The sequence below is a fragment of the Triticum urartu genome, chromosome 4A, assembly GCF_056163025.1.
Source record: "Triticum urartu cultivar PI428250 chromosome 4A, HENAU_Tu73, whole genome shotgun sequence".
Classification (NCBI taxonomy): domain Eukaryota; kingdom Viridiplantae; phylum Streptophyta; class Magnoliopsida; order Poales; family Poaceae; genus Triticum; species Triticum urartu.
In genome coordinates, this window is record NC_141876.1 from 168,624,432 (window position 1) to 168,696,520 (window position 72,089).

Sequence of the window (72,089 nt, forward strand, 5' to 3'; positions counted from 1 at the left end):
AACAACATTGCAATCATGCTCATCATTCAAAGATTTTTTGTCAAACATTTTATAGATATCTTCTTCTATCAATTGAGAAAAAAATTCCTTTCCATCATTTTCACAAAAGACATTATAAAGATGAATGATATGATGCAACCTCAATTCCATTTTTTGTGGTTTTCTTTTATAAACCAAACTAGTGATAAAACAAGAAACTAAACTATTCAATTGCAAGATCTAAAGATATATGTCGGTGTCAAAACCGGCGGATCTCGGGTAGGGGGTCCCGAACTGTGCGTCTAGGCGGATGGTGACAGGAGACAAGGGACACGATGTTTTTACCCAGGTTCGGGCCCTCTCTATGGAGGTAAAACCCTACTCCTGCTTGATTAATATTGATGATATGGGTAGTACAAGAGTAGATCTACCACGAGATCAGAGAGGCTAAACCCTAGAAGCTAGCCTATGGTATGATTGTTGTGATTGTGTCCTATGGACTAAACCCTCCGGTTTATATAGACACTGGAGGGGGCTAGGGTTACACAGAGTCGGTTACAAGGAAGGAGATCTACATATCTGTATTGCCAAGCTTGCCTTCCACGCCAAGGAGAGTCCCATCAAGTCTTCAATCTTGTATCTTCATAGTCCAACAGTCCGGCCAAAGGTTATAGTCCGGCTGTCCGGATACCCCCTAATCCAGGACTCCCTCAGTAGCCCCTGAACCAGGCTTCAATGACGACGAGTCCGGCGCGCAGATTGTCTTCGGCATTGCAAGGCGGGTTCCTCCTCCGAATACTTCATAGAAGATTTTGAACACGAGGATCGTGTCCGGCTCTGCAAAACAAGTTCCACATACCACTGTAGAGGGAGAGAGTAACATTTCCACAAATCTAATCTGCTGACATATTCGGTAGCGTGACATCACACCATAGCCAAGCCTTTATTCGAATCATTTTTTACTGTCCCACCTCAGCGCGTTTTGCGAGGCAGTTTCCTTGGCACGTCTTATCAAAGCAGAGATCGTGTCCCCTTATCACGGGATTCTCATCAATACGGGCGCGGGTAACCCAACCGTGCCATTGATTACGACGCTTGGGGGATAAGCGAGTTTTACCAGGCTGGTGGGGACGCATAGTTTCGTTCGCCCATATAAAGGGATAAGGATTCACCTTTTCATCCACGCCTTCTTCCTCCTCTGCTCATCCATTTTCGCACACTCGAGCTCCAGCGCCCAAGTCCGCACTTCCCACCTCAACCCTCTCCAACCATGTCCGGAGCAGGAGGCAGGTGGATGGTCTCCTCCGTCATGGAGGGACACATCAAGAAGCTGAGGAGAGCCGGATACCTGCCCGACGACATCGCGCACTAGCTCCCAGATGAGGGGCAGCTCATCCCCACCCCAGGCCCCACGAGAGGGTAGTGTTCCTTACCCATTTCCTCCGCGGATTGGGATTCCCTCTCCACCCATTCGTCCGGGGGCTCATGTTCTACTACGACCTGGATTTCCACGATCTGGCCCCGAACTTCATCCTCAACATCTCGGCGTTTATCGTCGTGTGCGAGGCCTTCTTCCGCATCAAGCCCCACTTCAGCTTATGGCTGAAGACCTTCAATGTCAAGCCAAAGGTAGTGAGCGGCCGCCAGGCGGAGTGTGGAGGCGCCATGGTGGGCAAGATGCCCAACGTCACATGGCTCGAGGGCTCCTTCGTGGAGACCATAAAGGGGTGGCAATCGAGGTGGTTCTATATCACCGAGCCACGTGACCCCGAATGGGCAGCGGCCCCCGAGTTCCGATCTGGCATCCCCACGCGGCTCACCTCCTGGCAAGAGAAGGGCTTGTCCTGGGGTAGTTCGGAAGAGCTGACTGGACTCCAAACATGTATCCAAAACATGGTGAGCAAGAAGCTCAAACTCGTCAACGTAGTCCAGGTCATGCTCATCTGTCGGATCCTCCCGTGTCAACGACGGGCTTTCAACTTGTGGGAGTTCGACCCGGCCCAGCACCAAACTCTGAACAGGCTCTTCGACACAACACACGAGGATGCCTGGAAGGTGCTATTCAAGGGCGCCGAGGTTCCCCCTCCCACTACCGAGGATCGCGGATTCTACGCGTAGCGCCAAGCCAGCGCGGTAAGCTGTTTTTACCTCTTACAGGATACTTGTTTTTCATAGTTTGACTCTATGCGGGATCTAAGTTCCCGTACCTTTGACAGGACTGGCAGGAGATGGCCGGACAGATCGACTGTCCGGCTCCTTTACCCGAAGGCCTAGCAGACACCCGCTTGGCGGAGCTGCTGGTTCCGGCACCTTACGTGGTGCTGGAGAAGAAGGCCAAGAAGAAGGCCACGGGAACCCGAAAGCGTTCCCGGCACCCGGTGGTGTCGGACTCGTCGTCCGATGACTCCGAGGTGCACTCCTCCCACGAAGATGAGGAGGAGGAAAAAGAGGCTTCTTCCCCTCCAGCAGGGGGAGAAAAAGAAAAGGAAGGCCTCCCCAACGGGAGAGGCCGGAGGGTCCAAGAAGGGAAGGACCCTTCCTCCGAACTACTCCACCAACGCCACCGACGGCGAAGAGGAGTGGCCGCCCAGGGCCAAGCCCCTGGCGAAGTCGTAAGTATTCGGACACCAGAGTGACTCGTAGTGTTCCTTTATTGCACAACTTCTCCTAACGCCGAATATAATCATGCAGTTCGCCTCGAGCCCAAGTCGACATATCGTCGAGTGGTTCCTTGGATTCGTCGGATGTGAATAGCTTTTCGCTTCCGACCGCTTCCACCCCTCGCCTTACAGATAATGCCGAGGTGCTGTCCCAAAGGGTTCCAAACCGAGGGGAGGTGGTCCTGGAGGCGCCACAAGGCGACCTTCCGGACTGCAGGCACAAGGGGAGCAAGGCTCCCAAGGGCTCCTAGTCCGGCCGTGGGCCGAACATCGCACCGGAACCTTCAGTGGTTCCGGACACCGGCAGGCGCCCCCCCACTAAGAAGGGCAAGCCTACCGCGCCGGTGACCTCCGTCCAACCGGAGGCATTGGATAACTTACTGGAGGTGCTTAACAGCGCCTCCATCGACGAGGAGCACCACACTATTATGAGTGCGGTGATCCAGAAAGTTCAGTCCGTCAAGAGCGGGCTGACTGAAGCCTGTGCCAGCCTTCTAACATGCTTTGAGGTATGTAAAAAATATATGAAAATATTACCGCATAGACAGTAGCCCCCGATGCTCTGTTTGGTGTTCACAAAGAAAAGCCGAATAGAGGATCTAATAATAAACACAGGAGTCTAACATAAGTATGTCAATATGGGTATGCAGGCTGCGCTGCTGACCTCTGCCGCACTGACTGCGGAGGTCGATGCATTGAAGCATAGCCTTGAGCGGTCTGAGAAGGAGCTCGGCCTTGCCAAGAAGCAGCTCGAGGAGAAAGAAGGTAAGTGATACCTTGTGTAAGTATATTAAAAAGATGTGGTTGCGAAAAAAATGACAGGATCGTTACTGGTGCGCTAGGGGCCACGACCGAGGTGGCGACCCTAAAGCAAGCGCTTACCGAGGCCGAGAACAAGGCGGCCACGGAGTGCACCGAGCGGGAGAAACATGAGGCACGGGTTGGCGAGGTGCAGCAAGAGCTCCATGCTCTCGTGAAGAAGCATGAGACTTTGGAGCTTGACTCGAAGACTTGAGAGTCCGAGCTCGCTGCGGCCCTCGAAAGCACCAAGTCTGCCAAGGCCGAAGCCCAAAAAGCCCTCCAGGAAATTGAGGCGATGAAGAATATAGCGGTGGGTAAGGCATTCATTATGCAAAGCAAGCACGTGAAAGTGAATTACTTGTTACTTACCCGAGTCCGGAGCTCTCCAGGAGCATTCGCAGATTTGCCCCGCAGCGTGTCAGATGCCGCCGCCTACTACTGGGCCGAGGAAGGGAGCTCGACGGAGAAGGTGTTCTGGTCTCAGTATGCTGAGACCAGACACCTGGTGCCCTTGAGCGACCAGCTGAAGCAATTGGTCGTGCTCCATAAGGTGGCCGAATAGGCCATGAAGGGTCTTATAGTTCGGCTGTGGCCTGGAGAGGCCATGCCTGGGAGCTACTTTGGGCTGGTGAGGCGGCTAGCGGATGCCTATCCGTGGCTTGAGGTGATCAAGCGCTTCGTCTGCATCGAAGGTGCCCATAGGGCGCTTGCCCGTGTTAAAGTTCACTAGGGCAAGATGGATGATGAGAAGCTGGTGACGGACGGGCCACCGCAGGGCAAGGAGCATCGCCGCCCTGAGATGTACTATGAGGGCGTCCTGAAGGGTGCCCGCCTTGTGGAGGATGAATGTTCCAAAGATGTAATATTTGAGTAAACTTGCTCGTGTTATCCTGTACGCTGAAAACTTGTTCATACGCGCTGTGCAACGCTTGTTTGAATTTAAAATATTACCTTCTATACGACCGTTTATTAAATCTAAGAGATGGCGAGTCGTCGGCTTCTTCCCCCATGCCACGAGTGCTGGGGTGTTCGGGATAAACCCGAGCACTCCTTTTCCCATTCTTGGGTCCTTCAAGGGAGGTGCTCAGCACAACGAACAAGGCAATCAGACTATAATGCGTTATCACTCTCACTTAGCCAGAGAATTCTATAATTTTAAATTTTGGCGAAGCCCCTAGTGTTCGGAGGACCGAGTTCGGGGCGCTATACACGCCTAGGCCGGACAAAGTCGGCTCCTCGCCCTAAGCGGCATAAGTCTTTAGGGACTCGAAACCTCTCGTACAGCGACCAGCTCTCGCCCTATCATGACAGTCAGTTTTAGCTTTCTCTACTGAGGTGCTTAGCCCAGCTGAACCGGGGCACAATCGCAGTAGTTCTCCCAGTGCTACCTTAGCCGATATAGCGGAACGTAAGGTACCAAAACATGGGAGCCGGGCAAATCCAACTATTGACCAAAGGCATGATTCGGAGCTGATGCATATAATGCTATAAGTTCGGGGTGCCGCACTTGTGAAAGTGTTTGGACTTCTCACACCATATTGTGGGGTACTTAAGCCCCTGGTGTATTGGCCGTACCAAAGTGTACGGTTGCAAGGTGTCATTAATGAACACATATATAAAAGAAAAATGCAAAAACAGACTGAAGCTATGCATTGTTTATTCGAAAAGATGCATTGAAGCAAAACGATACAAGTAGTGCGATAAGCAGAAAATGGGACTATTTGACATGCCTCTTCCAAGGGTAAGCTGTGGAATGGTAGTGAAAGCGGGTATTTTGCTCGTTATAGAGACCACCTGGGAGTTCCATGATGCGACGTAGCTTCCGGCCCCCTGGTCCTTGCATCGTGTGTTCGGCGATTATATTACCGGACAGGGCTTCCAGAGAGTGAAGTCCTGGAAGAGAAAAACAATAACAAAGTAGGGAGCCCCTAGTGCGGTTGAGCCGCGTTTCGAGGCATGCCGTAGTCGTGCCCCTCCCCTGTGCCCATGGTATTTTTAATGCGTAATTGTGTACGCGTGGCACGTGTGTCGCCATTTGGATGGGGCTGGGGTAGGGGCCGCATTGCTATGCGAGCTCAGAACGTGCCAGGCGGTCCTGTTGCAGATTACTTGGGGCACGCTTGACGGTGTCCGGACGTCTGATCACCGGACTGGAGAATTGCCTTGATAGGCTGCTTTGCACTTCTGCTGCGAGGGCCGCAGTGTGGTCCTCAGTTCGGAGAGAGCGCTCTGTGTTTCCATTGACTGTGATGACCCCCCGAGGTCCTGGCATCTTGATCTTGAGGTATGCGTAGTGCGGCACCGCATTGAATTTTGCAAATGCGGTTCGTCCGAGCAGTGCGTTATAGCCACTGCGGAACGGGACTATGTCGAAGTTTAACTCCTCGCTTCATAAATTATCCGGGGATTCGAAGACCACTTCTAGTGTGACTGAGCCTGTGCAATGGGCCTCTACACCTAGTATTACGCCCTTAAAGGTCGTTTTTGTGGGTTTAATCCTTGAGGGATCTATGCCCATTTTGCGCACTGTGTCCTGATAAAGCAGGTTCAAGCTGCTACCGCCGTCCATAAGGACTCGAGTGAGGTGAAATCCGTCAATGATTGGGTCTAGAACCAATGCGGCAAATCCGCCATGGCGGATACTAGTGGGGTGGTCCATGCGATCGAAAGTGATCGGGCAGGAGGACCATGGGTTGAACTTTGGGGTGACTGGCTCCAACGCGTATACGTCCCTTAACGCACGCTTCCGCTCCCTCCTGGGGATGTGGGTTGCGTATATCATGTTCACCGTCCGCACTTGTGGGGGAAACCCCTTCTGTCCTCCAGTGTTCGGCGGTCGGGGCTCCTCCTCGTCGTCGCTATGTAGCCCCTTGTCTTTGTTTTCGGCATTTAACTTGCCGGCCTGCTTGAACACCCAACAATTCCTGTTGGTGTGGTTGGCTGGCTTGTCAGGGGTGCCATGTATCTAACACGAGCGATCGAGTATACGGTCCAAACTGGACGGGCCCAGAGTGCTTCTTTTGAATGGCTTTTTCCGTTGACCGGGCTTAGAGCCTCTGAATCCGGCATTAACTGTCATATCCTCGGTATTGTCGCTGTTAATGCGGCGCTTGTGCTTGTTGTGACGTGACCTGCCATTGCTGTCCTTGGTATCCGAATTACCAGGGCTCTTTGACATGTTATTTCTACGAGCTAGCCAGCTGTCTTCTCCTGCGCAAAAGCGGGTCATGAGTGTCGTGAGGGCTGCCATAGATTTCAGCTTTTCCTGTCCAAGGTGCCGGGCAAGCCACTCGTTGCGGATGTTATGCTTGAAAGCTGCTAGGGCCTCTGCATTTGGACAGTCGACGATTTGATTTTTCTTAGTTAGGAACCGTGTCCAGAATTGCCTGGCCGATTCCTCTGGCTGTTGAATTATGTGGCTCAAGTCATCGGCATCTGGTGGTCGCACATAGGTGCCCTGGAAGTTGTCAAGGAATGCGGCTTCCAGGTCATCCCAACAACCTATGGATTCTGCTGGCAAGCTGTTGAGCCAATGCCGGGCTGGTCCTTTAAGCTTGAGTGGGAGGTATTTGATGGCGTGTAGGTCGTCACCATGGGCCATGTGGATATGAAGGAGATAGTCCTCGATCCATATCGCGTGATCTGTCGTACCATCATATGATTCGATATTCACGGGTTTGAAACCCTCTGGGATTTGATGATCCATTACTTCAACTGTGAAGCATAATGGGTGTGCGGCGCCTCTGTACTGGGCTATATCACGACGCAGCTCAAATGAGTTTTGTCTGTTGTGTTCGGCCCGACCGGATTTACTTTTGCTGTATCCGGCGTGACAGTTATCGTCTCGTGTCGTGGGGCGCTGTAACGCCCCGAGACCGATGTGCCAGGTGTCTTCCAGTTTTCGCTGTCATTGTCATGTCATTTGCTTGCGTGTTGCATCTCATCATGTCATCATGTGCATTGCATCATCATATTTTAAAACTTGCATTCGTCCGGGTTCTCCGAGTTTCTCTCTGTTGTCCGTTCTGAGCCCAACCACACTTGCACGCGCCCGCGGCGTGTCCGAAATTTTATTTTTATAAGTGGCCGGAAAATGTTCTCAGAATGGGATGAAAGTTGACGTGCGGTGTTGTTTTATTGTCAGTAGACCGCCTATCAAGTTTCATCGCATTCGGAGTCCGTTTAACGTCCCAACGTTAAACTATAGCGGCATTATAGCCGGGCACACATTGGACGTTTTCGGTCTTCGAAAATTGTTGCCGGGCTTTCCCTCTCTTTCCTCTCTAGTCCGTCTGCAAAGTCCGCTATCACCGCCAGGCCCCGAAACCCCTCCTTGCATGATGCATCGACCCCCTCACGTGCACGTCCGAAAGTTGTCCCGAACCCGACCCGGACTGTCGCCACCATTGTGTCCGGATCATCCCCAAACATCTACAAAATTTCACCGTTTTCTTATTTGGCCCACCTAACCTATTTATCCGGGACCGTCCGATTAAGATAGGAGGGTCCAGATGCCCCTAAATTTAGCCTTTTGCTATATATAGATCAACTCTAACCTAACCCTAAAAATCCTCCCCATTGTCCCATCGCGCCGCCGCCACCCACTCACCATTCCCCTTGGGATCTTCCCAGATCCACCTCGTAGCCAGCCCGAGCTCCACCTAGTTTTCCCCACCGGACCAACTCCATCGATCCATCCCCTCCAACCAGAGATCCCCACGGCCCTCGTCGTCCCAGCAGCAGCACCGGAGCCACCTCGCGTCTCCTCCCTCCCGTTCCTTCTTTCTTTCTTTCACCTGTTGCCGTGCTCATCTCTCTCTCTCTCTCATACTGGACAGGAGAGCAGCCATGGCCGTCCGTCCATGGAAGTGAGCCGCGCTGCCCTGGTCACCTGCGACCTCGGGTTGCCTCCGTGTCGTCCTCACCGCCCGCTGGTGAGCTCTTTTGCACCGCCTCCAACCCCTTTCTTTTCCTCGCGTCGCGCCTCTGCTGATTTCCCCGCCTCGCCGTCGTTTTGCTGCAGGAGCCGAGGCCGTCGCCTCCTAAGTTCGTCGCGCCGCTACCGGGTTCGCCGGATCCGCTGCCTCCCGGCACCCCTTCCTCAACCGCGCCTGCAACCCCTGCCTCCCTCGCGCGCCAAGTTCGCGTCGTCGCTCTCCCGAACCGCCGCAACCTGCAGGAGCTTCAAGAGACGAACGCAGTCGCTAGGACCCGGCCAGATCCTGCCGTTCCCGCTCCTCCTCGTGCGCCAAGTCCGCCCAGCCGCCCGCTGCGCCCGCTCGCAGCGCCAGTCGCCGCCCTCCGCTGCTGCTTTGCCGCCGTCCAGCCGTGCCGCCGTTCCCCTGTTTCCTCTGCTTCGTGTACGAGCGAGGAGAACGACCGCGTGTTCACCCCGAGCGTTGACCGCGCCTCTAGCGCCATCGTGGGCCGCGTGAGCAAGGCCTAGCCCAGCCGCTGCTAGAACCAAACCGCACCACAGAACGGGCCAAGCCCATGGGTGAGCTCCCCACAACCTTCTTCGCTATTTGGCGCCATGGGCGTGTGATAGTCATGTTGCGCCTATTACCCTGTTGGCCCGTTTGCTCAGTTTCAGCCCGTAATGTTTTTTTAGTTCTGCGAATTTAGTATTTATTCCAGGGAACTGCAGTTTTACAGAAAAACCCTCCATGTTCATTCATTTAATATCTCACAAACCGTGCATCGGATTAAAATAACTTATATATGAAAAATGCTTAGAATTGCATCTAGTTTCATAATATGTCATCTTCATCCATGTTTAAAATGTTGTTTGTTTAAATTTTTCTCTATGAATATGCTAAAATGCTTTATTCCATACCTAAATAACCGTAGCTCCAAATTTAACAAACTTTATATGTAAATGGGGTAGAAAAATGCCTAGTTTAACATGGTGATTTCATATTGCATGTTTAACAACCCTAAAATTGTGTTTAGGGCAGAACAGTACCAAACCTAATATATGCATATGAGGAGTTTCCGGACTTGTTGTTTTGTTGTACCGGCCTCATTTAAACTTGCCTAGATTAGATAGTTTCATCATGCTTCACCTTCTGCCATGCTAACAACATTTAACCTTGTTGGGTACATAAACGAGAGAGAACTAAATAAGTCATGTGGTGTTTTGTCAATATGCATCCCGATGCATATTGAGCTCCATTTAACTTGTAGTATTGTTTGTGCATATTGCCATGCCATGCCTCATTAAACCGGACATGCATCATACTTGTTTGCGCATCGTGCCATGTCTATGTGGTGGTTGTTTACTATGTTGTTTGCTTCTTTCCGGTGTTGCTTCTTCGGGTTGGTTCTGATAAAGTTGCGTGTGTGAGGATCCGTTGGCTACGTTTGTTTGTCTTCTTCATGGACTCGTTCTTCTACCTTGCGGGATTTCAGGCAAGATGATCATACCCTCGAAATCACTACTATCTTTGCTATGCTAGATGCTCGCTCTTTTGCTATGCCTATGCTACGATGCCTACCACTTGCTTATCATGCCTCCCAAATTGCCATGTCAAACCTCTAACCCACCATGTCCTAGCAAACCATTGATTGGCTATGTTACCGCTTTGCTCAGCCCCTCTTATAGCGTTGTTAGTTGCAGGTGAAGATTGAAGTTCGTTCCTTGTTGGAACATGGAGATGTTGTTCCTTGTTGGAACATGTTTTACTTGTTGGGATATCACAATATATCCTATTTAATTAATGCATCTATATACTTGGTAAAGGGTGGAAGGCTCAGCCTTATGCCTGGTGTTTTGTTCCACTCTTGCCGTGTTAGTTTCCGTCATATCGGTGTTATGTTCCCGGATTTTGCGTTCCTTACACGGTTGGGTTATAATGGGAACCCCTTGACAGTTCGCCTGGAATAAAACTCCTCCAGCAAGGCCCAACCTTGGTTTTACCATTTGCCACCTAGCCTTTTCCCTTGGGAGTCGCGCATCCTGAGGGTCATCTTTATTTTAAACCCCCGGGCCAGTGTTTGTCTAAGTGTTGGTCCAACCCAGAGCACCGTGCAGGGCCATCCCTTGGCAACTTGGGTTACGTCGGCTTCTGTACGCTTAGCTTATCCGGTGTGCCCTGAGAACGAGATATGTGCAGCTCCTATCGGGATGTCGGCGCATCGGGTGGTCTTGCTGGACTTGTTTTACCATTGTCGAGGATGTCTTGTAGAACCGGGATACCGAGCCTGATTGGAATGTCTCGGGAGGAGGTCTATTCCTTCGTTGACCGTGAGAGCTTGTCATGGGCTAAGTTAGGACTCCCCTGCAGGGTTTTGAACTTTCGAAAGCCGTGCCCGCGGTTATGGGCAGATGGGAATTTGTTAATGTCCGGTTGTAGAAAACCTGAAGTTGAGCTTAATTAAAATGCATCAACCGCGTGTGTAACCGTGATGGTCTCTTTCCGGTGGGGTCCGGAAAGTGAACACGGTTGTTGGAGTTATGCTTGACGTAGGTTGTTCTAGGATCACTTCTTGATCATAGTTTCTCGATCGTGCTTTGCCTCCTCTTCTCTCTCTCTTTTGCGAACAGGTTAGCCACCAGATATGCTAGTCGCTTGCTGCAGCTCCACCTCATACCTTTTACCTTACCCATAAGCTTAAATAGTCTTGATCACGAGGGTGCGAGATTGCTGAGTCCCCGTGACTCACAGATACTTCCAAAACCAGCTTGCAGGTGCCGTTGAACCGTGCAGATGACGCAACCAAGCTCAAGGAGGAGCTCGATGAAGATCTTGTCCTTTGTGTTGTTTCGTTCTAGTTGATCAGTAGTGGGGCCCAGTTGGGGTCGATCGGGGACCTTGTCGCATTTGGGGTTCTTCTTTTATTTTGGTTCCGTAGTCGGACCTTGATTGTATTTGGATGATGTAATGCTTTATTCATGTAATTGTGTGAAGTGGCGAGTGTAAGCCAACTAGGAATCTTGTTCCCTTATGTACTACATGGGTTGTTTGCAAAGATTACCTCACTTGCGACATTGCTTTCAATGCGGTTATGCCTCTAAGTCGTGCTTCGACACGTGGGAGATATAGCCGCATCGAGGGCGTTACAGGCGCCCACGCGATCCGTAGATCGATCTTGTTTGCCTTGCTTTGTCCTCCAATATATCTCACTGGTCTAGCGCGTTTCCCCAAGCCTTGGTATTTTTTGAGTGGTGCCGGGGTGCGGCTTGAGTTGTGGGCCGAGAGGCCTCTCTGTCGTGGCCATGAGGTGGCCGGTCAGCTGCGTCATACACTGGGGACGTAGGTTTAGGTGCTTCCTCCTCTAATCGGGGTAGCAACCTGCGTTTTGGGTAGCTTTTGGAGGGGCGTTCGAATTCATATTCCTCGGCCGCAAGGACTTCAGTCCATCTGTCGGCTAGCAAGTCTTGATCAGCTCTAAGCTGTTGCTGCTTTTTCTTAAGGCTATTTGCCGTGGCTATAAGCCGGTGCTTGAAGCGCTCTTGCTCAATGGGATCCTCAGGCACGCCAAATTCGTCGTCGCCGAGGCTTGCCTCATCTTCGGACGGAGGTATGTAATTATCATCCTCTTCCTCTCTATCTGCCGCTCTCTCATGAGGGCTGGCTTCTCCATCCTCCTGTGCTGAATCTTGCTGGAGGGGGTTGTCTTTGGCACTGTCCGGGGTGTTGTTATCTCCTGTGCCGGAATCACCGTTTTTGCTTTGGCGGGACTTAGAGCGGCGCTGCTGACGCCGGCGCTTAGGTTGCTTCTTGGAGGGGTCATCCTCCACTGTTTCATCTCCATTGCCTTCTTTGGTTGTGTCCACCATATATATGTCATACAACGAGGTGGCTTTCCAGTGCCCTATAGGCGCTGGCTCCTGTTCGTCTCCTGCATCGTCGTCCATACTGTCAATGTCTTCGGAGTCGAAGTTGAGCATGTCGGTCAAGTCATCGACAGTGGCTATGAAGTGGGTGGTGGGTGGGCGTCAAATTTCTTCGTCGTCCGCATCCCAATCCTGCCGGTCATAATCCGGCCTGGACTCTACTGACAAAGAGAGAGACCTTAGTGAATTTAGTATGTCGCCGAAGGGCGAGTGCTGAAAGATATCCGCAGCAGTGAACTCTATGATCGGTGCCCAATCGGATTCGATTGCTAGGGGCGCGGATGGTCCAGAGTCCGGAGGAGAGTCCGGCGATGGGGAGTCACGGGCCTCGCGAAGGATAAGGTTGGTGTTCGGTTCAATCTCCGTTGAGGCTGCTGCCTCCGCGGCGGGGTCTAACCACCCGCCCTCGGATGGCGCAGTTGGCTCCGAATTAAAGGTCGGAGCAGCCGCAGGTGCGGTCTCTAGGACACTGTTCGGTGGCAGAGCTAAATTATGCCCATCGTGACAGTACGGCGCACTTGGCAGGGGCTCGAATCCGTCGAAGATCAAGTCTCCACGGATATCGGCCATGTAGTTTAGGATTCCAAACCTGACCTGATGGCTAGGGGCGTAGCTTTCAATCTGCTCCAGATGGCCAAGCGAATTGGCCCGCAGTGCAAAGCCGCCGAATACAAAAATCTGTCAGGGGAGAAAAGTCTCACCCTGGACTGCATCGCTAATGATGATCGAAGGAGCCATCAAGCCTGATGATGACGACACAGAGGAACTCTCAATGAAAGCACCAATGTCGGTGTCAAAACCGGCGGATCTCGGGTAGGGGGTCCCGAACTATGCGTCTAGGCGGATTGTAACAGGAGACAAGGGACACGATGTTTTTACCCAGGTTCGGGCCCTCTCGATGGAGGTAAAACCCTACTCCTGCTTGATTAATATTGATGATATGGGTAGTACAAGAGTAGATCTACCACGAGATCAGAGAGGCTAAACCCTAGAAGCTAGCCTATGGTATGATTGTTGTGATTGTGTCCTACGAACTAAACCCTCCAGTTTATATAGACACCGGAGGGGGCTAGGGTTACACAGAGTCGGTTACAAGGAAGGAGATCTACATATCCGTATTGCCAAGATTGCCTTCCACGCCAAGGAGAGTCCCATCCGGACACGGGACGAAGTCTTCAATCTTGTATCTTCATAGTCCAACAGTCCGGCCAAAGGTTATAGTCCGGCTGTCCGGATACCCCCTAATCCAGGACTCCCTCAATATACCTTCAAGCACTCACCTCCCTGGCAACGGCGCCAGAAAAGAGCTTGATGTCTTCTACACAACTTGTTCTTGTAGACTCATGTTGGGTCTCCAAGCGCAGAGTTTTGTAGGACAGTAGCAAATTCCCCCAAGTGAATGACCTAAGGTTTATCAATCCATGGGATGCGTAGGATGAACATGTTCTCTCTCAAACAACCCTGCAACCAAATAACAAAAAGTCTCTTGTGTCCCCAACACACCAAATACAATGGTAATTTGTATGGGTGCACTACTTCGGTGAAGAGATCGTAATAAAAGATAGTAATGATAATAGATATTGATTTTTGTAATAGGAACAATAAAAACAACAAGGTAGAAATTGATAAAACGAAGCACAAACGATATTGCAATGCTTGAAAATGAGGCCTAGGGTCCGTACTTTCGCTAGTGCAATCTCTCAATAGTGCTAATATAATTGGGTCATATAACCATCCCTCACGTGCGACGAAGAATCACTCCTAAGTTCTTATCTAGCGGAGAACATAAGAAGAAATTATTTGTAGGGTACAAAACCACCTCAAAGATATTCTTTCCGATCAATCTATCCTAGAGTTCGTACTAAAATAACACTAAGCTATTCTTTCCGATCGATCTAACCAAGAGTTCGTACTAAAATAACACCATATGATACAAATCGACCAACTCTACTGTCACCTAGATACTCCAATATCACTGCGAGTATTCGTGAGTTGATTATACAGTGTGCATCAAACAATTTCAGATTCATAATTCTCAATACAACACAAAGAACCTCAAAGAGTGCCCCAAGATTTCTACCGGAGAAACAAAAGACGAGAACATGCATCAACCCCTATGCATAGATTACCCCAATGTCACCTCGGGAATCCGCGAGTTGAGTGCCAAAACACATATCAAATGAATCAATATGATACCCCGTTGTCACCACAGGTGTTCATAGCAAGACATGCATCAAGTGCTCTCAAATCCATAAAAGTATTCAGTCCGATAAAATGAAATCTCAAAGGGAAAACTCAATTCACAACAAGGTAGAGAGGGGAAAACACCATATGATCCGACTATATTAATGAAACCCGCGATACATCAAGGTCATGAAATCTCAAGAAAACGAGAGAGAGATTAAACACATAGCTACTGGTACAAATCCTCAGCCCCGAGGGTGGACTACTCCCTCCTCATCATGGTGAAGATGGTTGCCGGGATGATAAAGATGGCCATCGGTGATGGTTTCCCCCTTCGACGGAGTGCCGGAGCGGGGTCTAGATTGGTTTTTCATGGCTATAGAGGCTTGCGGCGGCAGAACTTCTGATCTAGGGTTATTTATGATGGTTTCTCTATTTATAGGTTTTTTCGTCGGTTTCACGCGAAGATGGGCCTCGAGGTGAGCACAACCCACCGGGGCTAGCCGGGCCCCTCAGGTGCGTCCTGGTGGGTTGTGCCCTCCTCGTGGATCTTCTGGGCCTCCCACAAAGCTTCAAGGGTCTCTTTTGTGCCAAAAAAATCATCAAAAAGTTTTAGCTCATTTTGAGAACTTTCATTTCTGCATCAAAAAACAACACCACGGTAGTTCTGCTGAAAACCTCGTCAGTCTGGGTTAGTTCCATGCAAATCATACCAAAACCATATAAAATTGTTGTAAATATGGCATGAATACTTCATAAATTATAGATACGTTGGATAAGTATCACACACGGGTCATCCAAAACAACCGTCTGCGTTGAAGGGATGTACAAATCCTCCTCAACACATTTTCTCTATTTAGCGCTGAAGTCTGGCTTTGCATACCGTATTAAATCTAAACCATTTGCGTTGAAGAGATGCACACATCCTACGCTACGAATCTTCCCTTGGCTTACTGGGGAAGACCATAGCTCTCACTTTGCATACAAGTGTTCTATCTAAAACATTTGCGATGACGAGCTGCACAAATCCCGCACGACACATTTTCCCTTGGCTTACTGGGGAAGCTGTTGGTTTACATACGGGTGTTCTGTCTAAAAAGTTTGCGATCAAGAGCTGCACAAATCCTGCTTGGCACATTTTCCTTTGGCTTTCTTGGGAAGCTATCAGTTTGCATATGGGTGGTCTAACTAAAACGTTTGCAATGAGTGTTTTATATTTAAAAACCATTGACATTTTTTAAAGAAAATCATTTGATAAGTCTGTACATGCAGAGAGAAAAACGCAAGTTCGTTCAAACCATATCTTTCATTCAGTCACACTATGAATTTATATTCATATGACCGAGATACATTATTAAACCCCAAAAAACTAATTCCGGCGGTGGCGGAGGCGGCGTGCCGCACCGGCGTTGTCTATGTTGTCCTCCGGGACGCCGTTGTTGAAGTCTTCAAGGAAGCAAAGAATGTTCTTCGCTTGGAAATCAAACATCATGTCATCGCGTGATCGACGAGCGGGGCGCGGGAGGATGGCAACTCGCAGCGCTGCAAGGTAGCGGTTGACGGCGACGTCCCATGCCGCTGAGGGGGCGCGCACACGGGCATGGCGGGTGCGGGAGTCCTGGATTAGGGGGTGTCCGGACAACCGGACTATAACCTTTGGCCGGACTATTGGACTATGAAGATACAAGATTGAAGACTTCGTCTCGTGTCCGGATGTGACTTTCCTTGGCGTGGAAGGCAAGCTTGGCAATACGGATATGTAGATCTCCTCCCATTGTAACTGACTCTGTGTAACCCTAGCCCCCTCCGGTGTCTATATAAACCGGAGGGTTTAGTCCGTAGGACAACAACAATCATACCATAGGCTAGCTTCTAGGGTTTAGCCTCTCTGATCTCGTGGTAGATCTACTCTTGTACTACCCATATCATCAATATTAATCAAGCAGGAGTAGGGTTTTACCTCCATCGAGAGGGCCCGAACCTGGGTAAAAACATCGTGTCCCTTGTCTCCTGTTACCATCTGCCTTGACGCACAGTTCAGGACCCCCTACCCGAGATCCACCGGTTTTGACACCGACATTGGTGCTTTCATTGAGAGTTCCACTGTGCCGTCGCCAGAAGGAAGGATGTCTCATCTCGTCTTTAAAGACGGTACTACTGTTGGGGGAGCTTTGGCTGTCGGCCAAACTCTCCGGCTAGGCGGTTTCATCATGACCGCCTGTTCGGCCACCGCTCCGACGATGACTTCTCGGGTCATCAAAAACAGCCTCCACATCAAATCGGCACTCGCCGAACAGATGGATCCAATGGAGCTCGCCTCCCTAAACGAGCTCTTGGATCGCATCGCCTCCCTGGGAGTTGCTACGGACTATGAACGGATTGGGCTTAATCCCGATCAAAGGGAGATTAACTCTCCGCCGGTCACCCATCATATTGCAGTGGTGGAGGAACAATGCGGCGACCTCTCCTCCATATTGAGGACCAACTATGTCCGGATTCTTGAGCTCTCCGAGCCGGATACCCGTTCACAGGAGGACAACATCCAATCCCTGAACTTAGAGTTAGGCGGCGGGCCAGGATTATCGGGCAACACCCCGGAACCAGAATTTCCAAAATTGGAAATTTCTCGGCCCCTGGATCCCAGATCGGGTAAGGGTTCAGATTCAATTCCACCCACCCACCCAAACATAAGCGATCTTTCCCACATCAGGCAAGAGCCCCAGCAAACAGTACATCACTATTGGGCCAGATTCCTCCTTGCGATGAACAAGGTTAAGGACTGTCGCGAGGAAGACACAATCTTATTTTTCTGCAATAATTGCATGGACAAGGGAATCCTTAACGCCATAAATCGCCGTGAGATATCACGCTTCGCTGACTTGGCATCCATAGTACGAAAGTACTATGCGATGGAAAGTGCCTGGAAAACTGAAACAAACTTTTGGGATAATCCGGCCCTAAATACGAACCCAGTCTGAAATAAAAGGGTGCACTATCAAAAGACACCCGGGTCAACTACCAAAAAGCAAAAACCCTCTATAGGGCATGGAATCGTACTGGAGGGATGGCTCAATGGACCCTGTAAAATTCACAGTACAGAGGGCGCCATACCAATACATAGCCTTAGAGCATGTTGGATACTCCGGCAGGTAGCCAAAAGTGGCGAGGATCTCCTAATTCCAGAAGCCACAGAGCACCATCCCAGAAATACGAGTATGGTATTAACGGTCTTCGAGACCTTCGCATCAAATAATAGGCGAAAGCGAACACTCCGCAGCCTTGCCGAAATCTACCACGTGGTGACAATAAACCCATGGAGTGACACGGCTATTACTTTCAATGCTAGTGACGAACCTAAATTCCGAACAGCCCGAGCACCAGCCGCATTGGTCCTCAGTCCAATTGTGGACGGCTTCCGACTCACCAAGGTACTCATGGACGGAGGCAGCGAATTAAACCTCATCTATGAGGAAACCCTTCAAAAAATGGAAATATACTGGAACCACATCGAGCGAAGCAGCATAACCTTTAGAGGAATAATCCCCAGTCAGGAAGAGCGCTGTACAGGTAAAATCACACTAGATGTGGTGTTCGACACGCTGGAGAATTATAGGTCCGAAGAGATTACGTTCCAAGTGGCCCCGTTCTGTAGCGGTTACCACGCCCTGTTAGGGCGAGAGGCGTTCACAATCTTCCAAGCCATACCTCATTACGGGTACATGAAGCTCAAAATGCCCGGGCCCAATAGGATTATCACTCTTGCTAGTGATCCAGACACAGCACTCCGTGCCGAAAACAAGACAGCCGCACTGGCCCTCGAGGCATTATCCGAGGCCCTAGCGGCTGAGGAACTGACTGCGCTGTGCTCCACGGTGAACAGGGACGATGTGATACTCGATAAGAGATCCAAGTCCACCTCCTTTAAACCGGCGGATGAAATAGTCAAATTCCAAGTCCATCCAACGGACCCTACAAAAACAGCTTCCATCGGGGCACAATTAAACCCTGACGTAGACGCCGCACTACGAGAGTTCCTACGCGAGAACTGGGACATTTTTGCCTGGTACCCTTCAGACATGCCAGGAATCCCACGCAGGCTGGCCGAGCACAGCCTCAATATTCTAAAGGGATTCAAGCCGGTCAAGCAGGCTCTTCGGCGTTTCTCTGAACCTAAGAGACAAGCCATGGGAGAGGAACTAGCCAAGTTATTGGAGGACGGATTCATTAGAGAAATAAAACATCCGGGCTGGCTAGCAAACCTGGTGATGGTACCAAAGAAGGACAAATCCTGGTGCCTGTGCGTCGATTTTAAGGACCTTAACAAGGCTTGCCCAAAGGATCCCTTCCCCCTTCCCCGCATCGATCAAATTATCGACGCTACCGTAGGACACGATTCATTATGTTTCCTCGACGCATACTCCGGCTACCACCAAATTAAGATGGCGGAGCCCGACCAAGCCGCAACGACATTCATCACACCATACGGCCCCTTCTGCTTCAACACAGTGCCCTTTGGGCTCAAAAACGCCGGCGCAACATATCAGCGCATGATTCAGACATGTCTGGCAAACCAGATCGGCAAAACGGTGGAGGCATACGTAGATGACGTGTTCGTCAAAACCAAACATATCAAATCTCTAGTAGACAACTTGAGTCTCACATTCGATAACCTCCGAACATATGACATCAAGCTCAACCCGGAAAAATGCGTTTTCGGTGTGCCAGCCAGAAAGCTCTTGGGCTTCATTGTATCCGGCTGAGGAATTGAAGCAAATCCAGCCAAGATCCAAGCTCTGTCACAATTGGATATCCCAACGGACCTCAAACAAATCCATAAATTAACTGGATGCGTGGCGGCTCTAAGCTGCTTTATCTCCCGCCTGGGAGAAAAGGCATTACCCCTTTATCGTCTCCTTCGGTGCACCAAACACTTTGAGTGGACGGATGCCGCCACAGCCGGATTGGAAGAAATAAAAGCCATATTGGCAACCAAACCAGTCCTAGCCGTGCCAAACATTAGCGAACCAATGCTGTTATACATTGCGGCAACTCATCAAGTTGTGAGCGCAGTGCTCGTCGTCGAACGAGAAACGGACGGACATAAATTCCCCCTTCAAAAGCCGGTCTACTATGTATCCACTGTCCTTACTCCATGCAAGTCATGGTACCCGCATTATCAAAAGATAGCATACGCGGTATTCATGGCATCCCGGAAGCTGCGACACTACTTTCAAGAGTGTTCGATAACAGTAGCCTCGGAAGTGCCACTTAATGATATTATAAACAACCGCGATGCCATGGGCCGGATTGCCAAATGGGCCATCGAGCTTCTCCCGTTCGACATAACTTACAAGCCGCGACGAGCCATTAAGTCGCAAGTATCGGCCGACTTTGTCGCCGAATGGACGGAAGCCGAACTCCCTAAAGAGTATGGCGCATATTCCAACTGGATCATGCACTTCGACGGCTCCAAAATGCTGGCTGGTCTGGGGGCTGGCGTCATTCTGATGTCCCCAACCGGAGATACAGTCCAATACGTACTTCAGATAATGTATACAGACTCCAACAACGCAGCCGAATACGAGGCCCTTCTACATGGTCTCCGAATGGCAGTATCCATGGGCATTCAACGCCTAGAGGTGCGGGGGGATTCAAACCTCGCAATATCCCAAATAAATGGAGACTTTGATGCCAAGGATCCGAAAATGGCGGCTTATTGCAACGCCGTCCTAAAAATGTCAGCTCGGTTCGAGGGGCTCGAATTTCACCATATAGCCCGCAAAAACAATCAGGCGGCAGACATCCTCGCACGCATCGGCGCAAAACGCGATGCGGTCCCCCCTAACATCTTTTTGGAGAGGCTTTTCAAGCCATCCGTGGTATGGGAAGGGGACACTAGTAACAACATAGGAATTAGGCCTAAGATGATTCCAAATAGAAAAACTTCAATCATTTCGATTTGTTCGAGGGGATAAAAAAAGAGGTACGATCTATCCCTAAATAGTACTCTAAATTATCCACTATGGATATTTCATACCCCCCTTTTCTTTACGTAGTATTTTCTTACTATACTGTTGACGTAGCATTATAGACTGTATTGTTACTCTTGCTACCATCAGGATAGATCTGTCCTGTTCCTCGGTTTCCCCCTCGGACCCAACCGCAATGCCCGATACCGAACACTCTAACATAATCGGAGGCTCTACCACCGAAATAAAATCCTTAGCCCACGTTATAATGGCTGTCATCGCCCCATGGACAGAACCATTTCTGGCCTACTTAACTAGGCAGGAACTCCCTGAGGACCAAAATGAGGCACACTGCATAGTGCGGTGATCTAAAGCCTACAGGGTCCATGAGGGAGAGCTTTATAAGAAAAGTACCACCGGAGTCCTTCAAAGGTGCATCTCCGAAGAGGAAGGGCGGAAGCTTCTGGCAGAAATTCATGCCGGACTTGGCGGCCACCATGCCGCAGCCCGGGCCCTTGTGAGCAAGGCCTTCCGTACAGGTTTTTACTGGCCTACGGCCCGGGCAGACGCACTGGACCTGGTCCAACGCTGCGTGGGTTGCCAGCTTTTTGCAAATCAAAGACATATGCCGCCCACCGCCCTCCACACAATCCCCATTACCTGCCCCTTCGCGGTCTGGGGGCTTGACATGGTTGGACCCCTTAAAGGAGGAACCCACAAGAAAAAATACTTGCTGGTCATGGTGGATAAATTCACCAAATGGATGGAAGCCAAGCCTGTTAGGACGGCCGAATCTGGATCGGTGATAGACTTCATATCCGGGGCCGTACACCATTATGGCGTCCCCCACAGCATCATCACTAATAATGACACGAACTTCATGGCCGACGAGGTAAAACTCTGGTGCAAAAACATGGGCATCAAGCTCGATTATGCTTCCGTCTATCACCCACAAACCAACGGTCAAGTCGAACGAGCAAATGGTATTATCATGAGCGGCATCAAACCCAGATTAGTGCGGTCCCTAAAGGAATCTGGCACGCACTGGGTAGAGGAGCTCGACTCCATACTCTGGGGGCTGCGGACCACGCCGAATCGCACTACCGGGTACACACCATTTTTTATGGTATATGACGCAGAGGCGGTTCTACCCTGCGACATAATTCATGACTCACCTCGAGTGCGCATGTACGAAGAAGAGAAGCCGAGCTCGATCGGCAGGACAGTCTGGACGCCCTGGAGGAGGAGCATGATGTGGCAAAAGCCCGTTCCGCATTCTATCAACAGCAGGCTCGAAGATACCAAAGCAGAGAAATACGGGCCAAAACTTATAATGTTGGCGAATTAGTTCTACGCCTACCGGAGAAGAAAAAGGACAAACTCAAGCCCAAATGGGAGGGTCCCTTCATTATTGACCAAGTTCTGACTGGTGGGGCATACCGTCTGCGGGATGCATCGGATAACCGATTCAAGCCGAACCCATGGAACGCAGCTAGACTCCTAAGATTCTACGCCTAGCACCGGAATCAGTGTTCGTCTCCTTCCACTATCCATTTTTATACACTATCTGTCTTTTATTTATCTCCTCCTCCCCTTATTTTCTCTCACAGCCTTTAAGGGCCAATTTGTGCCTTGTTTGCACACAACTGGTGCGCTATCCGCGCTCATTATACCTGGGGGCTTCTTTCACAGAAGCTTATTTATTTATACGGGCTTCATGCCCAGCACATGTGTCATCCTTCCGCATGTACCTTTTATTCACCATTATATGCATCGATATTACTTAAGTTTTGGCCAAGCTGGGTTGCCCGACTCTTGTATTTATGCCCTACGTTCCCGTTAATTCAGCTAGGGCATAAGGGGAGCACCTCTACGATTGTTACTGCCGGTCAGCCAGATGTGTACCTCAGACTGGGTGAAGCCGAAAGCTAGTGTTCTTTAGGGAATATTCGGTCGGTGAACAAAAGACGATTTTTTACCTATCTTCTATATATGCCCCCAGATGTTTTTTGCTGCGATTCTTTTCGCAGTCCGGACATGCACTTTAGGGCATGCATACCCAGGGAAAGGAACCCCTAACGGAACTATTCTCCCTGGAAGATGTTTCTTACTAACCATGTAATATAACATAACTAGTTGGGCACTTGTCTGTTCAAGCACTAATGACCCCTACGCCTGGTTTCCAAGCATGCCCCGGTTCTTATATAATCGAGAGGGTATTCGGATACACTCCGGACTATCGGGTCCTGAGGTTGAAGCAAAAAGGTCCGCCATGACAAATGATCTACAATCCGACTAGAAGGCATTATACATGTCGTTTTAATTACATAGTCAACTGGACTAGCTAAATTCCTCTTCTATACCATCCAACAGGCTGTCTAGTCTACAATCCTATTGGGAATACCTTGCGGCCAATTCTACTTGCCCGTACACTAGGCTAACAGGGATCTCTTTCCCATCAGGCCCCACAGGTCCGACCTCGGCCATGTGGTTTGGGTCAGCCTTGGTATACCGCGTCGTCACCATGGCCCAGGCTTCCCTGGCGCCTTGACGACAGGCTGATATCTTCCACAATCGGAAGCGCTGCCGTGCTCCCTTCAGCTTCTCTGCAAGCTCTCCAAGGCCTTCGGGCACGGAGACGGATGGCCACAAGGCCTGGGCAATGCCTTGCATCGCCTGCCAAACTCGCTCGTGCAGCTGTAAAAGCTCGGGCAGAATATCACCCGCAGACCCGGGCATTTCTTCCGTGGGACGACCTGTTAGCATACCTACAGACGTAGCTCTGTTAGTCAACTTCTTCGCCGAACTCTTCTTAAAAGTTTGTTCAAGCACTTACTGAAAATGCCGCATCGAAGCCGCTGATTCTCCTTCATGGAGTCTGACAGTTGGGCACGAACATTCTTTAGTTCCACGCCCAGCTGGGTGTTGGCATCCTGGAGATTATTCTTCTCCTGCCTAACCCTCGTAAGCACGCTCCCGCCAGCCTTTAGACGGCGTAGGAGATGTTGCTCATCCGGATTTCCTCTGGCGTCATCTACAACTTCATTGTCAGATTTGCACATATGCCGCACTTTATATGTTATCTATCATTTTAAATATGTGTTACCAGCGGGGGTCTTCTTGGACTTCTCTTCTGCGGCCAGTGCGGCCTGAAGTTGGGCTTTGCACTCTTCAAGCTCATGGGACAGTTGGGTATTCTTTTCTGTAAGAACCTGCATAACAAATGATCCTTAAATCAGTTATTCTAACTGTTTCAAGTCTTAGGGGCTACTGATATATATAATCATCAAATTTTCTCACCTGTATGTCCTTTACATACTGATCCGTGGCTCTGGCTAGACCATTTTGAGCAGCACGGAGGTACGCATCTCCCGAGTTGAAGGCATAAAATGCCTCTTGGGAGAAACAAGCGTCACGGAGAACGGCTCGGCAACGCCTGTGGTTCATGGCGCTCTCCACAGAATTTGTGGCGGACAGTCTGTCCGCATCCTCTGTCAGAGGAGCATCCGGTGCGCGCCTCGTATTCGCTTCCGCTTCCGGGTCCAGCCTTGGAGCCTGACTGGTGGAGGCGTGATTGGCGACCTCTCCGGATATAGTCCGGCGAGCGTTCTTCTTCCTAAGAAAGCGCAGGCGTTAATATGCCTTTAAAGAATGATATCATGGAGTAAGGCGGCGCACCATACTGCTGCGCCGGTGTCTCAGTCCGGACTGCATTTCTTTTCAGCCTGCCCGGCCTCGCAGCCCCTTGTTGGCTAGTCGTCGCGGGCTCGGCTTGACGTCCCAAGGGCCTCCCTTGCAAAACACCGCTGGTATACGGTAAGCAAAGTACACAAGGACGGATCCTTTTCAAAATGTCGGGACTTCGGTCTCAATTACCTGTGAAGCTGGGAGCAGCCCAGGGTAATCGGCCGTAATGGCTACCAAGGCATTATCGCTACTTAATTGGTAAAATACCCTATCAATTAGCTCCACAGATATGCCCGGATCCTCTTGGGAGGCCGGGTCGAGGGACCGCTCCGGATCCTCTGCTTGTGGAGGCGGGCTGTTGATCTCCCTTACAGCCTTACGCAGCTCCTGCGTTGGAATCCCAAGGTAAGATACTTAACTATGGGAATGTGGAACGGATGGGCATGAAAAGTGTCGACTTACCCAGCTCGGAGGATTGTACATAGAAAATCCGCCTTGTGGATTGACACGGAGGAATTCCTCCTCTTCTCCCTTGTACAAATCGGACAAGATTTTTGCTAGAGCAGCGGTCGAGTCCGGCCCCTTGCGGCCGCAGTGGGTGGTGTCATCCTCCCCATTGAAATCACACATGGGGTGGCCTCGATATTGAAGCGGTTGCACCCCCCGCATAATGCATATCGCCATGACTTCGATCATGGTCAGTCCTGATTGAGCCAATAACTTTATCCGGCTCATCAGGTAAAGAACGTCGCTGTCATCTTCCTCCTGGGGGCTCCGTGGACGCCAGCTCAGGGGCTTCTTCAAAGGAGCATTGTCAAACTCAGGAAGGCCGATCCGAATAGGATCCGGAAGGGGGACGTCTTCTATATGAAACCACTCTGAAGGCCATTCTTCGGACGCCTTCTTCGGGGTTCTGGATAGATATCCGGTCCCGGCGATGCGCCATACTTCGGCTCCGCCCACTTGATATATTGACCCCCTCTGAGAATGGGGCACAAGGCAGAACAGCTTCTTCCACAGTGCGAAATGAGCCTCGCGACCCAAAAACAGCTCGCAGAGGGCTATGTAGCCCGCGATATGTAGTATGGATGCAGGGGTAAGGCAGTGCAACTTGAGGCCGTAGAACTCCAGGAGCCCCCGGAGAAACGGATGAATTGGAAATCTGAGTCCTCTTATCAAATAAGGAACAAGGCATACCCGCTCTCCTTTGGAGGGATTGGGAAAGCTCTCCGCTTGCTCTCCGCCATTGTAGGTGGCGAGCCCGGCTCGAACCGGGACCATATACGATGGGGGGAGAAATCCCCGGGTCTAAAGATTCACTAGTTGGCTGTGCGAGACGGAACACCTCTCCCAATCTCCGGGCTTGGGGCTGGAGGAACGAGAGGAGGAGCTGCGTCGACCGGCCATGATGGAATGGATTGCTTCCGGGTGCGCTCCGATGAATGCTCGCTAAGGGAGGAGGGTGTGGTTTGGATCTGAATCCTCGTCTCTTTAATAGGCAGCTCATTTGCATACCTAGGGGGGTAAGTGTAGAACACCCTGGCTCTTGATACGTCTCCAACGTATCTATAATTTTTGATTGCTCCATGCTATATTATCTACTATTTTGGACTATATTGGGCTTTATTTTCCACTTTTATATTATTTTTTGGGACTAACCTATTAACCGGAGGCCCAGCCTAGAATTGCTGTTTTTTTGCCTATTTTAGTGTTTCAAAGAAACAGAATATCAAACGGAGTCCAAACGGAATAAAATCTTCGGGAACGTGATTTTCTCACCGAACATGATCCTGGAGACTTGGACCCTGCTCCAAGGAACAAAAGAGGCGGTCACAAGGGTGGGGGGCGCGCCCCTCCTAGGGCGTACCCCCTGCCTCGTGGGCCCCTCGTTGCTCCTCCGGCGTACTTCTTACTCCTATATATACACACATACCCCCTAATGATCAGAATAGGAGCCAAAAACCTAATTCCACCGCCGCAACTTTCTGTATCCACGAGATCCTATCTTGGGGCCTGTTCCGGAGCTCCGCCGGAAGAGGGCCGTCATAACGGAGGGCTTCTACATCATCATAGCCCCTCCGATGAAGTGTGAGTAGTTTACCTCAGACCTTCGGGTCCATAGTTAGTAGCTAGATGGCTTCTTCTCTCTCTTTGAATCTCAATACCAAGTTCTCCCCCTCTCTTGTGGAGATCTATTCGATGTAATCTTCTTTTTGTGGTGTGTTTGTTGAGACCGATGAATTGTGGGTTTATGATCAAGTCTATCTATGAATAATATTTGAATCTTCTCTGAATTCTTTTATGTATGATTGGTTATCTTTGCAAGTCTCTTTGAATTATCCGTTTGGTTTGGCCAACTAGATTGGTAGTTCTTGCCATGGGAGAAGTGCTTAGCTTTGGGTTTGATCTTGCGGTGTCCTTACCCAGTGACAGAAGGCGCAGCAAGGCACGTATTGTATCGTTGCCATCGAGGATAACAAGATGGGGTTTATTTCATATTGCATGAATTTATCTCTCTACATCATGTCATCTTGCTTAAGGTGTTACTCTGTTTTTAACTTAATACTCTAGATGCATGCTGGATAGCGGTCGATGAGTGAAGTAATAGTAGTAGATGCAGAATCGTTTCGGTCTACTTGTCACGGACGTGATGCCTATATACATGATCATGCCTAGATATTATCATAATTATGCTCAATTCTATCAATTTCTCAACAGTAATTTGTTCACCCACCGTAGAATACTTATGCTCTTGAGAGAAGCCACTAGTGAAACCTATGGCCCCCGGGTCTATTCTCATCATATCAATCTCCATCACTTTAATCTTGTTTTGCCTTTTACTTTGCCTTTACTTTTTACTTTGCATCTTTATACCAAAAATACCAAAAATATTCTATCTATCAGATCTCACTCTCGTAAGTGACCGTGAAGGGCTTGACAACCCCTAATCGTGTTGGTTGCGAGTAGCTATGTCGGTGTACTAGAGTAGGGGTACCCTAGTATCCCGAACTTGTGCACGGGCAGTCGCAGCGTCCCGCGGCAAGGCTTGCCGGGTGATCGCCAAGATCCTCCATGGTTCCTTTGAAGCCATTCAAGAACAAAGTGTCCAAGCCAAGAAGACAAGACCCTGGCAAGAGGAGCTTGCCGGGAAGGCTAACAAAAGCATCTCAAGACCCTGACAAGAGGTGCTTGCCGGGAAGGCCACCCAAGGCATCTCAAGGAACTTGCCGCGGCGCGCTACACGCCCCGGCAAGGCCCGGTGAGCGACAAGCTCCCGGACGCGACAAGACAACGACCGCGGAAAGGCGCTTGCCGCGGCAAGCCACCTCTCCGTGCCCGCGCTCCAGCACATCCACCAACGTGTCGCTCTGGGGCCCTTCCAGGCGTACGTGGCTGGAGGCTGTGCAGCTAGCAGCGTGCGGTGGCAAGCGGCGCTGACAAGTTTGCCGTCGTGGCGAGCGGTGGCGTCCCTGATGGTCCCTTTTACACTGTTTAGGCGACGCAGACGGGCATTTAAGGCCCTTGTCCCCTGCCGTCAGGGTTAGGTACAATACACTGTAGCAGGTAGCTGTGCCTACCGCAGCACCTTTCCATTTCTACCCTTTGCCTCCGTTGCCACCTGTCGGTGACCCCTTGAGCATATAAAAGGAGGCCCGTGTGCAACGTAGAGGGGGGTTCGAAAACACTCACGCTCGGTCTTGCTAGCTGCTGGTGTGTACTGTAGCACTCCGCGCTCCCGAGCAAGAAATCAATACAAACCACAAAGCAGGAGTAGGGTTTTACGCATCCGTGCGGCCCGAACCTGGGTAAATCGCTCGCGTGCATCGTCTCGATTTGCTCTTTGCACGATCTCCGCCCCCACCGAACCGAAAGGGACTCGGTCCGCCGGTCCCATAGGTGCCCGTGGATCAGTACCCCAGCAAGCTATCATTTTGTGCAGGTACGAGGGACTTGAGCGTGGCCTCCTACTGGATTGATACCTTGGTTCTCAAAAACTGAGGGAAATACTTACGCTACTCTGCTGCATCATCCCTTCCTCTTCGGGGAAAACCAATGCAAGCTCAAGACTTAGCAAGAAGGATTTCTGGCGCCGTTGCCGGGGAGTCTACGCAAAAAAGTCAATATACCAAGTACCCATCACAATCCCTATCTCTCGCATTACATTATTTGCCATTTGCCTCTCGTTTTCCTCTCCCCCAATTCACCCTTGCCGTTTTATTCTCCCTCTCTCTCTATCCTCCCTCTCTATTTGCCTCTTTTCTCCGCTTGCTTTTTGTTTGCTCGTGTGTTAGATTGCTTGTTTGTCGCGATGGCTCAAGATACTACTAAATTGTGTGACTTCACCAATACCAATAATAATGATTTCCTTAGCACTCCGACTGCTCCTCTTACCGATGCTGAATCTTGTGAAATTAATACTGCTTTGTTGAATCTTGTTATGAAAGATCAATTCGCCGGCCTTCCTAGTGAAGATGCCGCTACTCATCTGAATAGCTTCGTCGATTTATGTGATATGCAAAAGAAAAAACGATGTCAATAATGATGTCGTTAAATTGAAGCTATTTCCTTTTTAGCTTAGAGATCGTGCTAAAGCTTGGTTTTCGTCTTTGCCTAAGAATAGTATTGATTCATGGAACAAGTGCAAAGATGCTTTTATCTCTAAGTATTTTCCTCCCGCTAAGATCATCTCTCTTAGAAACGATATAATGAACTTTAAACAACTTGATCATGAACATGTTGCACAAGCTTGGGAGAGAATGAAATTAATGATACGTAATTGCCCTACTCATGGTTTGAATGTGTGGATGATTATACAAAAATTTTATGCCGGATGAATTTTGCTTCTAGAAATCTTTTAGATTCGGCCGCGGGAGGCACTTTTATGGAAATCACTTTAGGATATGCTACTAAACTCCTAGATAATATTATGGTTAATTATTCTCAATGGTATACTGAAAGAACTTCTAATAAAAAGGTGCATGCGATAGAAGAAATTAATGTGTTGAGTGAAAAGATGGATGAACTTATGAAATTATTTGCTACTAAGAGTGTTTCTTCTGATCCTAATGATATGCCTTTTTCTACTTTGATTGAGAATAACAATGAATCTATGGATGTGAATTTTGTTGGTAGGAATAATTTTGGTAACAACGCTTATAGAGGTAATTTTAATCCTAGGCCATATCCTAGTAATCCTTCTAATAATTATGGGAATTCCTACAACAACTCTTATGGAAATTATAATAAGATGCCCTCTGATTTTGAATCTAATATTAAAGAATTTATTTCTTCGCAAAAGAATTTTAATGCTATGATTGAAGAAAAATTGCTTAAGATTGATGATTTGGCTAGGAACATTGATAGAATTGCTCTTGATGTTGATGCTTTGAAACTTAGATCTATTCCACCTAAGCATGATATTAATGAGTCTCTAAAAGCCATGATAATTTCAATTGATGAGTGTAAAGAAAGAACCGCTAGGATGCGTGCTTCCAAAGATGCCTTTATTAAAGCATGTTCTTCCAATTCCTATGAAAATCAAGATGAAGATCTAAAAGTTATTGATGTGTCTCCAATTTAATCTTTATTTTGCAATATGAATCTTGATGAAACTGAATATGATCTTCCTTTACCTAGAAGGCGTTCTAAAAATTCGGAGTATTTAGATCTTAATGACGAAATAGATGAAAGTGGGATTGAAAGAAATAAAAATCTAGATGTTGCTAAACCCACTATATTGGATTTCAAGGAATTTAATTATGAAATTTTCTCTTTAATTGATTGTATTTCCTTGTTGCAATCCGTGCTAAATTCTCCACATGCTTATAGTCGAAATAAAGCCTTCACCGAACATATTGTTGATGCCTTGATGCAATCTTAGGAAGAAAAACTTGAGTTGAAAGTTTATATCCCTAGAAAAATCTATGATGAGTGGGAACCAACTATTAAAATTAAAATTAAATATCATGAGTTTTATGCTTTGTGTGACTTGGGTGCTAGTGTCTCTACTATTCCCAAGACTTTGTGTGATTTACTAGATTTCCGTAATTTTGATGATTGCTCTCTAAACTTGCATCTTGCGGATTCCACTATTAAGAAACCTATGGGAAGAATTAATGATGTTCTTATTGTTGCAAATAGGAATTATGTGCCCGTAGATTTCATTGTTCTTGATATAGATTGCAATCCTTCTTGCCCTATTATTCTTGGTAGACCTTTCCTTAGAACGGTTGGTGCGATTATTGATATGAAGGAAGGGAATATTAGATTTCAATTTCCATTAAAAAGGGCATGGAACACTTTCCAAGAAAGAAAATAAAATTACCATATGAAACTATCATGAGAGCCACTTATGGATTGCCTACCAAAGATGGCAATACCTAGATCTATCCTCGCTTTTATGCCTAGCTAGGGGCGTTAAATGATAGCGATTGTTGGGAGGCAACCCCATTTTATTTTTATTCCTTGCCTTTTGCTCCTGTTTAGTAATAAATAAATTATTTAGTCTCTGTTTTGGTTGTGTTTTTTGTGTTTAATTAGTGTTTGTGCCAAGTAGAACCGTTGGGAAGACTTTGGGAAAGTCTTGTTGAACTTGCTGTAAAAACAGAAACTTTAGCACTCACGAGAACTGCTGTCATTTTTATTTGAAGAGTGCTATTTAGTTCATTATTTTTTCAGATGATTAATAGATAAATTCCTCACGTCCAGTAATTTATTTTAGAATTTTTGGGGTTCCAGATCTTGCGCTAGCTACATATTACTACAGACCGTTCTGTTTTTGACAGATTCTGTTTTTCGTGTGTTGTTTGCTTATTTTGATGAATCTATGGCTAGTAAAATAATTTATAATCCATAGAGAAGTTGGAATAAAGTAGGTTTAACACCAATATAAATAAATAATGAGTTCATTACAATACCTTGAAGTGGTCTTTTGTTTTCTTTCGCTAACGGTGCTCACGAGTTTCCTATTTTGAGTTTTGTGTTGTGAAGTTTTCAAGTTTTGGGTGAATTCTTTTGATGGATCATGGAACAAGGAGTGGCAAGAGCCTAAGCTTGGGGATGCCCATGGCACCCCCAAGATAATCCAAGGACACCAAAAAGTCAAAGCTTGGGGATGCCCCGGAAGGCATCCCCTCTTTTCGTCCACTTCCATCGGTAATTTACTTGGAGCTATATTTTTATTCACCAACATGATATGTGTTTTGCTTGGAGCGTCTTGTATTATTTGTGTATTTGTTTGCTAGTATACCACAATCATCCTTGCTGTACACACCTTTTGAGAGAGCCATACATGAATTAAAATTTGATAGAATACTCTATGTGCTTCACTTATATCCTATGAGCTAGATAATTTTGCTCTATGTGCTTCACTTATATCTTTTGAGCGTTATAATTTTGCTCTATGTGCTTCACTTAGATCTTTTAGAGCATGGTGGTGGATTCGTTTTAAAGAAACTATTGATATCTCATGCTTCACTTAAATTAATTTTAGAGTCTCTTAATAGCATGGTAATTTGCCTAATAATAATATGCTTGGTATTCAAGATTTGTGAAACTTTCTTTTGAGTGTGTTGAATACTAAGAAAAGATTGAAGCATGATAATTGTTTTGAGATATGGAGGCGATAATATTAAAGTCATGCTAGTTGAGTAGTTGTGAATTTAAAGAATACTTGTGTTGAATATTGTGATTCCCGTAGCATGCACGTATGGTGAACCGTTATGTGATGAAGTCAGAGCACGATTTATGTATTGATTGTCTTCCTTATGAGTGGCAGTCGGGGACGAGCGATGGTATTTTCCTACCAATCTATCCCCCTAGGAGCATGCGTGTAGTACTTTGCTTTGATAACTTCTAGATTTTTGCAATAAGTATATGAGTTCTTTATGACTAATGTTGAGTCCATGGATCATACACACTCTCACCCTTCCACCTTTGCTAGCCTCTCTAATACCGCGCACCTTTCGCCGGTATCATACACCTACTATATACCTTCCTCAAAACAGCCACCATACCTACCTATTATGGCATTTCCATAGCCATTCCGAGATATATTGCCATGCAACTTTCCACCGTTCCGTTTATTATGACACACTCCATCATTGTCATATTGCATATCCCGGTACACCGCCGGAGGCATTCATATAGAGTCATATTTTGTTCTAAGTATCGAGTTGTAATTGATGAGTTGTAAGAAAAATAAAAAGTGTGATGATCATCATTATTAGAGCATTGTCCCAGTGAGGAAAGAATGATGGAGACTATGATTCCCCCACAAGTCGGGATGAGACTCCGGACGAAAAATAAAAAAAATATAAAAGAGGCCAGAGAAGCCCAAATAAAAAAAGAGAGAAATGCCATAAAAAAGAGAAATGCCATATAAAAAAATGAGAGAAAAAGAGAGAAGGGACAATGTTACTATCCTTTTACCACACTTGTGCTTCAAAGTAGCACCATGATCTTCATAATAGAGAGTCTCTCATGTTATCACTTTCATATACTAGCGGGAATCTTTCATTATAGAACTTGGCTTGTATATTACAATGATGGGCTTCCTCAAATTGCCCTAGGTCTTCATGAGCAAGCAAGTTGGATGCACACCCACTTAGTTTCTTTTTGAGCTTTCATATACTTATAGCTCTAGTGCATCCGTTGCATGGCAATCCCTACTCACTCACATTGATATCTATTGATGGGCATCTCCATAGCCCCTTGATACGCCTAGTTGATGTGAGACTATCTTCTCCTTATTGTCTTCTCCACAACCACCATTCTATTCCACCTATAGTGCTATATCCATGGCTCACGCTCATGTATTACGTGAAGATTGAAAAAGTTTTGAAAAAGTTAGAGTATGAAACAATTGCTTGGCTTGTCATCGGGGTTGTGCATGATTTAAATACTTTGTGTGGGGAAGATGGAGCATAGCTAGACTATATGACTTTGTAGGAATAACTTTCTTTGGCCATGTTATTTCTAGAAGACATAATTGCTTTGTTAGTATGCTTGAAGTATTGTCATTTTCTATGTCAATATAAACCTTTGTCTTGAATCTTTCTAATCTGAATATTCATACCACAATTAAGAAGATTTGCATTGAAATTATTCCAAGTAGCACTCCGCATCAAAAATTCTCTTTTTATCATTTACCTACTCGAGGACGAGCAGGAATTAAGCTTGGGGATGCCTGATACGTCTCCAACGTATCTATTATTTTTGACTGCTCCATGCTATATTATCTACTGTTTTGGACTATATTGGGCTTTATTTTCCACTTTTATATTATTTTTGGGACTAACCTATTAACCGGAGGCCCAGCCCAGAATTGCTGTTTTTTTGCCTATTTCAGTGTTTCGAAGAAACGGAATATCAAACGGAGTCCAAACGGAATAAAATCTTCGGGAACGTGATTTTCTCACCGAACGTGATCCAGGAGACTTGGACCCTGCTCCAAGGAACAAAAGAGGCGGTCACGAGGGTGGGGGGCGCCCCCCTAGGGCGCGCCCCCCTGCCTCGTGGGCCCCTCGTTGCTCCTCCGGCGTACTTCTTCCTCCTATATATACACACGTACCCCCAAACGATCAGAACATGAGCCAAAAACCTAATTCCACCGCCGCAACTTTCTGTATCCACGAGATCCCATCTTGGGGCCTGTTCCGGAGCTCCGCCGGAAGAGGGCTGTCATCACGGAGGGCTTCTACATCATCATAGCCCCTCCGATGAAGTGTGAGTAGTTTACCTCAGACCTTCGGGTCCATAGTTAGTAGCTAGATGGCTTCTTCTCTCTCTCTTTGAATCTCAATACCAAGTTCTCCCCCTCTCTTGTGGAGATCTATTCGATGTAATCTTCTTTTTGTGGTGTGTTTGTTGAGACCGATGAATTGTGGGTTTATGATCAAGTCTATCTATGAATAATATTTGAATCTTCTCTGAATTCTTTTATGTATGATTGGTTATCTTTGCAAGTGTCTTCGAATTATCCGCTTGGTTTGGCCAACTAGATTGGTAGTTCTTGCCATGGGAGAAGTGCTTAGCTTTGGGTTCGATATTGCGGTGTCCTTACCCAGTGACAGAAGGGGCAGCAAGGCACGTATTGTATCATTGCCATCAAGGATAACAAGATGGGGTTTATTTCATATTGCATGAATTTATCTCTCTACATCATGTCATCTTGCTTAAGGCGTTACTCTGTTTTTAACTTAATACTCTAGATGCATGCTGGATAGCGGTCGATGAGTGGAGTAATAGTAGTAGATGCAGAATCGTTTCGGTCTACTTGTCACGGACGTGATGCCTATATACATGATCATGCCTAGATATTATCATAATTATGCTCAATTCTATCAATTTCTCAACAGTAATTTGTTCACCCACCGTAGAATACTTATGCTCTTGAGAGAAGCCACTAGTGAAACCTATGGCCCCCGAGTCTATTCTCATCATATCAATCTCCATCACTTTAATCTTGTTTTGCCTTTTACTTTGCCTTTACTTTTTACTTTGCATCTTTATACCAAAAATACCAAAAATATTCTGTCTATCAGATCTCACTCTCGTAAGTGACCGTGAAGGGCTTGACAACCCCTAATCGCGTTGGTTGCGAGTAGCTATCGTTTTGTGCAGGTACGAGGGACTTGAGCGTGGCCTCCTACTGGATTGATACATTGGTTCTCAAAAACTGAGGGAAATACTTACGCTACTCTGCTGCATCATCCCTTCCTCTTTGGGGAAAACCAACGCAAACTCAAGACGTAGCAGCTCTTCACATTCGCTTGACACGTGGAAGGTGGCCATTATTGGGCGTGGAAGCCAAGGAGCGCAGCAGTTACAAGAAGCCGGGCACTATTTAATAGGTATTCAGAATTTGGAGAAGAACCCGCCTTGCAATGCCGAAGACAATCTGCGCGCCGGACTCATCGTCATTGAAGCCTGGTTCGGGGGCTACTTAGGGGGTCCTGGACTAGGGGTTGTCCGGACAGCCGAACTATAACCTTTGGCCGGACTGTTGGACTATGAAGATACAAGATTGAAGACTTCGTCTCGTGTCCGGATGGGACTTTCCTTGGCGTGGAAGGCAAGCTTGGCAATACGGATATGTAGATCTCCTCCCATTGTAACCGACTCTGTGTAACCCTAGCCCCCTCCGGTGTCTATATAAACCAGAGGGTTTAGTCCGTAGGACAACAACAATCGTACCATAGGCTAGCTTCTAGGGTTTAGCCTCTCTGATCTTGTGGTAGATCTACTCTTGTACTACCCATATCATCAATATTAATCAAGCAGGAGTAGGTTTTTACCTCCATCGAGAGGGCCCGAACTTGGGTAAAAACATCGTGTCCCTTGTCTCCTGTTACCATCCGCCTTGACGCACAGTTCAGGACCCCCTACACGAGATCCACCGGTTTTGACACCGACAGAGGGTGCAGGCAAATGCACGGGGACTGGCGCCATGGTGGGTACATGGCGCGCACGGGCACGGGCATGGGCGCTGGCGCTCACATGTACATGAGCTCACATGGGTCCGCAGAGACCTCATTGATGCGTGCGGCTTCCATCTCTGCGATAGTGCTCGGCGACCAGCCCGTCAACGCTACGGGGATGGTCGCTAGTGTGGGCGCGGGGATGGAAGCTGGGACGGGCGCGGGGGCAGCAACCACTGTGGCCAGCTCATTCAGGGCCATGTCCATGAGGCCCCATTCCTCCTTATTTTCTATCTCCTCCAGCTCGGAGTTGACTTCACCAAATTGGAAGACTAGTGGCAGATGATCCTTCTGCGCCATGGCGTTGGTGGAGGTCTGTGGGAGGGAGGGGAATGGGAGGCGAACAGTAAGGCCGCCTGTATTAAACAGTGAATCAGGCGCCATTAATGGAGAGGATGCGAGCAAGGCAGGCAACCATGAAAGTCAAAGGGCTCTCTTCCCAGTGAGCCTATGTAGTGTACAACTCGCGCGCTTCCCGGTGAGCTTATGCATTGGAGGACAGCGTGCATGCCTCTATGTCAGCTTGCACACCAGACTGCGCTTGCACGCCTCCCGTTCAGTCAAGCAGCTGTCCGCATGGCACCTCCTATATCCATTGAAAGAGAGACACGTGGAGTCACGTAAATGGTTAATAGAACACACACGATTTAAATTATACAAACGTTTGAGATGTTAAAATGGCAGCTATTTGTTTCAAAATGCCTTTGTTGGCTGTTATTCGAGTGTGCCTTCTATCAAAATGGACACGAAAAATACCACAACATATCGGGTGCCATTCCATGATAGCATGCCAAGTTTCATGAATTTCAGACGAGTTTTGGATTTACTAGAATTTGAAAACAATGTATATCAATGTTTTGCCGACAATCAACAGTGCCCTAGTGTTTGAAATTCATTCCCATTTCTTCCATGGGACCTAAGAATGCATCCAAGGACACACATTTGATATGTCAACCCATTTTTCTGCACTGGAGCATGTGCATGTAGTTCGAATTTGAATTATGCACATAAAATGCCTAGAAAACCCAGTTAATGTCTAAAAAAAGGCCAAACGAACCCCGAAATGTGGCAATACTCCCGAACTCCCGCCCCAGTACTGGCTGGCGTCGAGGTTATCTCACCACTAACTGCATATAAGAGATTTTCGATGTCGGCGAAAACTCAGGTATACCAGAACTGCAACGATAAAATTGTGACGACAACACCTTGGAGCTGAACTCCCCGGGACACTGCTACAACCCCTAAATGCCAGGAGGCACCAAGAACAATGTTCTCGTCACAAGAATATCAGAACGATCCCAAGATACCCGCGTGATCCTAAAAAAAATTTAGTGAAAAAATGAGGAGAGGAAAGTCAAAACTTCTACGTTAGGAGACCTCACCAGAGCGATGAAGGGACTGAGGAGTAAAAATAATCCTACTCTCTGATATATATAATCCTAATAATCAAAACATTTTGTTATAGACTCAACAACGTGAGCGATTCGATCAAGCAAGGGGCTCCTAAGTCGGGGATGGCTCTGATTACCAACTTGTAACACCCACGATGCGGCTATATCTCCCACGTGTCGAGTCATGACTTAGAGGCATAACCGCATGGTGATTTTGTTGCAAGAGGGGTAATCTTCACACAATCCCATGTACTAAATGAGAGAGGGATAAAGAGTTGGCTTACAATCGCCACTTCACACAAATAACAAGTTAAACATACATCATTCAGAGTACAATCATGGTCCGACTACGGAACCAAAATAAAAGAAGACGACCCCAAATGCTAGATCCCCGATCGTCCCAACTGGGCACCACTACTGATCATCCGGAAAAGACACATAATAACGACCAGGAGCTTCATCAAACTCCCACTTGAACTCAGTTGCATTAACTGCACTGGCATCATCGACACCTGCAACTATTTTGGAACTATCCGCGAGCCACGAGGACTCAGCAATCTCACACCAGCGAGATCAAGACTATTTAAGCTTATGGGTAGAATAAGGTAATGAGGTGGAGCTGCAGCAAGCGCTAAGCAAATATGGTGGCTAACATACGCAAATAAGAGTAAGGTGAGAAGCTACGCAACGGTCGTGAAGCTACAAGTGATCAAGAAGTGATCCTGAAACTACTTACGTTCAAACATAACCCAAACCGTGTTCACTTCCCGAACTCCGCCGAAAAGAGACCATCACGGCTACACACGCGGTTGATTCATTTTAATTAAGTCATGTGTCAAGTTACCTACAACCGGATATTAACAAATTCCCATCTGCCACATAACCGCGGGCACAAATCTCGAAACTTTATACCCTACAGGGGTGTCCCAACTTAGCCCATACAAGCTCTCACGATCAACTAAGGATATTCCTTCTCCCAGAAAGACTTGAACAGTCTCGGAATCCCGGTTACAAGACATTTTGACAATGGTAAAACAAGACCAGCAAGAACGCCCAAATGTGCCGACAAATCCCGATAGGAGCTGCACATATCTCATTCTCATGGCACACTGGATGAGACATCCTACAAGTAAAACCAGCCCTCAAGTTTCCCCGAGGTGGCCCCGCAGTCTACTCAGTTCAGACCAACACTTAGAGAAGCACTGGCCTGGGAGGGGGAGGGGGTTAAATAAAGATGACCCTCGGGTTTGCAACCCCGAGGTAAAAGTTATAGGCTGTTAGGCAAATGTAAAACCAAGGTTGGGCCTTGCTGGAGGAGTTTTATTCAAGGCGAACTATCAAGGGGGGCCCATAACACCAACTGTGCAAGGAACGCAAAATCAAGGAACATAACACCGGTATGACGGAAACTAGGGCGGCAAGAGTGGAACAAAACACCAGGCATAAGGCTGAGCCTTCCACCCTTTACCAAGTATATAGATGCATTAATTAAACAGTAGATATAGTGATATCCCAACATATCCATGTTCCAACAGGGAACAACCTGCATGGCACCTGCAAATAGCAATGCTATAAGAGGGGGTGAGCAAAAGCGGTAATTTAGCCAAACAATGGTTTGCTAGGAAGGTGGGATAGAGGCTTGACATGGCAATATGGGAGGCATGATATAACAAGTGGTAGGTAGCGTGACATAGTGATAGAGCGAACAACTAGCAAGCAAAGATAGAAGACTAGCAAGCAAAGATAGAAGTGAAATCGAGGGTATGGTCAACTTGCCTAAAATCCCGCAAGGAAGAAGAACGAGTCCATGAAGAAGACAAACGGACATAGTCGAACGAATCCTCACAACTCCGAAACAAAACCAAAGCTAACGAGAGAAGCAAACCGGAAAGAAGCAAACAACATGGTAAACAACCAAACATAATCATGTCATGATGCACAATCAAGTATGATGCATGTCTGGTTTAATGAGGCATGGCATGGCGAGGCAAAGTGCAACAAACAATACTACAAATTAAGTGGAGCTCAATATGCAACGAGTTGCATATTGACGAAACACCACATGACTTATTTAGTTCTCTCTCGGTTATGTACTCAACAATATTAAATGTTGTTAAACATGGCAAGAGGTGAAGCAGAATTAAACTAACTATTTAGGCAAGTTTAAATGAGGCCGGAAACAACAAACAAAAATTCCGGAAAATCCTCATATGCAATTTATGGATTTGGTACTGTTCTTCCCTAAACCATATTTTAGAGTCGTTAAACATGCAAGATGAGTGCACCATGTTAAACTAGGCATTTTTCTACCCCATTTACATATCAAGTTTATTTAAAATGGAGCTACAGTTATTTAGTTATGAAATAAAGCATTTTAGCATGACATTTATGCAACTTAATGCAAACAACAATTTAAACATTTTGCACATGGATGAAAGTGGCATATTATGAAACTAGAGGAAAATCTAAGCATTTTACATATATAGTTTGCTTAAATTCGATGCATGCATATTTAGTTATTAACAATGCAAAATAGTGGCATTTCTGTAAATAAGAAGCATTGGAAAATGCTAAAATACACAGACTGGAAAAAATATGCACAGGCCGGATTGCAGCAACCTGCAGCGGCCCAGGAGGACTTGGCCCGAGTGAGCGCTGAGTGCGTGTGAGACAAAGAGGATGACGAGTGGGGTCCCACTGTCATAGAGGGGACATAGGCAAAAATTGGGGTTCTAACTATGTTCCCGAGGGGGTTCGAATCCGGGTCAGCGGGTTAAGCAGGAGAGGGTCAAACCACTGGGCTAGGCTCCGAGTGTTTGGAACAGGGGAGGCACGGTTCCTTTTGAACCAGTACAAAGCGGAAGCTGGCTTCCTCTTCGTTCCCAGAGAAGAAGGCGACGACGCCGGCGAGCAACGACGGAGCAGCAGGGCTCAGGATGCGACAACGGGGTTGCGGAATAGGGGCAGGATGAGGCTGCAAGGGCGCGGGAATGAATGACTGCTACTAGCCGGTGTCGTGCGCGTGCGCGCGCGGTAGAACAAGGGCTTCAAGAATGAGCTGGAGCAGGAGCTCGTCTCAGCCACGGCAGCGAGGCACGACGAGGCGCTGGCTGTGTGCATGAGCGCGTGTGTCGCGCATCATGCAGGAGCACAGAGGCAGACACTTGCGGGGACAACTGCAGTACGCGCGTGGGCATGCGCAAGCAGGAAACAGAGAGAGAGAACAGAGGAGCACACTGGCACGTGCGAGTAGGACATGGGCGAGCTCGTCGGAGGAAACTCCGGCGACCAAAAGCCACGATGGAGGGGCGCGATTGATGCACGGGACAAACCCACACTCCCACGTGCCACTCGCGGCACCGAACAACGGCACAGACATCGCCGGTGTCGGGAGGACAGAGGCGGTGGAGACCAACCCAACACGGCGAAGGGCGGGGTGAAATGGGTAACTAGCTGGATGAAAAACGCACCTCAAGAGGATCCTAAGCCTAGCAATGCAAGGAAACGGGCAGGAGGCCACCGGAGGAGCTCCGGCGGTAATGACGCGCGGCGACATGCGAGGCCGGGAAGGAATCGGGAGGGACAAGACGCAAACGAGCAAGACAAAGGCATGAGGAGGGTCGGGTGCTCACAACAAACACGCATGCATGCTTGGCTTGCCGAGAGGTGGTCGAAGACGGCCGGAATCGAGGAAGAAGCAGATCAGCCGCAGGGGAAGAAGACGAAGTAGAGGAAGAAGAGGACGTCGTGGAAGAAGACAATCACGTCTCCCTTGTCCCCATCTGGCTCCTGATCCGCTTGTAGTAGAAGGAGACTCTGTCAGGGAGCCGGCCAGGAGCGAAGACAACGATGGAAGAGGGCTATGGCTGCGGCGAAGCCATGGGAGTGCTCCAGAAGCTCTCTGGGTGGAAGGGGCGATGGCTATGGTGGCGTGGCTTGGACCTACTAGGTGGCGGCGGTGCAGAAAGGGAGAGAGGGAAACCCTAGGGAGCGGGGCTGCGGTCTTTATAGGAGGGGATGCGCGAGGCCGTGGCTGCCCTCGTGGCCATGTGCCTCTAGTCAAGGAGTTTTACTGTGAGAGGGAAACGAGCGAAGGACGAGGAAGCATAGTAACGAAGGGAGGCTGACATACAAGCCCCGCGTGGGTGAAAGTGGCTGGTGGCGAAGGGGCTGCTGCTGGGCCGTGACACTAGTGGGCTAGAGGCGGAGTTTTGGATTTCGGCCGGAAAAAACTAAATTTCAGCGAATTCGCTCATTTCGTTCAGGCCCGGTAGATGTGCTTGCGGGGCAAAACTTTCGGCCCAATTTGAACGTTTGACCCGACCCAACCATCGGCCCAGCCTGGATAACTCTCCCAGTGTTATAAAAGGCCTGAACTAAGCTACAAACCCTAAAAATGAAAGAATTTTCCCCTACCCATTTGCTTTCAGCGACGGCGCCTTCCTCACACTCGATGCGCTCGCGCGGCTGCCTCGTCCTGGAGCGCATCGCTGGCGCGGCAAGGAGTGCCAGTACGGCTGTGGGAGGATGTGCGCATGGCGTCTGTAGGTGTTCATTTCTGCACATCCCGATTGATCCCGCTAACTCGTGTAAGATGACTAACAAGGAGTGCAGGGATCCCGCTAGTTGAACTATTTGGGACCCGTGGACGTATAATTGGCCAATTGGTTGTGTCTATTCCTGTTTGATTCTTCTTTATTTCTTTTATTGAAGGATTTCAATTTTTGACAGAAATTCGTCCACTTTTCGTCCAAATTTAGCCCAATTTTTGTTCAAAATATCAAATTCTAGATTGTCATTTTCACCAGAGATTTTTTGAAAAAATCCTGAAATACCGAATTTCGCCAATTTCATTCGGCGGCGGTAAAATTTGTAAAGCAAAATCCAAATCCTTGGCTGGAGGATGATGCTACTGGTGCTAGAAGGCTGGGGTCCAGGTAAAGCCCATCTCCTACTTCTTTCAAATCTGTTTATTTATAAATAAACAAATAAAAGAAGGGAAATGACCAGGGTGTCTAGAGAAGTATAAGGAGGAAGTAAAAATATTCATGGGTTCCTGGATTTATGAAGGATTTTAATAAAATGGTCTGGGCATTTTTAAGGATAGAAAAATAATTCATGTTTGAATTAAATTCAAACTTGAGCCATTTTTAAACCCAACCAAAACACATCCAAATGAGCTGAAATTTGGAGAGGTGACTATTGGCATCATTTGGGATTTATAGGGAAAGGTTGAACATTTTCCTGAACAGGAAAAATGTCACAAGAAAATATAAATGGAACAAAGAGGAAATGAGAAGTTAGATGGGATAGGAACTTGGGTGAACTTGATGAATGGCTGCGGGTATGTGCATGGTGAAGAAATGAGGTGAAGATAAGAAGAAGAGGGTTCACACAAGAACACACAACAAAACTTAAATACGCAAACCAAGTTATCATGATCATGGCATAAACATATAGGAATGAAATATGCAAAATAATTATGATAATGCAACAAACATAAAAATACATGACAACAACTACAATAAATGGAAGGCAACTGGAGCATCGGTCTCGGGGCATCACAACACTCCTCCACTTACAAGAGATCTCGACCCAAGATCTAAGGATGGCACCTGAGAGAAACGGAAGAAGGAAGCGGTAAAACTAAGTTGCTTCTTTGACAAAGGAGTGAAACCAATGAACCTTGAGAGATTGAAAACTTAAAAAGAAAGAACACAATATAGTTGAACGGAATTGGGATCACTCCAATAGAAAAGAGAAACAAGACTTGATAAGATGAAAAGAACTTGAGCAGAGGACACAACACTCTGGTTAAAAGGATACGCAAGGAAAAGAACATGATCTTGGCAGAACGAGTGGTGGGTCAAAGAGAGCAACATCACCAAGCCTCCGAAACAAATATAAGAATGGAATCAAAAGAACAACGAAGAAAACAACATGTTCTACCTAAAATGAATTTAAAAGGGCATCCTTAAAAAGAAGGATTGAACAGAGTTGTTGGAAGAATCAACAAGAAAAAGATATGCTTCTCGTGGGCTTATGGGAAACATCTCAAAGTTATGAGGTGACAACCGGCCACTAAAGGAAAACAATTGTTTGCTTGAGATCAACGAAGAGATGAAAACTTCCTTCACCGAGAGGATAGGAGGAATCTTGGATTATCGATAGACACCACAATTAGCAACATTCCTTAGGGAAGGCTTTAAGTGAAATCTATACCAAGATAACACCAACGAAGAAATTATTGGGTTAAAAAGATATCATGAACAAAATGAAAATGATGGGTTTTAAATATCTCATTCCTAACAACTTGTGAATCATGAAACACGAAGGGAAATTGTCAAGAGTGACATAACACCACCTCAAAAGATAAGGTAGAAAGAATTGCACTTCGGAATGCAAGATGAAGAATGCTTGAGCTCCTCCAATAAGAATCTTGGTGAACACTTCGAGAACGAATTAAATCCTTGATGAACCACCATGTAGAGCCTTCATGAAGAACCCCGCTAATAAAAGAATGATAGAAAGAAAGAGAAGTTGAAAGAACAAGGTGAGCCTTGTAATGATTTAGATGGAACTTCGTGACAAGATCACAGAGAAAAGTTGCAACTCCGGAAAAGAAAGATGAATAACTTGAAACCAATAATGTGATATGATGAACAAACTCCGAAAAGAAAAGATTAATCACCTCAAGGAAATAAGAATAAGATTTACTGTATGCTTATCCTTCATCAAATTAAATTGATTACCAGCAATGGATTTGGCATACTACTCATTCTCGTTGAAAGGGTTAAGGAAGATATAGCACAAGCTGAGAAGGTCTTGATGGAACCCGGTGGGATTTGGAAACAACGAATGAATTGATACAACAACGAAGGAAGATAAATCTTGAATGAACCACCATAAGAATTGAAAATGAAAGTAGCAGAGGCACAATTCACCAGGAAGAATTGGAAAACGAATGAGGATACTTGAGGGAATTTAGATACATGAGAACGAATAGATCACGAGCTGATTAGTGAATACTTGAATGATGCACGTGTAAGATTGGGGAAAGAGAGATGAATGCTGAGAATGAATAATTCTGAGATGAAGGGCTCCGGAGAATCAAACTGAAAAGACTCCTGAATTGCTCCGGATGGGTGAAAAGAATTATCACAATCAAAAAACAATTATGAGAGGATGGCGGCAGGCTTGAACTACCCATCTTTGGAAGAATGGGTAAGATTGAAGAGAAACTATTCTTCGGTCTTCAAAACTAAGAATGACGATGAGAAACACCACCATGAATTGTTGAGGCACTCCGAAATGGATAATAGAAAGGTTGAACCAATGATGAAAAGAACTTGAAAGATCTTAGAGAAAGACATATGACCGATGACAATTCATTCTTACGTCATACTTAGAAAGGATTTTTGATAATAACTCTGAATTTTTTAGAAGAGTCAGGAGATCCTGGGAGAAGACCTGTGGGTTAGGGCCCACTCAAGAGAAACACCGTTGAAATGATTTTGAAGAGAGATTGCACCAGTTGAATTGAATGACTTGAATGAGATAACAACCTCAAAATAGCTTGAACGAATTAGCAATGGAAACGTGAATCTTCTGATATATCTTTAGCACACCGGAACAAATGAATAGCGAGAGGTGCACTAGCTTGGGAAATCATTGGACAAATGAAAGGAATATGCTCAACACCAAATCTTGAATTAACTCCAACGGGGAAGAAAAGAGAACGAAGGATTATAAACTTGTAAAGCATCTTCATGAGAACCACCGGGTAAGAACATTAATTGAAAAGAATGAAGATACTTCACATGAATAAAATGGATAGTTGATTTGATATCTCTAAGTCCTTGAAGAAAAGGGTGGGAGGGCGGGGAAAACAAAGACAACTTGGGACAGATGAAACTAACACCATTAAGAGAACTTAGAATTGATCATGCAGATGTTGAAAATGATTGGATCCACTTGAAGAGTAGCACACTGGTTAGAAAAGAATTAACATGACAATCTTGATGATCAGAAGGATTAGCACTCCCATAGAAATATGAGAACACCGCTTGGAAAAGGTATGGAATCAACACTTAACATTGAAGCAACTCGAGTACCACAACTCAAAACAAAACAAAAGATTGGCTTAGGAAATAAGCCAGAACAAACGCATATGATAGATCCCATATTATATCATGTGTCTGTTGGAAATCATTCCTACGTGATACTTGAATTCCCACCTATAAACTCCCGAAACTTCCTGGTTATGCAATCTGGTGTTGGGGATACATGGAGGCACAATATATATCACACAACTAGCAAGCCCTACGCTCCACTATATCCATCCGTCAACACATAACCAAGAAAACTCCGGAAATCGTGACCTCAACCTTCGAAAAGCATCCGATATACGATCTGTGGCAATACTCCCGAACTCCCGCCCCAGTGCTGGCTGGCATCGAGGTTATCTCACCACTAACTGCATATAAGAGATTTTCGATGTCGGTGAAAACTCAGGTATACCAGAACTGCAACGATAAAATTGTGACGACAACACCTCGGAGCTCAACTCCCCGGGACACTGCTACAACCCCTAAATGTCAGGAGGCACCAAGAACAATGTTCTCATCACAAGAATATCGAAATGATCCCAAGATACCCGCGTGCTAAAAAAATTTAGTGAAAAAATGAGAAGAGGAAAGTCAAAACTTCTACGTTAGGAGACCTCACCAGAGCGACGAAGGGACTGAGGAGTAAAAATAATCCTACTCTCCGATATATATAATCCTAAGACTCAAAACATTTTGTTCTAGACTCAACAACGTGAGCGATTCGATCAAGCAGGGGGCTCCTAAGTCTGGGATGGCTCTGATTACCAACTTGTAACAACGACGATGCGGCTATATCTCCCACGTGTCGAGGCACGACTTAGAGGCATAACCGCATGGTGGTTTTGTTGCAAGAGGGGTAATCTTCACACAATCTCATGTACTGAATAAGAGAGGGATAAAGATTTGGCTTACAATCGCCATGTCACACAAATAACAAGTTAAACATACATCATTGCTACCTCTTGAGCACTGCGTTAGTTTTCCCCGAAGAGGAAGGGATGATGAAGCAAAGTAGCGTAAGTATTTCCCTCAGTTTTTGAGAACCAAGGTATCAATCCAGTAGGAGGCTACGCACGAGTCCCTCGTACCTGCACAAAACAAATAAATCCTCGCAACCAACGCAAAGAGGGGTTGTCAATCCCTACACGACCAGTTATGAGAGTGAGATCTGATAGATATGATAAGATAATATTTTTGGTATTTTTGTGACAAAGATGCAAAGTAAAATAAAGGAAAAGTAAAAAGCAAAGGAAATAACTAAGTAGTAGGAGATTAATATGATAAAGATAGACCCGGGGGCCATAGGTTTCACTAGTGGCTTCTCTCAAGAACATAAGTATTCTACGGTGGGTGAACAAATTATTGTTGAGCAATTGACAGAATTGAGCATATTTATGAGAATATCTAGGTATGATCATGTATATAGGCATCACGTCCGAGACAAGTAGACCGACTCCTGCCTGCATCTACTACTATTACTCCACTCATCGACCACTATCCAGCATGCATCTAGAGTATTAAGTTAAAAACAGAGTAACGCCTTAAGTAAGATGACATGATGTAGAGGGATAAACTCATGCAATATGATGAAAACCCCATCTTGTTATCCTCGATGGCAACAATACAATATGTGCCTTGCTGCCCCTACTGTCACTGGGAAAGGACACTACAAGATTGAACCCAAAGCTAAGCACTTCTCCCATTGCAAGAAAGATCAATCTAGTAGGCCAAACCAAACTGATAATTCGAAGAGACTTACAAAGATAACCAATCATACATAAAAGAATTTAGAGAAGATTCAAATATTATTCATAGATAGACTTGATCATAAACCCACAATTCATCGGTCTCAACAAACACACCACAAAAAGAAGATTACATCGAATAGTTCTCCACAAGAGAGGGGGAGAACATTGTATTGACATACAAAAAGTGAGAAGAAGCCATCTAGCTAATAACTATGGACTCGTAGGTCTGAGGTAAACTACTCACACTTTATCAGAGGGGCTATGGTGTTGATGTAGAAGCCCTCCGTGATCGATGCCCCCTCCGATGGAGCTCCGGAACAGGCCCCAAGATGGGATCTCGTGGATACAAAAAGTTGCGGTAGTGGAATTAGGTATTTGGCTCCGTATCTGATCATTTGGGGGTATGTAGCTATATATAGGAGGAAGGAGTATGTCGGTGGAGCAACAGGGGGCCCACGAGGGTGGAGGGCGTGCCTGGGGGGGGGGGTCGGCGCGCCCCCTACCTCGTGGCCTCTCTTTTGTGTCTTGACGTAGGGTCCAAGTCTCCTGGGTCTTGTTCATTGAGAAATTCATGTTCCCGAAGATTCCATTCCGTTTGGACTTCGTTTGATATTCCTTTTCTTTGAAACCCTAAAACAGGCAAAAAACAGCAACTCTGGGCTGGGCCTCCGATTAATAGGTTAGTCCCAAAAATAATATAAAACTGGAAAATAAAGCCCAATAATGTCCAAAACAGTAGATAATATAGCATGGAGCAATCAAAAATTATATATACGTTGGGGATGTATCAAGCATCCCCAAGCTTAATTGCTGCTCGTCCTCGAGTAGGTAAATGATAAAAACAGAATTTTTGATGCGGAGTGCTACTTGGCATAATTTTAATGCTATTCTTCTTAATTGTGGTATGAATATTCAGATCCGAAAGATTCAAGACAAAAGTTTAATATTGACATAAACATAATAATACTTCAAGCATACTAACAAAGCAATTATGTCTTCTCAAAATAGCATGGCCAAAGAAAGTTATCCCTACAAAATCATATAGTCTGGCTATGCTCCATCTTCACCACACAAAATATTTAAATCATGCACAACCCCGATGACAAGCCAAGCAATTGTTTCATACTTTTGACATTCTCTAACTTTTTCAATCTTCATGCAATACATGAGCGTGAGCCATGGACATAGCACTTATAGGTGGAATAGAATGGTGGTTGTGGAGAAGACAAAAATGGAGAAGATAGTCTCACATCAACTAGGCGTATCAATGGGCTATGGAGATGCCCATCAATAGATATCAATGTGAGTGAGTAGGGATTGCCATGCAACGGATGCACTAGAGCTATAAGTATATGAAAGCTCAAAAGGAAACTAAGTGGGTGTGCATCCAACTTGCTTGCTCATGAAGACCTAGGGCATTTTGAGGAAGCCCGTCATTGGAATATACAAGCCAAGTTCTATAATGAAAAATTCCCACTAGTATATGAAAGTGACGAAGTGAGAGACTCTCTACTATGAATATCATGGTGCTACTTTGAAGCACAAGTGTGGTAAAAGGATAGTAGCATTGCCCCTTCTCTCTTTTTCTCTCATCATTTTTTATTTGGGCCTTTTCTCTTTTTTATGGCCTCTTTTTTTATTTTTCATCCGGAGTCTCATCCCGACTTGTGGGGGAATCATAGTCTCCATCATCCTTTCCTCACTGGGACAATGCTCTAATAATGATGATCATCACACTTTTATTTTTCTTACAACTCAACAATTACAACTCGATACTTAGAACAAAATATGACTCTATATGAATGCCTCCGGTGGTGTACCGGGATGTAATGACTCATGAGTGACATGTATGAAAGAATTATAAATGGTGGCTTTGCCACAAATACGATGTCAACTACATGATCATGCTAAGCAATATGACAATGATGGAGTGTGTCATAATAAACAGAACGGTGGAAAGTTGCATGGCAATATATCTCGGAATGGCTATGGAAATTCCATAATAGGTCGGTATGGTGGCTGTTTTGAGGAAGGTATATGGTGGGTGTATGATACCGGAGAAAGTTGCGCGGTATCAGAGAGGCTAGCAATGATGGAAGTGTGAGAGTGCGTATAATCCATGGACTCAACATTAGTCATAAAGAACTCATATACTTATTGCAAAAATCTACAAGTTATCAAAGCAAAGTATTACGCGCATGCTCCTAGGGGGATAGATTGGTAGGAAAAGACCATCGCTCGTCCCCGACCGCCACTCATAAGGAAGATAAATCAAAAAATAAATCATGCTCCGACTTCATCACATAACGGTTCACCATACGTGCATGCTGCGGGAATCACAAACTTTAACACAAGTATTTCTCAAATTCCCAACTACTCAACTAGCACAACTTTAATATCACCATCTTCATATCTCAAAACAATTATCAAGCATCAAACTTCTCATAGTATTCAACACACTCATAAGAAAGTTTTATTATTAATCTTATATACCAAGCATATTAGGATCTTAAGAAAATTACCATGCTATTTAAGACTCTCAAAATAATCTAAGTGAAGCATGAGATATCAATAGTTTCTATAAAACAAATCCACCACCGTGCTCTAAAAGATATAAGTGAAGTACTAGAGCAAAACTACATAACTCAAAAGATATAAGCGAAGCACATAGAGTATTCTAACAAATTCCAAATCGTGTATGGCTCTCTCAAAAGGTGTGTACAACAAGGATGATTGTGGTAAACTAAAAAGTAAAGACTCAAATCATACAAGACGCTCCAAGAAAAACACATATCATGTGGCGAATAAAAATATAGCTCCAAGTAAAGTTACCGATAGAAGTAGACGAAAGAGGGGATGCCTTCCGGGGCATCCCCAAGCTTTGGTTTTTAGGTGTCCTTAGATTACCTTGGGGGTGGCATGGGCATCCCCAAGCTTAGGCTCTTGCCACTCCTTGTTCCATAATCCATCAAATCTTTACCCAAAACTTGAAAACTTCACAACACAAAACTTAAAGTAGAAAATCTCGTGAGCTCCGTTAGCGAAAGAAAACAAAAGACCACTTCAAGGTACTATAATGAACTCATTCTTTATTTAAAAATAAGCAAACAACACACGAAAAATAGAATCTGTCAAAAACAGAATAGTTTGTAGTAATCTGTAGCTAGCGCAAGATCTGGAACCCCAAAAGTTATAAAATAAATTGCTGGAGGTGAGGAATTTATCTATTAATCATATGCAAAAATAATTAACTAAATAGTACTTTCCAAATAAAAATTTCTGTAGTTCTCGTGAGCGCTAAATTTCTGTTTTTTACAGCAAGTGTAACAAGACTTTCCCCAAGTCTTCCCAACAGTTCTACTTTGCACAAACACTAATTAAACACAAAAAAACACAACCAAAACAGAGGCTAGATAAATTATTTATTTATTACTAAACAGTAGGAAAAATCAAGGAATAAAAATAAAATTGGGTTGCCTCCCAACAAGCGCTATCGTTTAATGCCCCTAGCTAGGCATAACAAGCAAGGATAGATCTAGGTATTGCCATCTTTGGTAGGCAATCCATAAGTGGCTCTCATAATAGATTCATAAGGTAATTTAATTTTATTTCTAGGAAAGTGTTCCATGCCTTTCCTTAATGGAAATTGGAATCTAATATTTCCTTCCTTCATATGAATAATTGCACCAATCGTTCTAAGGAAAGGTCTACCAATAATAATAGGACATGAAGGATTGCAATCTATGTCAAGAACAATAAAATATATGGGAACATAATTCCTATTTGCAACAATAAGAAAGTCATTAATTCTTCCCATAGGTTTCTTAATAGTGGAATCCGCAAGGTGCAAGTTTAAAGAGCAATCATCAAAATCATGGAAACCTAACAAATCGCATGAAGTCTTTGGAATCGTGGAAACACTAGCACCCAAATCACATAAAGCATAGCATTAATGATCTTTAATTTTAATTTTAATAGTTGGTTCCCACTCATCATAAAGCTTTCTAGGGATAGAAACTTCCAATTCAAGTTTTTCTTCATAAGATTGCATCAAGGCATCAACAATATGTTTAGTAAACACTTTATTTTGACTATAAGCATTAGGAGAATTTAGCACGGATTGCAACAAGGAAATACAATCAATCAAAGAGCAATTTTCATAGTTAAATTCCTTGAAATCCATAATAGTGGGTTTAGCAACATCTAGGGTTTTAATTTCTTCAATCCCACTTTTATCAATTTTAGCATCAAGATCAAAAAATTCCGAATTCTTGGAACGCCTTCTAGGTAAAGGTGGATCATATTCAGTACCATCATTATCAAGATTCATATTGCAAAACAAAGATTTAATAGGGGACACATCAATAACTTTTAGATCTTCATCATTATTTTCATAGGAACTAGAAGAACACGCTCTTATAAAGGCATCTTTCTTAGCACGCATCCTAGCGGTTCTTTCTTTGCACTCATCAATGGAAATTCTCATGGATTTGAGAGACTCATTGATATCATGCTTAGGTGGAATAGATCTAAGTTTCAAAGAATCAACATCAAGAGAAATTCTATCAACGTTCCTAGCCAACTCATCAATCTTAAGCAATTTTTCTTCAATCAAAGCATTAAAATTCTTTTGCGAAGTAATAAATTCTTTAATATTATATTCAAAATCAGAGGGCATATTATTATAATTTCCATAAGAATTGTTGTAGGAATTACCATAATTATTAGAGGGATTACTAGGATAAGGCCTAGGATTAAAATTTCCTCTATACGCGTTGTTACCAAAATTGTTCCTACCAACAAAATTCACATCCATAGATTCATTATTATTCTCAATCAAAGTAGATAAGGGCATATCATTAGGATCAGAAGAAACACTCTTATTAGCAAATAATTTCATAAGTTCATCCATCTTTCCACTCAAAATATTAATTTCTTCTATCACATGCACCTTTTTATTAGTAGATCTTTCAGTATGCCATTGAGAATAATTAACCATAATATTATCTTGGAGTTTAGTAGCTTCTCCTATAGTGATTTCCATAAAAGTGCCTCCCGCGGCCGAATCTAAAAGATTTCTAGAAGCAAAATTCAATCCAGCATAAAATTTTTGTATAATCATCCACAAATTTAAACCATGAGTAGGGCAATTACGTATCATTAGTTTCATTCTCTCCCAAGCTTATGCAACATGTTCATGATCAACTTGCTTAAAATTCATAATATCGTTTCTAAGAGAGATGATCTTAGCGGGAGGAAAATACTTAGAGATAAAAGCATCTTTGCACTTGTTGCATGAATCAATACTATTTTTAGGCAAAGATGAAAACCAAGCTTTAGCACGATCTCTAAGCGAAAAAGGAAATAGCTTCCATTTAACAATATCATTATCCACATCTTTCTTCTTTTGCATATCACACAAATAAACAAAGCTATTTAGATGGGTAGCGGCATCTTCACTAGGAAGGCCGGAAAACAGATCTTTCATGATAAGATTCAGCAAAGCAGTATTAATTTCACAGGATACATCATCGGTAAGAGGAGCAATCGGAGTGCTAATAAAATCATCGTTGTTGGTATTGGTGAAGTCACATAATTTAGTATTATCTTGAGCCATCGTGAAAAGCAAGCAAACTAACAGACAAGCAAACAAAAAGCAAGCGGGCAAAAAGAGGCAAATAGATAAAGAGATGGAGGATAGAGAGAGAGGGCGAATAAAACGGTAAGGGTGAAGTGGGGGAGAGGAAAACGAGAGGTAAATGGCAAATAATGTAATGCGGGAGATAAGGGTATGTGATGGGTACTTGGTATGTTGACTTTTTCGTAGACCTCCCGGGCAATGGCGCCAGAAATCCTTCTTGCTACCTCTTGAGCACTGCGTTGGTTTTCCCCGAAGAGGAAGGGATGATGTAGCCAAGTAGCGTAAGTATTTACCTCAGTTTTTGAGAACCAAGGTATCAATCCAGTAGGAGGCTACGCGCGAGTCCCTCGTACCTGCACAAAACAAATAAATCCTCGCAACCAACGCGAATAGGGGTTGTCAATCCCTACACGGCCACTTACAGAGTGAGATCTGATAGATATGATAAGATAATATTTTTGGTATTTTTGTGATAAAGAAGCAAACTAAAAAGCAAAGGAAAAAACTAAGTAGTAGGAGATTAATATGATAAAGATAGACCCGGGGGCCATAGGTTTCACTAGTGGCTTCTCTCGAGAGCATAAGTATTCTATGGTGGGTGAACAAATTACTGTTGAGCAATTGACAAAATTGAGCATAGTTATGAGAATATCTAGGTATGATCATGTATATAAGCATCACGTCCGAGACAAGTAGACCGACTCCTGCCTGCATCTACTACTATTACTCCACTCATCTACCGCTATCCAGCATGCATCTAGAGTATTAAGTTAAAAACAGAGTAATGCCTTAAGCAAGATGACATGATGTAGAGGGATAAACTCATGCAATATGATGAAAACCCCATCTTGGTATCCTCGATGGCAACAATACAATACGTGCCTTGCTGCCCCTACTGTCACTGGGGAAGGACACCGCAAGATTGAACCCAAAGCTAAGCACTTCTCCCATTGCAAGAAAGATCAATCTAGTAGGCCAAACCAAACTGATAATTCGAAGAGACTTGCAAAGATAACCAATCATACATAAAAGGATTCAGAGAAGATTCAAATATTGTTCATAGATAGACTTGATCATAAACCCACAATTCATCGGTCTCAACAAACACACCTCAAAAAGAAGATTACATCAAATAGTTCTCGACAAGAGAGGGGGAGAACATTGTATTGAGATCCAAAAAGAGAGAAGAAGCCATCTAGCTAATAACTATGGACCCGTAGGTCTGAGGTAAACTAGTCACACTTCATCGGAGGGGCTATGGTGTTGATGTAGAAGCCCTCCGTGATCGATGCCCCCTCCGGCGGAGCTCCGGAACAGGCCCCAAGATGGGATCTCGTGGATACAGAAAGTTGCAGCGGTGGAATTAGGTTTTTGGCTCCGTATCTGATCGTTTGGGGGGTACGTAGGTATATATATAGGAGGAAGGAGTACGTCGGTGGAGCAACAGGGGACCCACAAGGGTGGTGGGCGCGCCGGGGGGGGGGGGGGGTAGGCGCGCCCCCCTACCTCGTGGCCTCCTCTTTTGTGTCTTGACGTAGGGTCCAAGTCTCCTGGGTCTTGTTCGTTGAGAAAATCACATTCCCGAAGGTTTCATTCCGTTTGGACTCGTTTGATATTCCTTTTCTTCGAAACCCTAAAACAAGCAAAAAACAGCAATTCTGGGCTGGGCCTCCGGTTAATAGGTTAGTCCCAAAAATAATATAAAAGTGGAAAATAAAGCCCAATAATGTCCAAAATAGTAGATACTATAGCATGGAGAAATCAAATATTATAAATACGTTGGAGACGTATCAATCATCCAGAGTACAATCACAGTCCGACTACGGAACCAAAATAAAAGAAGACAACCCCAGATGCTAGATCCCCGATCGTCCCAACTAGGCACCACTACTGATCATCCTAAAAGACACAGAATAACGACCAGGAGCTTCATCAAACTCCCACTCGAACTCGGTTGCATCACCTGCACTAGTATCATCAGCACCTGCAACTGTTTTGGAAGTATCCGTGAGTCACGAGGACTCAACACTCTCACACTCGCGAGATCAAGACTATTTAAGCTTATGGGTAGGATAAGGTAATGAGGTGGAGCTGCAGCAAGCGCTAAGCAAATATGGTGGCTAACATACGCAAATGAGAGTAAGGTGAGAAGCTACGCAACGGTCGTGAAGCTACAAGTGAGCAAGAAGTGATCCTGAAACTACTTCCGTTCAAACATAACCCAAACCGTGTTCACTTCCCGGACTCCGCCGAAAAGAGACCATCACGGCTACACACGCGGTTGATTCATTTTAATTAAGTCAAGTGTCAAGTTATCTACATCCGGATATTAACAAATTCCCATCTGCCACATAACCGCAGGCATGGCTCTCGAAAGTTTATACCCTGCAGGGGTGTCCCAACTTAGCCCATTACAAGCTCTCACAATCAACGAAGGATATTCCTTCTTCCGGAAAGACCCGATCAGTCTCGGAATCCCGGTTACAAGACATTTTAACAATGGTGAAACAAGACCAGCAAGACTGCCTGAATGTGCCGACAAATCCCGATAGGAGCTGCACATATCTCGTTCTCAGGGCACACCGGATGAGACATCCTACGAATAAAACCAGCCCTCAAGTTTCCTCGAGGTGGCCTCGCAGTCTACTTAGTTTGGACCAACACTTAGAGAAGCACTGGCCCGGGGGGGCTTAAATAAAGATGACCCTCGGGTTTGCAACCTCGAGGGAAAAGTTATAGGTTGTTAGGAAAATGTAAAACCAAGGTTGGCCTTGCTGGAGGAGTTTTATTCAAGGCGAACTATCAAGGGGGTCCCATAACCCCAACCGTGTAAGGAACGCAAAATCAAGGAACATAAAACCGGTATGACGGAAACTTGGGCGGCAAGAGTGGAACAAAACAGCAGGCATAAGGCCGCGCCTTCCACCCTTTACCAAGTATATAGATGCATTAATTGAACAATAGATATAGTGATATCCCAACATATCCATGTTCCAACAGGGAACAACCTGCACATCACCTGCAACTAGCAATGCTATAAGAGGGGCTGAGCAAAAGCGGTAACATAGACAAACATTGGTTTGCTAGGAAGGTGGGTTAGAGGCTTGACATGGCAATATGGGAGGCATGATATAACAAGTGGTAGGTAGCGCGACATAGCGATAGAGCGAACAACTAGCAAGCAAAGATAGAAGTGATATCGAGGATATGGTCATCTTGCCTGAAATCCTGCAAGGAAGAAGAATGAGTCCATGAAGAAGACAAAAAGACGTAGTCGAACGAATCCTCACAACTCCGAAACGAAACCGAAGCTATCGAGATAAGCAAACCGGAAAGAAGCAAACAACATGGTAAATAACCAAACATAATCATGCCATGATGCACAATCAAGTATGATGCATGTCCGATTTAATGAGGCATGGCATGGCAAGGCAAAGTGCAACAAGCAATACTACAAATTAAGTTGAGCTCAATATGCAACGAGTTGCATATTGACGAACCACCACATGACTTATTTAGTTCTCTCTCGGTTATGTACTCAACAATATTAAATGTTGTTAAACATGGCAAGAGGTGAAGCATAATTAAACAAACTATTTAGGCAAGTTTAAATGAGGCCGGAAACAACAAACAAAAATTCCGGAAAATCCTCATATGCAATTTATGGATTTGGTATTGTTCTTCCCTAAACCATATTTTAGAGTTGTTAAACATGCAAGATGAGTGCACCATGTTAAACTAGGCATTTTTCTACCCCATTTATATATCAAGTTTATTTAAAATGGAGCTATGGTTATTTAGTTATGAAATAAAGCATTTTAGCATGACATTTATGCAACTTAATGCAAACAACAATTTAAACATTTTGCACATGGATGAAAGTGGCATAATATGAAACTAGAGGAAAATCTAAGCATTTTACATATATAGTTTGTTTAAATTGGATGCATGCATATTTATTTATTAACAATGCAAAACAGTGGCATTTCTATAAATAAGAATGCATTGGAAAATGCTAAAATACACAGACTGGGGGAAAAATATGCACGGGCCGGATTGCAGCAACCTGCAGCAGCCCAGGAGGACTTTACCCGAGTGAGCGTTGAGTGTGTGTGAGACAGAGAGGATGGCGAGTGGGGTCCCACTGTCATAGAGGGGACATATGCAAAAATTGGGGTTCTAACTATGTTCCTGAGGGGGTTCGAATCCGGGTCTGCGGGTTAAGCGGGAGAGGTTCGAGCCACTGGGCTAGGCTCTGAGTGTTTGAAACAAGGGAGCAGGGTTCCTTTTGAACCAGTACAAAGCAGAAGCTGGCTTCCTCTTCGTTGCCAGAGAAGAAGGCAACGACGCCGGTGAGCAACGGCGGAGCAGCAGGGCTCAGGATGCGACAGCGGGGTTGCGGAATAGGGGCATGGTGAGGATGCAAGGGCGCGGGAACGAACAGCTGCTACTAGCCGGTGTCATGCGCGTCCGCGAGCAGTGGAACAAGGGCTTCAAGAATTAGCTCGAGCAGGAGCTTGTCTCGGCCGCAACAGCGAGGCACGGCGAGGCGCTGGCTATGTGCATGAGCACGTGTGTCGCGCATCACGCAGGGGCACGGAGGCGGACACTTGAGGGGAGAGATGTGGTACGCAGGCGGGCATGCGCAAGCAGGAAACAGAGAGAGAGAACAGAGGAGCACACCGGCGCGTGCGAGCCAGACAGGGGCGAGCTCGTCAGAGGAAACTCCGGCGACCAAAAGCCATGATGGAGGGCGTGATCGATGCACGTGACAAACCCGCACTCCCACGTGCCACTCGCGGCACCGAACGACGACAGAGACATCGCCGGTGTCGGGATGACAGAGGCAACGGAGACTAACCCAACACGGCAAATGGCGGGGTGAAACGGGTAACTAGCTGGAAGAAAAACACACCTACAAAGGATCCTAAGCCTAGCAATGCAAGTAAATGGGCAGGAGGCCATCGGAGGAGCTCCGACGACAATGACACGCGGCGACATGCGAGGCCAGGAAGGAATCGGGAGGGACAAGACGCAAACGATCAATACTATGGCATGAGGAGGATCAGGTGCCCACAACAAACACGCGAGCGTGCTTGGCTTGCCGAGAGGTGGTCGGAGACGGCCGGAATCAAGGAAGAAGCAGATCGGCCGCAGGGGAAGAAGACGAAGTAGAGGAAGAAGAGGACGTCGTGGAAGAAGACGATCGCGTCGCCCTTGTCCCCATCTGGCTCTTGATCTGCTTGTAGTCAAAGGAGAATCCGTCGGGGAGCCGACCAGGAGCGAAGACAACGATAGAGGAGGGCTATGGCTGCGGCGAAGCCATGGGAGTGCTTCAGAAGCTCTCTGGGTGGAAGGGGCGACAGCTATGGTTGCGTGGCTTGGACCTACTTGGTGGCGGCGGCGTGGAGAGGGAGAGAGGGAAACCCTAGGGCGCGGGGCTGCAGTCTTTATAGGAGGGGAGGCATGAGGCCGTGGCTGCCCTCGTGGCCATGTGCCTCTGGTCAAGGAGTTTTACTGTGAGAGGGAACACACGAAGCACGAGGAAGCACAGTAACGAAGGGAGGCTGACAGACAGGCCCCGCATGGGTGAAAGTGGCTGGTGGCGAAGGAGCTGCTGCTGTTCCACGACACTAGTGGGTTGGAGGCATTGTTTTGGATTTCGGCCGGAAAAAATGAAATTTCAGCGAAATTTGCTCATTTCGTTCTGGCCCGGTAGATGTGCTTGTGGGGCGAAACTTTCGGCCCAATTTGAACGTTTGGCCTGACCCAACCATCGGCCCAGCCTGGATAACTCTCCGAGTGTTATAAAATGCCTAAACTAAGCCGCAAACCCTAAAAACAAAGGAATTTCCCCCCACCCGTTTGCTTTCAACGGCGGCGCCTTCCTCGCGCTCGATGCGCTCGCGCAGCTGCCTCATCCTGGAGTGCATCGCTGATGCGACAAGGAGTGCCAGTATGGCCGCGGGAGGATGTGCGCATGGCGTCTGCAGGTGTTCGTTTCTGCACATCCCGATTGATCCCGCTAACTCATGTAAGATGACTAACAAGGAGTGCAGGGATCCCGCTAGTTGAACTATTTGGGACCCATGGACGTATAATTGGCCAATTGGTTGTGTCTATTCCTGTTTGATTCTTCTTTATTTCTTTTATTGAAGGATTTCAATTTTTGACAGAAATTCGTCCACTTTTCGTCCAAATTTAGCCCAATTTTCGTTCAAAATTTCAAATTTTAGATTGTCATTTTCGTCCAAGATTTTCTGAAAAAAATCCCGAAAAACTGAATTTCGCCAATTTCGTTCGATGGCGGTAAAATTTGTAAAACAAAATCCAAATCCTTAGTTGGAGGATGACGCTACTGGTGCTAGAAGGCTGGGGTCCTGGTAAAGCCCATCTCCCGTTTCTTTCAAATCTCTGTTTATTTATAAATAAACAAATAAAAGAAGGGAAAGACCAGGGTGTCTGGAGAAGAATAAGGAGGAAGTAAAAATATTCTTGGCTCCTGGATTTATGAATGATTTTAATAAAATGGTCTGGGCATTTTTAAGGATAGAAAAATAATTCATGTTTGAATTAAATTCAAATTTGAGCCATTTTTGAGCCATTCTTGCCACGATGGAGCCCGTCCAAGCCTAGATCGGTCCGCCCACGCCCAGCTCATGCTGGCCTTTTCCAAAGAGATGGCGGACGCGGATGGCGAGATGCTTGCCGAGTATGGTGCGATGGATGCCATGGAGCCCCTTCCCCAGGAGATCGTCGGGCGCGAGCTGGATACGGAGGAGGCGGCGGAGATCGATGAGCACCAGCCATAGTAGTACTCTTTGTTTTGTTTAATTAAGAGCGTCGATCTTTAATTTGTTAGAGTAATGTTTAGGTCAGCTAGCTCTGTTTAATTGCTAAACTTGCTCGATTAAGAAGTGTGGGTGTGCTGTAGTCTCCTTTGTGTACCCAAATTATGCAATGACGTGGATGGCCACTATAACCAGGGAATTTTGAACTAAAATTTGCACATTCAAACTCATCACACACAAGTTAAGCTATATGAATCGTTTGTGATGTTCACATATCATACATAGTGCCGAATAAGGGACCGTGTCTGACGACACTTTGCGCGCCAGTTTTTTCGCTGCACCGATTCAAAATTTTGGCTTCCGCGGAAATATCTACCACCCCTTACAAAAAGCCACATTTCCCCTATTTCTGCCTTCCTTTCCAAGTTGAAACCTTCACTCCTTGCTTGTAGCGCCGCCTCCTTGCCAGCGAACCTCCTTCATGCTGCTCGGCCTCGTCGATCTAGGCAGGTAATCCAGAGCCGACCCCCATCCTCCTCCTCCTTCCACATCCCACATGCCCCGACCGCCGACGCGACACCTTCCACCCAAATCACCAACCCCTCCCCCAAATAAGCGTCGCCTTAAGCCATGGTGCACGCAGTATAGCCAGTAGCTCAAGGAGCATTTGGAAGCAGAGAAGCAAATCGCGGCCGCACACGCGGATGAGTTCGCGATGGCTGCCATTCGTGCCGACCCCCAATTCTTGGAGGAGCACCTCACCGTCGAGGCCACTGTCGACGCCTCGTGCGCCGATGCCACGACACGGTTGCCTTCTTTAAACGACAGTTCATGGCATTTTCTCGAGGCGACCATCGGTGCCTTCGACAAAGACTACGAGGTGTTTTCTCAGCGTGCCCGTGCTTACCTCAACTAGAGAGCCAACAGGTTGGTGCCCAGAGTGGCTCAGGCAACTCAACACTACGACGAGGGCACCCACAATGTGGAGGCCTTGCCCTCTTCCATGTCCAAGGAGCCAATCATCATCGATATCTCCGACGATGAGGAGTAGCTTGTCTTATTAGCTCACTATAAGGACCTATGTTTAGTTTGCTAGCTACACCGGTTAAGCATGCTCGGTTTACCTGTAGCGACCAGACCTCAAACAGTCTGATCTCTGTGCTCCGGTGTCATCCCTGGATCAGTAATGCTGACACCACACAGTACTCGGAGGATTTATAACAGAGTAGCAATCACACACTTATTACATCGAGTGTCTCCATAGAGAATTTATTACAATAAATATGGCTTAAGGCCATCTAATAACGATAACAGCGGAAGGCTTGGAAGATAAGTGAGTCCATCAACTCCAGCGGCATCACTGAGTATAGAACCACGACCTAAAAACTCCTTAATCGTCGTCTGAAAAGTCTGCAACATTAACGTTGCAGCCTGAAACGGGTCAGCACATGGAATATGCTGGCAATGTAACACATAGAGAGTAATGGAATGAAACAGCTATTCTATATGCATATTTGGCTGGTGGAAAGCTCTATGGTTACAGTTTTGCGTAAAGCCAATTTTTCCCTACTACAAAGGAATAAAATTAATTTAACTATCATGGTAGTTGTTAAACATTGAGAAGGGTTGACAGCATCCTCAATCCCAATTAAACATCATCATTAAACAAAACCCAACAAAATTAATTTAGAGTAACATGTTGAGATTCACATGATAATCCAGGTACTAGATACTCAAAAAGTCCACAACCGGGGACACGGCTAATCATGATTAGTTTATTACACTCTGCAGAGGTTTGCGCACTTTTCCCCACAAGACTCGATCGCCTCCGTTTGATTTCTCGCACTACATGATGTTTGAGAAGATGGATGACCGAGACATAGTCTTTCAGAAGCGCTAGCACCTTACAATGGATAGACCGTTACACCTACTTTCCCCTACATCTGCTAGTCTACCCTGTAAGAGTTCGCACGACTTAGTCAACTATGCCAGAGCCCATAATGGCTTGTGGCTGCACACGGAAGTTTCTAGTATGAATAATCTCCCTTTGAGCCTGGGTGGCGGTCCAAAAAAGAAACAGGCAATCCTAGAATACCCAGGTACCTCAATCCACCCAGATGTGTGTTTAAGTTGCCACCTTACATAAACCATTGATTAACAATACTCACATCTGTCATGGATATCACTCACCCAATCCACGTCTACTAGCATAGCATAGCATAATGGCAAACGTAGAAGTAACTCCCTAAGGTTTGGTAATAAACAGGTAATAGGTACTACCTCAACTACTTCCCATCCCACAATTTAATTAGATCCTAATCATGCAATGTGTGAGGATTGATCTAATGCAATAAAACTGGGTAGTAGGAGGTATGATCAAAGTGTTACTTGCCTTGGTGATGATCCGGGAAACCTAGCGATTCGAAGTAACAAGCGGCACACTCCGGGTATTCTATCACAGACAAACAAACAAGCATACAATAAGTACTCATCTAATGCACGGGTAAAAGTCAAATAAGAGATCTAACCAGAAAATTCAACTTAAGAACTCAGGTTTGCAAAAAGAATCAAATCGAACAAAGCAACGGAAGTCAAACGACGAAAGAAAACAACTTCGTTCTACTAATCTGGATGCAAGGCAATTTTAACAGTAGGAAAAACTTGTTTGACTTGGTTAAACAGATAGAGGGTTTCGAGACGAAACTCCAGGCGCTTGAATTGCCTGATTCCGATAAACGAGCAAAAAGTTATATTAAAACGAAAGTCGGATCAGAAATCGCGATCAGAAAAATCGCGGATTTAATCCGAGAAAAAGAAAAACGACGAACGTTCGGTAGAACGAACGAACGGACGAATGCTCGCTATTTAAATAAATCGAAAAAACCAATCTATTTAAAAAACCGAAACTAAAATAAAACCGACAGAAAAACCGAACGGTTTTTTGAAAAAAAACCAGCACAGACTTCGAGGCGCACCTCGGGCGGCGTGCGTCGGCTTCGACGGAGGGCTGCGCGGCGGCGGTGGCGGGGCGGCGGCGGGCGCTGGCGGCGGTGGGGCGGCGCTGGCTAGGGTTTCGGGGGGGGGGGCTGAGGCTTCGGCTGGGCCTGCCCCCCGGCTTATAAGGGCGAGTCGGGCCGGAGTCCGGGTCGGACACGGCCCGTAGGTCGGTTCGTTTTTTTAAAATATTTACGCGCAGAAGAAAAATAAAAAGAAATACTAAACGGACTCCAAAAATTCCGAAATAAATTTTCCCGGGCTTCTAAAATCAAGCTGCACAAGGTGAACATTTATTTGGGGGCCTAAATGCAATTTTGGAAAACGCACATTTTTCCTAAATTCAAATAAAATAACGAAAAACTCCGAAATAAAATCTTATTTGATTTTATTATCAAATCCTCAATATTTCTTTATTTTGGGAAAGTCATTTTATTCCCTCTCTCATATTTTTGTAATAGAAATAATTGACGATAAAATAATAAAATCAAATGATCCTATTCTCAAAATTTGAGAAAACTCAAATATGAAAATAAAGAATTTCCCAACTCTCTCTGTGGGTCCTTGAGTTGCGTATAAATTTCTAGGATCAACCAAAATGCAAAATAAAATATGATATGCATTGATGATCTAATGTATAACATTCCAAATTGAAAATTTGGGATGTTACAAACCTACCCCCCTTAAGATGAATCTCGCCCTCGAGATTCAAGTTGGCTAGAAAATAGGTGAGGATGGTCCTTGAGCAAATCTTCCTCTCACTCCCAGGTGGCTTCGTCCTCCGTGTGGTGGCTCCACTGAACTTTGCAAAACTTGATAACCTTGCCGCGAGTGACTCGACTGGCAAACTCGAGAATCTTAACTGGTTTCTCCTCATAGGTCAAATTGTTATCCAACTGGATTGCTTCCAATGGCACTGTGTCTCTCAAGGGTATGTCAGCCATCTCCGCGTGGCACTTCTTCAACTGAGAAACGTGAAACACATCATGAACTCCTGACAATTCTTCGGGCAACTCCAACTTGTAGGCCACTTCTCCCATACGCTCCAAAACTCAATATGGTCCTACAAATCGTGGCGCTAACTTTCCTTTAACTCCAAAACGCTTTGTTCCCCGAAGTGGAGATACTCGAAGATAAGCTCTATCTCCAATTTCGTAAATAGTCTCCTTGCGTTTAGAATCCGCATAACTCTTCTGTCTGGACTGAGCTACCTTGAGCCTATCGCGAATCAATTTCACCTTCTGTTCAGACTCTTTAATCAAATCAGGTCCAAACAACTGGCGGTCTCCAACTTCATCCCATGACAACGGTGTCCTGCACCTCCTTCCATACAAGGCTTCGAAAGGGGCCATCTTTAAACTGGATTGATAACTGTTGTTGTAAGAGAACTCTGCATACGACAAATTCTCATCCCAACTAGATCCCTAATCTAGCGCACAAGCTCTCAGCATATCCTCCAAAATCTGATTGACTCTCTCGGTCTGTCCATCTGTCTGTGGATGAAAAGCTGTACTGAATTCTAGCCTAGTTCCCAAAGTTTCGTGCAACTGCTTCCAGAACTTTGAGGTAAACTGGGTTCCTCTATCTGATACGATACTCCTCGGAACTCCATGCAAACATACGATCCTGCTCATGTATATCTTTGCCAACTTAGCACTGGTGTAAGTGGTCTTTACCGGGATGAAATGAGCTACTTTTGTCAATCGATCGACTACAACCCAAATCGATTCATAGCCTGAACGAGTCCTGGGTAATCCCGTGATAAAATCCATGCCTAACTTATCCCACTTCCATTCGGGTATCGGCAATGGTTGTAACAATCCTGCTGGCTTCTGATGCTCTGCCTTTACTCTCTGACATACATCACAAACTGCTACGTACTCCGCAATATCCTTCTTCATTCCGGTCCACCAGAAAATATCCTTCAAATCCAAATACATCTTGGTATTTCCTGGGTAATTCGGATATGGTGAATCGTGTGCCTCTTGCAGAATTAGCTTCCTGATCTCCGGGTCATTGGGTACATAAACACGGTCTTCATACCATAGGGTGTCATTCTCATCCTCACGAAATCCTTTAGCTTTTCCTTTGCTCAGCTTCTCCTTAATAGAGCCAATCTCCTTGTCAGTCTTCTGAGCTTCTCTGATTCTATCCATCAAAGTTGACTGAATTTCCAATGCTGCTACATAGCCTCTCGAAACTATTTCCAAACATAGTTCACGAAGATTTTTAGCTAACTCCCTTGGTATTTCTCCCATCTTTAGTGTATTGACATGGCTCTTATGGCTCAATGCGTCAGCTACTACATTAGCCTTTCTGGGATGGTAATGCAATCTCATATCATAATCCTTGATGAGCTCCAACCATCTCCTTTGTCTGAGGTTTAACTCCTTCTATGTGAAGATGTATTTCAAACTCTTATGATCCGTGTACACCTCACAATGATTTACAATCAGAAAATGTCTCCAAGTCTTCAGTGCATGCACTACGGCTGCTAATTCCAAATCATCCGTAGCATAATTCAACTCATGAGGTTTAAGCTGTCTTGAGGCATATGAAACAACTCTCCCTTCCTGCATAAGCACTGCTCCAAGTCCTCGACGTGAAGCGTCGCAATACACCTCATAGTCCTTGGTCTGATCTGGTAAAATCAACACTGGTGAAGTAACCAAACGTTTCTTCAATTCTTGGAAACTAGCCTCACATTCCCTAGTCCATTTGAACTTGGTATCCTTCTTTAATAGTTCAGTCATAGGCTTTGCAATCTTGGAGAAATTCTCAATGAATCTCCGGTAGTATCCTGCGAGTCCAAGAAAACTCCATATTTCTCCAACTGTGGTTGGTGCTTCCCACTTGGTCATGGTATCAACTTTAGTGGGATCAACTACTATTCCTTCTCCGGATATAACGTGTTCGAGGAATCCTACTTCCTTCAACCAAAACTCACATTTGCTGAACTTGGCATACAACTGATGTTCTCTGAGCTTCTCAAGTACCAATCGCAAATGTTCCTTATGCTCCTCTTCAGTCTTCGAGTAAACCAGGATATCATCAATAAACACCACGACGAACTTATCCAAGAACTCCTTAAATTGCTTCTTAATTTCCACCAAATCCTTTGCAGGAATCCTGTATGGTCTTTTTAATATTGGCCCTGTGCCTGGCAATATCTCAATCAAAAACTCAATATCTCTATCCAGAGGCATGCCTGGTAACTCCTCTGGAAATACTTCAGGGAAATCCCTTACCACTGGTACTTCCTCCTGCACGACTCTTGTTAAACAATTTACTTGAGTTCCTTTTGCCACATGTCGGGATACATACTTGATCCTTCTCCCTTCTGGGGTGGTAAGAAAAATTGACTTCCTAGCACATTCAATATTCCCTTCATACTTTTATAACCAATCCATGCCTAATATCACGTCCAATCCTTGGGATTCCAATACTATTAGGTCTGAGGGAAAAACATAGTTACCAATCCTTAATGGTAACCAATCACACCATCGACTAGCCATATATTCTGCTCCAAGTGAGGTTACTAACATGGGTGACCTAAGGGCTTGGGTTGACAGGTTATACTTATCCACAAATCCCCTTGAGATGTATGAATGCGATGCACCAGTATCAAAAAGAACGAGTGTAGTAAATGACTTAACCAAAAACATACCGATTACGGCATCCGGCTGCTCGTCAACCTCCACCACGTTAACATGGTTCACCTGTCCCCTGTTGAAAGGGTTCGGCTTCTTCCCAGAACTTCCATTGCCATTCTGGCCTTCAGGACATTCATTGGCATAATGTCCGATCTTCTGACACTTAAAGCAAGTGACTTGGCTCAGGTCCTTCTTGGCTGGGGTTGATGGGTTGGTGCGATTCTGGCCATTGCTTCCTCCATTCCCATTACCATTTTTGGTGCCATTGTGATTGTGCGAGCTACCTCCTCCATGGGTATGCTGAAAATGTCCTCCCGGTCTAGGGGTAAAGCGTGGCTTCTGCTGAGCTCCTGAATTGTACTTCCCTTGTCCATACTTCCTCTTGCGATTCTCAATTTGCTGATGCTTGCCTTCAATCATAAGAGCATGGTCTACCAACTCCTGGTAGTTGTTAAAGGTTGCTACCATCAACTGCATGCTCAACTCATCATTCAGTCCTTCCAGAAACTTCTCCTGCTTAGCTGCATCCGTAGCAACGTCATCTGGGGCATAACGTGCTAACTTACTAAAGTCCTCCACATACTGGCCAACTATCCGTCCTCCCTGGCGCAAGTTGCGAAACTCACGCCTCTTCATGGCCATAGCTCCTGCTGAAACATGGGCAGTATGAAAAGCCTGCTGGAACTGGTCCCATGTGGCAGTGTCGACAGGGAAAGTGGCTGTGAAATTCTCCCACCATGATGTTGCGGGTCCATCAAGTTGATGTGCGGCAAACTTCACCTTCTCCGCATCTGTGCATCCTACTGTGGTCAACTCTCTAGCTGTCTTGCGTAGCCAATCATCTGCTACTATCAGCTCGGTGCTACTGGAAAACACCGGCGGGTTCAGCCTAAGAAAACGGGCTAAATGATCAACAGGTGGTGGTGGTGGTGGGTTGTTGTTGTTGTTGTTGTTCCCCTGGTTCTGATTCTGGACTAGCAACTGCATCAATGTGTTCTGCTGCTGGATCAACTGGGTGAGCTCCAGTGGAAAGGTAAATCCGGGGTCACGTCTCGGAGGCATCTAAGGGTTTAGAAAAGATGAGATGTAAGAATAGAGGGGGTCTAAAGAGAAAACACTACCCATATGCACATGAGGCAAAAGCAAACAATTCACTTCATTCAATCAAACAAGGGCATACAATCGATCTAACTATCATAAAAGTGCTCGGACTACTATATTTACATGGTGGACTACTACTACTGATGAGGTGGTCTACTAGAAATATTCTTCGGTTGCAGACTCCATGATATCTGCTCCAGCTTCATCAACATAGTCATCATCGCTTTCGTCTGGGTCCGAGTCTGTGTCGTCGATGATGATGTAGTCTTCCGGGCTAATCTCCTTGGGTTCTTCGTCTTCATCTACTGGTGTAGGGCCTCCCCTAAATATTGCTAGCTTCATTGTTAGGTCGGCATTCTTATCCACTAGTACTTCTATTTCCTCTTCATAATCTTCACGTGTAGCCTTGAGTTCTTCCTTTAGTTCCTTGATTCTTGTCTTAGCCTTCTTCAGATCTATCATGTCGGCGCACATCTGGTTCTCCTGTCGTCGAATGTGCTGGTTTAACTCCTGGATAAAAGCTGCAATTAATCTATCCTTCCTGGTGCTGATCATCTCCCAGTGCTCATCTCGGTGTCCACAAATCTGGTAGATAGTATCCTTGAGATCATTGCGGTAGACTTCTCCAATGCGTCCCATGGCGATGTGAGCTGCCATGCTCTTTCCTAGACTCCAAGTTGGTGCATCAAAAGAAAAGTCTATGGGCTCAGTGACTGGCATGAACGTCCTTCCTAGAACTTGAACTTGAATCATCCAGCGCTCTTCTTCAGGTAAAGTGGCGTTGTAGGTTCCGGTGAAGCTTGGTACTCCTATGTTCAGGTATCTAGTGACTTCCTTCAAGTGTCGTCCAAAGGGTTTATCTTCATCCGGTTGCGTGAACTTGTTCCTTGCGTCCACCATCCTAAAAGAGCAGAAAAGATGAGGAGTCAGAAGAGAAGAGAGTGAATGGTGATCTAGGTCTTTAGCTTAGTGGTCGTGTCCTACAGTCAGCGTGTGCTCTGATACCATCTCTGTAGCGACTAGACCTCAAACAGTCTGATCTCTGTGCTCCGGTGTCATCCCTGGATCAGTAATGCTGACACCACACAGTACTCGGAGGATTTATAACAGAGTAGCAATCACACACTTATTACATCGAGTGTCTCCATAGAGAATTTATTACAATAAATATGGCTTAAGTCCATCTAATAATGATAACAGCGGAAGGCTTGGAAGATAAGTGAGTCCATCAACTCCAATGGCATCACTGAGTATAGAACCACGACCTAAAAACTCCTTAATCGTCGTCTGAAAAGTCTGCAACATTAACGTTGCAGCCCGAAACGGGTCAGCACATGGAATATGCTGGCAATGTAACACATAGAGAGTAATGGAATGAAACAACTATTCTATATGCATATTTGGCTGGTGGAAAGCTCTATGGTTACAGTTTTGCGTAAAGCCAATTTTTCCCTACTACAAAGGAATAAAATTAATTTAACTATCTGTAGCGACCCGACCCGAATGGATCAAGTGCTCTGTGCTCCGGTGTCATCCTTGGATCAGTAATGCTGACACCACATAGTACATCGAAGGATTTATAGCAGAGTGGCAATCACACACTTATTACATCGTTGTCTCAGAGAGAACTTATTACAATAAATATGGCTTAAGGCCATCTAATAACGATAACAGCGGAAGACTCGGAAGATAAATGGGTCCATCAACTCCAACGGCATCACTCAGTATAGAACCACGACCTAAAATCACCTTACTCATCATCTGAAAAGTCTGCAACATGAGAAGTTGCAGCCCGAAAACGGGTCAGCACATGGAATATGCTGGCAATGTAACACATAGAGAGTAATGGAATGAAACAGCTATACTACATGCATATATGGCTGGTGGAAAGCTCTATGGTTACAGTTTTGCATAAAGCCAGTTTTTCCCTACTGCAAAGGAATAAATTTATTTAACTATCATGGTGGTTGTTAAACATCGAGAATGGTTGACAGCATTCCGATCCCAATTAAGTGAACAATTAAAACCCAACAACATTAATTAGAAGTAACGTGATGAGATTCACATGGTATTCAAGTACTAGATACTCAAGTTGTCCATAACCGGGGACACGGCTAATCATGATTAGTTTGTACACTCTGCAGAGGTTTGCGCACTTTTCCCCACAAGACTCGATCGCCTCCGTTTGGTTTCTCGCACTACATGGTGTTTGAGAAGACGGATGACCGAGACACAGTCTTTCAGAAGCGCTAGCACCTTACATGTGGGTAGACCGGTACACCTACTTTCCCCTACATCTGCTAGTCTACCCGTAAGAGTTCGCACAACTTAGTCAACTATGCCAGAGCCCATAATGGCTTGTGGCTGCACACGGAAGTTACTAGCATGAATGATCTTATGATCCCTTTGAGCCTGGGTGGCGGTCCAAAATAAAACAGGCAAGTCCTGATAGACATCAGGTGCCTCAATCCACCCAGATGTGTGTTTAAGTTGCCACCTTAGGTAAACCATTAAATTATCAATCTCACATCTGTCATGGATAATCACTCACCCAATCCACGTCTACTAGCATAGCATGGCATAATAAGCAAACGTAGAAGTAACTCCCAAAGGTTTGATAATAAACAGGTAATAGGTACTACCTCATCTACTTCCCATCCCACAATTTAATTAGATCCTAATCATGCAATGTGTGAAGATTGATCTAATGCAATAAAACTAGGTTGTAGAAAAGGTATGATCAAAGTGTTACTTGCCTTGCTGATGATCCGCGAGACCTAGGGTTTCGAAGTAACAAGCGGCGCAATCCGGGTGATCTATCGCAGACAAACAACAAGCACACAATAAGTACTCATCTAATGCACAGGTAAAACTCGAACAAGAGAACGAACCAGAAGGTTCAACTTAAGAACTCCGGTTGCAAATAACGAACCGAACAAAGAAACGGAAAAACAAATGGCGGAAGAAAACAACTCGGTTCTAGCAAGTTGAAGCTAGGTCAAATTTTACCGTAGCAAAAACTTGTTCAAGTTGATTAGACAGAACGGCGGTTTCGAAATGAAACTCCAGGCGCTTGAATCACCTGATTCCGATAAACGAGCGGGAAGAAAGACTAGAACGAAGATCGGATCTGAGATCACGATCGCGGAATAAATCCGACGAGAAGAAAGAGACGAACGGTTAAACGAACGGGCGTCGTTAACCGGGAAAAATCGGTGATCACGTTCGTTGAGACGAACGTCCGAAAGAAAGAACGAAAACCGATCTAGGGTTTCGGAAAAGAAAACCGAAACTAAGAACCGGAAAGAAAACGGAAAAGAAACGGAACGGTTCTTTTAAGAAAAACCGAACCGAGGAAATAAAAAGAGGCGTGGCGCGGGGCTACCTCCGGCGAGGCTCCGGCGACGGCGGGGCAAGGGCGGCAGCGGCTAGGCGGCGGCGGCGCTAGGGCGGCGGCGGGGCTGCGGCGGGGCTGCGGCCTGGGCGCGGGTGGCGGCGCGGCTAGAGGCGGCGGCGGCTTGGGGAGGAGAGGGGGGGTTTTGGTATTTATATAGGATGGGGGGTCTCTTGCTTGGGGAAGGGGCAAGGGGAGGCGGCGGCGGCTTGGAGTCCCGCTGGGACTCGGCCTGGCGGCGGGGCTGGCGGCTGGCGCGCACGGCTGGGCCGGCCTTGGCCCAGGCGGCTGGGCCTGCGTCCCTTTTTTTTAAACGGTTACGCGCGCAGAAAAACAAAAGAAAAACTATCTAAACGAACTCCGAAAAATCTAAAGTAAATTTTCTCCGACTCCTAAAAATGAGCCGAACAAAATAAACTTTACTCCGGACCTAGAATGCAATTTTTGAAAACACGCATTTTTCCCTATCCAAATAAAATGCAAATAAACACCGGAAAACAAAATATTGATTTATTCATTAAATCTTCATTTCTCCTAACTTTGGGAAAGTCATATTATTCCCTCTCTCATTTTTTTGATATTGGAAAAATAATTGAAGATGAAATAAATAAATCAAATGATCCTCTTTTCCAAAATTTGAGAGAACTCAAATATGAAAATAACGAAATCTCCAACTCTCTCTGTGGGTCCTTGAGTTGCGTGAAATTTCTAGGATCAACCAAAATGCATGAAAATATGATATGCATGATGATCTAGTGTATAACATTCCAAATTGCAAATTTGGGATGTTACACTATCATGGTAGTTGTTAAACATTGAGAATGCTTAACAGCATCCTCAATCCCAATTAAACATCATCATTAAACAAAACCCAACAAAATTAATTTAGAGTAACATGTTGAGATTCACATGATAATCCAGGTACTAGATACTCAAAAAGTCCATAACCGGGGACACGGCTAATCATGATTAGTTTATTACACTCTGCAGAGGTTTGCGCACTTTTCCCCACAAGACTCGATCGCCTCCGTTTGATTTCTCGCACTACATGATGTTTGAGAAGACGGATGACCGAGACATAGTCTTTCAGAAGCGCTAGCACCTTACGATGGATAGACCGTTACACCTACTTTCCCCTACATCTGCTAGTCTACCCTGTAAGAGTTCGCACGACTTAGTCAACTATGCCAGAGCCCATAATGGCTTGTGGCTGCACACGGAAGTTTCTAGTATGAATAATCTCATGATCCCTTTGATCCTGGGTGGCGGTCCAAAAAGAAATAGGCAATCCTGGAATACCCAGGTACCTCAATCCACCCAGATGTGTGTTTAAGTTGCGACCTTAGATAAACCATTAATTAATAATACTCACATCTGTCATGGATATCACTCACCCAATCCACGTCTACTAGCATAGCATAGCATAATGGCAAACGTAGAAGTAACTCCCAAAGGTTTGGTAATAAACAGGTAATAGGTACTACATCAACTACTTCCCATCCCACAATTTAATTAGATCCTAATCATGCAATGTGTGAGGATTGATCTAATGCAATAAAACTGGGTAGTAGGAGGTATGATCAAAGTGTTACTTGCCTTGCTAATGATTCGGGAAACCTAGCAATTCAAACTAACAAGTGGCGCACTCCGGGTATTCTATCACAGACAA

At 45.8% G+C, this 72,089-nt stretch overlaps 1 protein-coding gene across 1 annotated transcript; it reads left to right on the plus strand.

Moving 5' to 3' along the window:
- Positions 1-8,021: 8,021 nt before the first annotated feature.
- Positions 8,022-34,047, plus strand: LOC125553880 (uncharacterized). The gene is made up of 3 exons (XM_087518081.1): positions 8,022-8,937; positions 9,775-9,851; positions 11,124-34,047. Exon 3 carries the CDS (start codon positions 17,679-17,681, stop codon positions 19,221-19,223), a length of 1,545 nt encoding a protein of 514 aa, XP_087374207.1. The 5' UTR covers positions 8,022-8,937; positions 9,775-9,851; positions 11,124-17,678; the 3' UTR covers positions 19,224-34,047.
- The last annotated feature ends 38,042 nt before the right edge of the window (positions 34,048-72,089 follow it).

Bases quoted from the DNA above. Each gene is read 5' to 3' on its own strand.
- LOC125553880 (XM_087518081.1), top strand. From the start codon at position 17,679: ATGGTATTAACGGTCTTCGAGACCTTCGCATCAAATAATAGGCGAAAG.